This window comes from Pogoniulus pusillus, chromosome 39 (genome assembly GCF_015220805.1).
Source record: "Pogoniulus pusillus isolate bPogPus1 chromosome 39, bPogPus1.pri, whole genome shotgun sequence".
Lineage (NCBI taxonomy): Eukaryota > Metazoa > Chordata > Aves > Piciformes > Lybiidae > Pogoniulus > Pogoniulus pusillus.
This window is the reverse complement of record NC_087302.1, coordinates 608,325-669,658: the sequence shown is the minus strand read 5'-3', so window position 1 is coordinate 669,658 and position 61,334 is coordinate 608,325. Positions and strand designations below refer to the sequence as shown.

The 61,334-nt window shown below is 57.4% G+C and overlaps 2 protein-coding genes across 4 annotated transcripts; both read right to left on the bottom strand.

Moving 5' to 3' along the window:
* Positions 1-10,141: 10,141 nt before the first annotated feature.
* Positions 10,142-12,272, bottom strand: RABIF (RAB interacting factor). Its single transcript, XM_064173774.1, has 2 exons — positions 12,038-12,272; positions 10,142-11,710 (listed from the first exon to the last, which is right to left on the bottom strand). The coding sequence occupies exons 1-2, from the start codon at positions 12,221-12,223 to the stop codon at positions 11,462-11,464; spliced, it is 435 nt and encodes a 144-aa protein (XP_064029844.1). The 5' UTR covers positions 12,224-12,272; the 3' UTR covers positions 10,142-11,461.
* Positions 12,273-14,677: 2,405 nt separating this feature from the next.
* Positions 14,678-41,078, bottom strand: KLHL12 (kelch like family member 12). Of its 3 annotated transcripts, XM_064173539.1 has the most exons (12): positions 40,999-41,078; positions 40,577-40,774; positions 33,470-33,623; positions 31,475-31,692; positions 29,039-29,188; positions 27,083-27,197; positions 24,543-24,649; positions 23,126-23,321; positions 20,791-20,949; positions 19,746-19,844; positions 16,919-17,105; positions 14,678-16,155 (listed from the first exon to the last, which is right to left on the bottom strand). In XM_064173539.1, the coding sequence occupies exons 2-12, from the start codon at positions 40,760-40,762 to the stop codon at positions 16,029-16,031; spliced, it is 1,698 nt and encodes a 565-aa protein (XP_064029609.1). In that variant the 5' UTR covers positions 40,763-40,774; positions 40,999-41,078; the 3' UTR covers positions 14,678-16,028. The 3 variants fall into 3 exon arrangements, with proteins under 3 accessions (XP_064029609.1, XP_064029608.1, XP_064029610.1); XM_064173538.1 differs by lacking the exon at positions 40,999-41,078 and having other exon boundaries at positions 40,577-40,813; XM_064173540.1 differs by lacking the exons at positions 40,577-40,774; positions 40,999-41,078 and adding an exon at positions 36,120-36,302.
* Positions 41,079-61,334: the final 20,256 nt, after the last annotated feature.

The window sequence follows — 61,334 nt, the reverse complement described above, 5'->3', positions numbered from 1 at the left end:
CCTGAGTGCAGGTCCATCCTGTTTCAAACACCCATCCCCAGCCCCTGTGCATCAGCCTAGCTTCACACCTGGCTCCTCCCAGCCCCTCGGACTGTTTCACAGCAGAGGCTCTCCCGCCCGAACGGCTCCTTTGTGAAGCTGAGCAAACCAAACCCAGATGCCTGTCTGGAACACTGCCACAGAGCAGTGAGATTGGAAGGGGCTCTGCATGCCCCTGGCCTCTGCAGTTCTTCCTGCTCTGGTTTAAGCTGTGCTCAGGAGATGCTTCAGCCCATTTCAGTCCGGGGTCAGGAAGGTACTTGGTCAGCATGAGGCCCTCAGGGATAGGTTTTAGTCTGTGGCTCTGTAATGTGATTTGTTTTATTAATTCATTACTGGCTGCCAGGTCTGGAACTGCCCCTGGATGTTGGCAGGGAGCTGGTGAGGAACTGTCACACTTGCAGCTGCTCTCGGCAGCCAGTTCCCGAGGGTGGCTTTACCTCCCAGCACTGTGTACCCGGGGGCTGGGACTGGGCACTTCCCTCACCTCTCCCTCACTGCAGCAGGGCAGAGCACAGATTCCCTGTGTCCTTTGACATCTGAGATCTTGGTTCTCAGCTCACAGGCACGAGTGCTGCCCCAGGGACTCCCATGCTTTGCTCCCACTCTCTCCTCAGCACCTCCCCAGGCTTTTCTTGAAGGGACCTTCAAGCAGCACCATCAGCACCAGGAAGCACAAGGCTGAGGTTGGAGACGGGGCTGAGTTTCAGAGCAGGGGAAGGTATAACCCAGTTAATCGTTCCCAGAGGAATGATTAACTCTGGCCCCTTCCCAGAGGTTATTGGTTAGCCAGCAGGCTGCAGGGCTCTCTGCTGATGGGAGCTGCGTGCCAGAGCAGGGATCGAGCTCCTCGGCGTGTGCACAGCAGGGGCCACGTCCCTGCTGCTCCCCAGTGCTCCGTCACAGGCTGACGCAGGAGCAGCCAGCTCCTGTGCCAGCCAGCTCCTGTGCCAGCCGCTGTGCTGCTCTGGGTCCCTCTTCACCCTGCTGATGCCTCCTGCCTGTTCGGGTGGTGTGGCAGCGAACCAGAGGTGGGCGTTAGGTATCTGTCTTGATCCTGGCATGACTGTACAGGTGAGGAAGTTGCTGAGGCCATCACGTAGGAGTCAGAGTGGATCAGCCATGCCCTGCTGAGCTCAGCAGGATTTCCCTCACGGGAGCCCATAGCAAGAGTCTTGGGAGGAATGCAGGAGAGGAGCAAGGTAACAGCAGCACTGCCTCAGGACAGCCCTTCCACCTTCAGGGATTCCCCTCTCAGAGAATCCACATTTCTCACCCCAGACTATCATTTGGCTACAGGTTTGTGCTTCTCTTTTATCCTCCCCTGCTCCCCACAGGCAGCTGAATCTCCTGCCAGGGTCTGTGCAGGTGACCCAGTCTCCTCCTGCACTGTTACAGGCACAGGTAGGTTGTAGTGCTGGCAAGGAATTCCTTCTGCATTGTCTGAGCAGAGATCTTGGCATCGTTTGGCTTTGTTTTGATCTTCCTTTGCATGCTGGGTGCAGCTCACTTGGGATCATCTGATGTGAGCTAAGCTCTAGCAGGCAGAACTAACACCCTCTCTAGGGCAGCTTGCTGCTGGCCTCCTCTGGGGCCTCCTATTGCACAGCCCTGACCTTTGGCTGTTGCAAAACACACTCCCAGCTCTGCAGAGGCTGGAGAGGGACAAGGTTCTTTGCTTCAGGTAAAGCAGCACCTCTGTTAGCCTTTGGAGAGCTGGAGGGGGAAGAGAAACAGGGACTTTGTGCCCTCTTTTTCTCTGTAGACTGGAAAGGACTGGCAGGTGAGGAAGGCTCTTGTGTAAGGCCCTGCTGGCAAGATAAGGAACAATAGAACTGCCCTCTGCTGTGTCACAGCTGTGGCTGTGTTCTGCCAAACCAGCTCATCTGGCCACTCAAGTCTGGATGTCACCCGTGGGCTGCATGGCACAATTGCACAGCAGCTCTGTGCCCTGCTCTGCAGGTCTGGATGTCACCTGTGGGCTGCATGGCACAAGTGCACAGCAGGTCTGTGCTCTGCTCTGCAGGTCTGGATGTCACCTGTGGGCTGCATGGCACAAGTGCACAGCAGGTCTGGATGTCACCCGTGGGCTGCATGGCACAAGTGCACAGCAGCTCTGTGCCCAGCTCTGCCTGAGTGCACTGATGTGAACTGACTCAGCACTGCCATCCAGTATGCACACTTGTGGTGGGTTGGTTTGCAGTCAGAAACCATTGCAGCTCTCACTGCAGACCTCTGCCAGCCTGGTGGTCAGGGTACAGAGGGTCACCAACAAGCCCTGCTGCAAAGGGAGGTGGGCATTGCTGTGTGCCAGGGCTGTGGAGGAGCTGGGTGAGCAGGCAGTGGTGAGCAGACCACCGGGGAGGCTCAGGGCTGAGCAGGACACTGAGCTTGTCAGGAAGCAGTGCCCAGGGCTGTGCTGGCAGGGCAGGGGTTTGTCTCTGCATGGTGATCTCAGGTGCTGCAGGGGAGAGCACACAACAGGTGGAAATGCTCAAGCCCTGCTCTCCAGCCAAGCCACCCTGGCAGGACAGGCATTCCCCAGGAGGCTGTGGAGAATGTGTGCTGGGTGCCAAGAAGTGGCTTTCATTTCGAGCTGAACACTGTCCAACTAGACAGAGCTGCAGTAGTTTCTGACCTAAACATTCCTTGTTCCACATAGGCTGGAAGCCCTTAAGTGTGTGACTGACAAGTGCAGAAGCCACAGCTCAAGCAGCTTGCACAAGGAAAGGAATCATTCCTCTGCTGAGCACTGGACATGTGCAATAGGCATATCCCTAATTACCTGATCATACCTTGTTCATTCCTGCTCCTGCCCCTGCAGGAGTGTCAAAACAAGGAGAAGGATGTGCTTGAGTTGCCAAATTGGAAGCCCAAAGGGCTGTGGCTCTCCTTTTGTGAGCCTTCCCTGCTCAGCAGTCAGCAGTGCTGCAGGGGAGCATGCAGGAGGTGAAGCTGTCAGCAGCACCTTCAGCTCTCCGCCAGCACCGTCTGAATTTGGAGCCTTAATGTGCTATTAGTGTGGCTTCTCCTGGTAATCCTTAAATGAGATCCTGGGCTTAATGGCCTTAAATACATTCCCTGCTTTTAAATCTTACATTATTTGTTCTTCCAACTGTTTTAATCCTGCTCCTGCAAGCATGGGCTTGACTGCCTGCCTTAGCTTTAGTTCTCTGCAGGTCCATGCTGCAGGAGCTACTTCCAATCTCTGCCTGCTCCAAACACCATCTCAGCCCTGGCTGCTGCTCACTGCACCTCCCTGCTGCTCTAGGGCAACAAACCTGGGGCTGACATCTGCCAAAGCTGAAACAGCTTCTCCATCAGCTCCACTCCAAGACCCTCTGAGTTACCCTGCAGCAGTGCAGGCTCCGTGGTGCTGTGCTAGTTGGCTCCCCCCTGAGGTGGGGGGAGCCTCTGGGAGCTGCATTGGCTGTGCTGGTGAACCCTCTTGGCCCAGGTTCTCTTTGTTTCCCAGGACTACCCTAGCTTAGAAGCTGTGGTGTGTTCTCCACTGCTGACTCTGGGCTTGGACACTGAAAATGAGGCTGCCTGCTGCAGGAAGTGGCCTCTTCTTTTGGGGGTCACTAAAATTACCCACGAGAGCAGATCTCTCCCTGGGGAGTTAACCTTCCCCTGCAGCATCTACAACTTGTTGACCTGTCCAGTGTCTGGACACTGCTGTCTGTAGTGGTTTGTCTTCCTTCTGACCAAAAACCAGACAGCTGAAGGCACAGTTAGAGAGGGTGGCAAAGCTGTGCCAAAGCAGTGTGGTTTGGGCTGGCTGCAGCTCTTCACAGCAGCTTGCTGGGGCTGTGCTTTGGGCCTGCGATGAACACGGTGACAGCCTGGGGCTGTGGCAGGTGCTGCTGGGCACCACTTGGTGCTCCTCACTCTGTCCCACCAGGAGCTGGGAGGGGGCACACCTGGCCCAGCTGATCCCAAGTGACCAAAGCCAGCTAAAAAGGTGGCAGTTGGAGGATAACAGAGGCTGCTGCCTGGGGCCTGGCTGTGCTTCAGTCAGTCAGTGGTGAGCACTTGCTTCCCTGGGCATCACTTGCTCCTCTTTGGGATTCATTTTCTCTCTCTGTTGTCTTATCTTCATGGAATCACACAATGGTAGAGGCTGGAAGGGACCTCTGAAGATCATCCAGTCCAACCCCTCTGCCAAAGCAGGATCAGCCAGGGCAGGTCACACAGGAACACATCCAGGTTGACTTTGAAAGTCTGCAAAGAAGACTCCACAACCTCTCTGGGCAGCCTGCTCTAGGCTCCAGCACCCTCACACCAAGGAGGTGTCTCCTCATGTTGAGGTGGAAGGTGCTGGGTTCCAGCTTGTACCTGTTGTTCCTTGTCTTGAACTAGAGCAAGAGGCTCTCAGCAGACAGAAGCTGCACTTTATACTGTGGTGCTGAGTACTGGGCACTGGAACCTCACCTCTCCCAAAAGCAGGATGTGCCTCAGCTGCAGGCCAGCTCCATGCAGATGTTGCCTTTTGGTGCCAGCACTTCCAGTGCCCTCACCCCAGCAGGGGCGTGAAGAGACAGAGCCACATCCCATGGGTACTGCTGGCACTGTGAGGGCCTTGTGGAGCATCAGCACCAGAGCCAGACAGGGGCAGCTGGGCTGCAGCAGGGATCGAGCTGCCAAGGGCACTGCCCCTGCACACTGCTGCTGGCACCTGCAGCTACATCTCTCAGGCCTGGTAACTCTTTACCAAGGGAGGCTCCTTGCTCTAGAGTCTGAAGCTGTTCTTTTTCTCCAAGCATCTTTTCACCACAGGAGCTGAGCCCTGTGCTTGCTGGGTCCCAACACCTCTCTCCTACTGCTCTTTTTGCTGCTAGCCCCTTGGACCCGAGCCAGCATGCCAGAATGGAGCCAGAGAATCACAGGTTGGAAGGCGCCTCCAAAGCTCATCCAGTCCAACCCCCCTGCAGTCAGCAGGGACATCCTCCACTAAAGTGCTCAACCACCCTCACTGTAAACACTTTCCCCCTCACACCCAGCCTAAGCCTGCTCTGCTCTAATATAAAACCATTGCCCCTCCTCCTGTTCTAGAGAGCAGGAGTCACAGGCTGCTCCCTGCCCAGCACAGCAGTAAGCTCCTGCAGCCAAGTCCTCAGGCTCCAGATGGAGCAGGGGCTCTGCAGCGAGCTGCACTCTGGACGTGTGCCATGGGAGGAGCAGGCTGCCGACAGCATTCCAGGCTGCCTGCAGAGCCAGCTGCGCCGGGGGAAGGGTACCTGTGCTGACAGGGCTCTGCCGCTCTGCCCTGCGCTCAGGGCATCTCCTCCCGCTGGGTTTGCTCGGCGGCAGAGGGAGGCTCCTGGCAGCACTCCGCATGGCTCCGGCTCCGCACGCACAGGACCGGCAGCTCTCTGCCTTCCTGCGGCCAGCTGGGAGGCTGCAGGAAGATAACGCAGGAGGGGGAGCAGCAGCACAGCAGCTCGCACACTCCCTGCTGCCTCGGCGGCGAGCAGCAGCCTGGAGCAACACAGCGGTGCAGGGATCTCAGCACAGCTTCCCAGCCCTGGGCCCTGTGGCTCTCATCGGCTCCACAAATGGCCCTGAAAGTCTTCTGAAGGACAGACTCTGCCTGCAGCCCGGCGCTGCCCTGCCCTGCCAGACCCGCACCCGCAGGCAGGCTCTGGAGCAGACAAGCTTTGGCCTCCTCTGCCGGCTGCTCAGCAGCTGCTGTGGCCACAACATGTCCCACTTCCAGCCCCAGCTGCATTCGGGAGGCTACAGCCTGCCTTGGGCTGCTCCCCTCCACCCCCAGCTGCTGGGCATGGCCGATGGAGCTGTGCCAAGGAGGGCAGGGGCACTCAGTGTTTCTCCATGTGCTTGTGTTTAGCTGAAGAGAAAGCCCAAAGCTCCTAGGAAGGGCTCGTGTGATGATCAAGACATCAGTGCTCTGCCACAGGCTGCTCCTGCCCGTGCAGCTCTCAGACTCGAGGAGCTCGGCTGCAGCAAGCCCTCGGCTGGACTGTGCTCTCCGGGTTAGGCTTTAGGAAAGGTGCAAGAAATGCTTTGTGCAGAGCCTGCTGCTGGAAGGGCTGCCCCAGGAACCAGCTCGCTCTTCCACAGGGACTGCATCCAGGCAGCAAAGCAACTGACTGGGACCTGGGGCATGGCCAGAGAGTTGTCAGCCCCCAGAGCATCCTGCTGTGCAGCAGCCTTGGCTTCCCTCCCCCCGGGGGTGCAGCCCAGCAGCTGATCTGGGCTGCTGGGTACCAACTCCCTCTCCCCAGGCCCAGCTGCTCTTCAAGAACCTCTCTGACTTGCAGCTCAGCGCAGAAGGATCTGTGCTGAATGGAGACCGAGCTCACTGGGCAGGAGGAGCAGGAGGCTGCCTCTTACCAAAGCCCTCCTGTTCTCTTTGCACATTTATGGCAAGCTCCACTCATCTGCTGTGGTTTCCTCCTGTGCTCCCCTGCAGCTGCAGAGGACTTGGTGGTTTTGGGCCAAATATTTGGTGGTTTAGTGCTCCTTTGATGTTAGGGTTTGGCCTTTACTAACCTGGCTTAGCTGGAGGCTAAGGAGGCATTTCCCTGCACCACTTGTGGAAGGACCCTGAAGCTATTTCCTCTCTATTCTTTCCTTTCCTCGCTCCTGCCAAGGAGTGTAAAGTCAGACCTGCCAAATGGCCTTCAGAAAACACTCACAATAGGCTTCAGATGCTCTCCTCTCCCAGGCACCCCCACGCTGAAGAACCTGTCTGTGTCTGCCACACTCTTTAACACTGCTGCTCCGTGGTGCTGGTGGCTTAGGGAAAGCAGCAAGGCCAAGGAGGAATGCTCAAAGCACTCCTAGCAAAAGTGGCCTTGTTCTCAATGCACAGCTCTGCTCTCTGCTGAGCTCCTGCTCCCCACCCCCGGGGGCAGCAGGTTCTGCAGGCTCACCCAGCCGCAGCAATTGCAAACACTACCTTAAGACTTCCTGGCTGCCCAGGTGAGGAGCAGCTGCAAAGCAGAGCTCTGGAGCTCAGCAGGGAGGCAAACAGCAAAGCCTCCTGCAAGCTATGACTTCAAAGTCCATCTTGTCACAACTGCTCTGCCAAAGGCTTCTCGTTAAGGGATGAGCACTCACGGAGAGACCCTGGGTGTCAGGCCCAGCAACCAGGAGCCCAGACTGCAGCTCCTGCGCCGAGAACCACTTGACCACTGCAGTGAAATGCACCCAGCTGAGGCCAGGAAGTGTTCAAATGTGGCCTGCTAGCGAGGCAGGACTGGTGGCAGCTATCCAGGACTGCCAGGCTGAACTCCCAGCCTCCTGCTGCCAGAAACGGGAAGACTTCATCCTGCCACTGCCTCCCAATCACCTCGGCAGGCTGCAGAGCTCAGACTCCCACCCAAGGAAAGATTTAGCCTAAGCAGAATGTACAAGTCTCAGCCAAGGCTTCATCAGCTGGCTGGAGGAGGAGGAGAGAGGTGAAGTTAAACAGGATCAGAGGATGTTAGAAGGGACCTCTGGAGATCTTCCAGTCCAACTCCCCTGCCAGAGCAGGATCACAGAATCCAGTGCGGGTCGCACAGGAACACATCCAGACAGGGCTGGAAAGTGTCCAGAGTTGAAAGTCTCCAGCTGTTAATATCAGCCTAAGGCCAGAAGTTGGTTCTGGGGGCTGTGGACCAGCCTGAGTACTCAGGACAGTGGAAGAAGATGTTCTCAGCCATCTTAAACACACTGCATGTGATACATGGACACCTGGCCAGAGCAACCAGCCACCACGGTTGTTATTGGTCCCCACTCAAGAGCAGCACTGAGGCAAGGCCCCAGGTGCTGGAGGTTCTGTCCCCTCACCCACCTTGCTGGTGGGATCAGCTGGCACAAGGGGTGCAGCTCTGTCACTGCTCCCCCTCTTGGCAGTGCCACAGTTTGACACAGGCTGGGTCTGAGGAGTGCAGTCTGTGCAGCTGCTGATGGGGAAAATCCACTGCCAAATCAAAGGCAGGATGAGTGAGGGGACCTGCTGGAGGGGGCCACAAAGATGATCAGAGGCTGTTATGAGGTCAGGCTGGGAGAGTTGGGGCTGTTGAGCATGGAGAAGCTCCAGGGAGACCTCAGAGCTGCCTTCTAGCACCTGAAGGGGCTGCAGGAGAGCGGGGGAGGGACTTTGGACAGGGGCTGGGAAGGGCAGGGTGAGGGACAGTGGTTTGAAATTGGAGCAGGGAGGATTTAGGTTGCCTCTTGTCCATCCTCTCCCTGCAGGCAACTGGGAGACTTTATCACATCACCACCAGTGACAAGAGTGTTGGTTTGTGAGGCTACCCAAGCCTTCATTAGCTCATGAACACTAAACCTGCGCTTCATTAGGTGCTCCCAAGTGAGGAGGCTGTTGCACGAACACCCTCCCCCTACAGCAGGTTTGCCACTGCAGACCTCCCTCCTCTGGAGCTCGATTGTCATCAGAGTGGAGCTGCCTGGGCTCAGACTTCGCAGTGATGTCTCCTTTGCCCTCTTCACTCTTTCCCTCACCCCCAGTCCTCACTCCACCTCTCAGATAGGAACTACCCCAGGTGATGGGGTCCTGAGCATCCCCAGTCGAACTGCATGGCTGCACCAGGCCCTTGCTCCTCAGAGAGAGTGACTGGCATTGGAATGGGCTGCACGGGGGGGTGGTGGAGTCACCATCCATGGAGGTGTTCAGGGCAAGCCTGGATGGGGCACTTAGTGCCATGGTCTGGTTGGCTGGACAGGGCTGGGGGACAGGTTGGGCTGTCTCTCTTGGTTGGAGGTCTCTTCCAACTTGGTTGATTCTATGATTCTTGTGCTGCTTGGACTTCAGAGGTCTCTCAGGGCTTCTCCAAGCTGCAGGAAGGTCCTGCTGAAGGTGAAAGATTCCAAGGTCTTACAGCCCAAGCGTTTGCCCCTGTGAATTCCCAACAGACTGCACATCTCTCCCTAGCATTTCCACAGGCTGTGTGATCCTGATTTACACTTAGATCCAGCAGAGACCAAACCTGGATCCTGTGGGAGATGTACCCACGAGCCCTTCACACCGAGGAGCTTCCATCACCCCCCATGGCTGAGCAGTGCTGCTCTGAAACGCATTCAAATCACTGCCCAAGTGATGTGAAGGTCACCTCTGACCCGAGGTCTCCCAACTCTCCAGGAAGCCTTCTGCTGACTGGCAAAAGCTGCTGCCACCACCTCAGCTCCGTGTCAGGGCCATGAATACAGAAGGACCATTTCTTTGAGAAGCATCAATTACTCAGCACTAATCAAGCTGATGCCCACAGGACTGCCCTGCTCAGCGCTGCCTTCTAACCGCAGCTGCTGCACAGCAGCCTTCGCTCTGCACTCACAGAGCTGCCAGCCCAGAGCAGGAAAGCCAAGCCCTGTGTGTTGCAGAACCCAGATGGAGCTCTCCTGCCCCTCCAGGTACCCTTCCCAGAGGAACCTCTTCAGTCACTGGGCTCTGGGATAGAGACAAGGTCAGGAGGAAAGCAGCAGTTTCCAGATGTGCATCTGCCACCCTTAGCAAGGACCCAGCACCAGACTCACCTCCCACCCCACGGAGAGCCCTCACAGCTCTGTCTCTCTCCCACTAACAAATCACAGAATGCTCTGGGCCGGAAGGGAGCTCCAAAGCTGATCCAGTCCAACCCCCTGCACTCAGCAGGGGCAACCTCCTGGAGCAGGTTGCCCTGAGCCCTGCCCAGCCTCACCTGGAATATCTCCAGGGATGGGGCCTCAACCACCTCTCTGGGCAACCTGCTGCAGTGTTCTAGCAGCCTCCTGCTGCAGAACTTGTTCCTCACATCCAAAATCCTGACTACCCACAGCAGAGGTTTTGGACAGGGCAGCCTCAGAGCAGCCAAGATCTTTGTTGTTCTGCTTCTGCATGAAGGCAGAGACTGCAAACCCCAAGCCCTGGCAGAAGAAAGGACTTTTCAGCCTTGCTTACTGTCAGGATGCTCCTCTGGGAGATCCCCTCCAGGCTGTGCCTGCCAGCAAGGCTGTGCCAGGGGAGGACTGATGGAAAGGTCCCTCCCACAGCCTTCTGCCAGCAGTGCTACCAAGCCTTAAACAGACCCCACCTTGGTTTTGGTGCTAACCACAACCTCACCATGCCAGCACAAGGAGAGCTGTGCCTCACAGCTGCACTGGTACCAAAACTGTTTATTAGCATAGCACAGTGACACACCTGCAGCAAGCCCTGTCCCCTGCGCTGGCCACCAGAGCTGCTGCCATCCTACAGGGGTCTGCAAGTGGGGGCTGCAAACTGCGCCTCGGTTCCCAAAGGAGGCACACAAAGAACTGCAGCTGCTGCAGCCTCCCCTTTCCAGCCAGCTCTGTGCCCAGCTTTGGCAAGGCAGAGACCTGAACTGGGCACAGGATCCCAGCTCTGCTGCCACAGAGGAGAAACTCCTTCCACATGCGCAGAGCTGTGGTCACATCCTGCTCTGCCACCCCTGCTCACCAGGCACAGCTTGTCCCACTCAAGTCCTTTCAGGCTGCAATCTCTTCTTTCCTGCTGCCTGGCAATGGTCTTCCAGTTTCTTTATCTGCCAACCTGCCAGTCCAGGCTGCCTGCAAACTGCCTGCAGTGTTTGAATCACTCAGGTGACGGAGCTCGATGCTGGCCACACAGCCTGGCACGCAGGGCAGGTGCCAGATGTTCTCAGAGGGGACAGCTGCCAGGCCTGGCATGCAGGGCAGGTGCCAGATGTTCTCAGAGGGGACAGCTGCCAGGCCTGGCATGCAGGGCAGGTGCCAGATGTTCTCAGAGGGGACAGCTGCCAGGCCTGGCACACAGGGCAGGTGCCAGATGTTCTCAGAGGGGACAGCTGCCAGGTGGGATGGGGTTCAGAGAGCCTAAACGTTACGGGTTTGGGCAGGCAATGTTTCTTCTGAAGCAGCAGAAGGGCCAAGCCTTAAAGCCTGTGCCTGCTTTGGCTGTAGCTCAGACCCAAGGCAGCAGCTCTGCCCTCGCCTTGTGCCAGCGCCCACAGGGACTGTGTCACAAACTGCCCAGCCTGAGGCATCTGAGCACGTCTGAGAAACAGCAGCACAAGGCAGGACTGGCAGAGCTGCCAGGCAGCCAGGGGCTGAGCTGCATGGCACAGCTGCCATGGTGAGCTGTCCCCGCAGGTGGCAGGGGATCCTCCCGCCAGCAGGTCTGTCGCAGGCAGGCTCAGGCTGGCGGCGCTGGGGCGGCGCTGGGGCGGCACTGCTCGGCGGATCCGAGCCGCGGGTGGGCAGCGGCGCTGCAGGTCGGGCAGGCTGCGGTCGGTCAGGTGTGGGCAGCCAGGCCGTGAGGTGCCGACCAGCAGGGCCGTGGGTGGCCAAGGCGTGGTCAGGGCGTGGGGCTGGGCTCAGGCCGTCGCTGCGGGGCGGCAGGGCAGGCAGGGCTCCCGGTGGCCGAGTGCAGCTCCCCGGGGGGGTGCCCGGGGCCACGGCCCCGTTCCCTGCGCCGCTGTCACTCGTGGGTGACGCGCTCCAGCGCCACGTAGAAGCTGTCCTTGTCGTCGAGGCAGTGCCAGCCGATGGGCCCCGCCTCGCAGTCGGCACACACCAGGAACTTGACGTTGCCCACGTCGCGGGTGAAGCCCACGTTCTCGAAGGAGAACATGTCGCGCACCAGCCAGTGCTCCCGCACCACGTCCCCGTCCCCGCCGCCGCCCGCCGCCGCCGCCGCCGCCTTCTTCCTCATGGCGGGCAAGAGGAGCTGCGGGAGACACAGCGTCAGCGCCGCCCGCAGGGGGCATCCTGCCCTGCCCTGCCCTGCCCCCCGCCCGCAGGGGGCATCCTGCCCTGCCCTGCCCGCAGGGGGCATCCTGCCCTGCCCTGCTCTGCCCCGCCCGCAGGGGGCATCCTGCCCTGCCCTGCCCCGCCCGCAGGGAGCATCCTGCCCTGCCCCGCCCGCAGGGGGCATCCTGCCCTGCCCTGCCCTGCCCCGCCCGCAGGGGGCATCCTGCCCTGCCCTGCTCTGCCCTGCCCCCGCCGCCGGGGCTGCCGCTCCCTCTCTCCCGCCTCCCTCCCCGCGTCCCGGTACCTCTCGGCGGGCGAAGGTGGCGGCGCCAGGCAGCAGCACCCGGGACCCGCAGCGCTGACACAGAACCGCCTTCAGGTTCCGGCCCTGCGCGCACACCAGCGCGGCAGCATCCAGCGCGGCGGCGGCAGGCGGAGGAGAGGGCGGAGGTGCCGCGGCCGGCTCCATCTCAGCGCAGGGAGCCGCCATGGCCGCGCAGGCGCACCCGGGGCCGCCGCCGCCCGTCCGGAGGGGCCAGGGCAGCGCCGGCAGCGGCCCCGTGCGCATGCGCCCGCTGCGAGCGGCGGCGGCGGCGGCGGCGGCGGGGGGGGGAGCCGCGGGGGTTAGCTGACCCCAGCGCCCCGGAGCCGCTCTGGAACTTCCCCGCTAAGGCCATGGGAGCCTGGAAAAGCTTCCCGGCCCCGCGTCGCAGGTGGGAGCGCAGCAGAAGCTGAGCACCGCTGCGGTGCGGAGGGTCCATGCTGTGACACGGAGAGTGGTGAGACCCTGGCCCAGGTTGCCCAGAGAGGTGAGAGCTGCCCCATCCCTGAACCGTGCCGGGTCAGGTTGTTTGGGGCTCTGAGCAACCTGCTCTTGTTGGGGATGTCCCTGCGAGCTGCAGGGGGGGCTGGGCTGGGTGAGCTCCCTCCCCCCGAAACCACTCAGAGATTCTACAACCGCAGCCTGGACCAGGCTGTCTCATGCTGGTGCTGTCTGTCTGCCAGGTGGGCCCAGCAGGGACTGGCACTTCCCAGGCATGAGAATGGAGATGCCTGAGGCGTCAGAGTGTTCAGAGAAGTGGAGCTCAGCTGATGCTGGACAGAAGGAAATTGTCTCCCTGTGGAGCATCTGCAGCGCTGCAGCTTGCCTGCACGAAGAGCGGACACTGATGCGATGGTGACACCGTCAGTGAGGAGGAAGATCCTGCTGGGATGGTGGGGGAGAGGAAAGCAAAGCCCTCTGCGTGGCCCAGGTGAAGTCCTGCAGGTTGCATCAGCACCTCGATACCCCCTGGCAGTCAGAGTGCCTTGAGCTGCAGCTTCCCGAAGATCCCCTGCCCGACACCCCCTGCTGCATCCCAGCCCATGCTGCACAGCTGCTGCTGGGCAGGGTCCTCAGGGGCAGCTGCTGGCCTGGGGCTTGTCTTAGGGACAGTCCTCTGGAATTCCTCCAGAGATAACTAACCTACCCAGGGCAACTTTAGCCAGTTCCCAACACTGCTGGGCTTGGGAGTTCATGCTTGAGTTCTGCATTTTAGCATCTTCTCCAGGACTGTTCACGAAGCTGAGCACCTCCCTCCTGCTGCTCCGTGAGAATTGATGCCAGCTTCTTTCCAAGTGGAACTTTTTTATCCCTTTGTTGTGCCTTCAGCAGTGGCCTCTACGTTTTCTTGTCTCCAGCTATGGAGATTTATGCTGCTCACTATCCAGCTGGAGATGCCAGCTCCTTTCCAAACGCTGTGGTACACCTTGTCCCAGGGAGGCAGCGATGGGCTCTGCTGGCCACTGTGAACTGGGTGATGTCCTGCTGTGACTTCTGATGCTGGCACTTCAGCCTGCAGAGCTTCAGCAGAAGCACAGGCCAGACAGTTTTGTTCAGCATTGGTCGCTGCTGTAGCTGAATCCCTTCTGAGGCCTTTGCAGGACAGCAGAGTTTGTCAGGAAGGGAGAGGAGCAAACACCCCCATGGCCACCAAACCCTGCCCCAGGTGCCATGGCCACAGCTTCCTTCAACACCTCCAGGCATGGGGACTCCACCTCCCTGGGCAGCCTCTGCCAGTCCCTGACCACTCCTGCAGCACAAAGACATATTTCCTCCTTTCCAACCTAACCCTCCCCTGGCACAAGTTCAGGACATTTCCTCTTCTATCCCCTGAGCCCAGGCAGCAGAGCCCAACCCCCAGCTGGCTGCAGCCTGCTCTCAGGGAGCTGCAGAGAGCAATGAGCTCTGCCCTCAGCCTCCTCTTCTCCACACTGCACCCCCTCAGCTCCCTCAGCTGCTCCTCCCCAGCCCTGTTCTCCAGACCCTTCCCCAGCTTTGTTGGCCTTCTCTGGACCTGCTCCAGCTCCTCAATGTCTTTCTTGGAGTGAAGGCCCAAAACTGAGCTCCTTTGGGAGCAGCCTCAAGGTGCAGCCTCAGCAGTGCCCAGTACAAAAGCACAATCCTTGCCCTGCTCCTGTTCAGCTGCTGTCACTCAGCACCCCCAGGTCTTTCTCTGCTGGGCTGTTTCCAGCCACTGTGCCCCAAGCCTGGAGCCTTCCTGGGGTTGCTGTGACCCAAGAGCACCACCCAACACTTGGCTTTGTTAAGTCTCATTCCACTGGATCCAGTCTGGCCTGGTCCCTCTGCAGAGCACTGCTGCCCTCCAGCAGATCAACACTAGCACCCAATTCGGTGTCCTCTGCACACTGACTGCAGGTGCCCTGCTCAATCCCCTCCTCCAGGTCGCTGACAAAGACGTCAAACAGCACTGGGGAACTCCGCTGGTGCTCACCTGGACTCAGCTCCATTCTCCACCATTCCTGAGCTGTGATTTCAGCAGGTGGAGTTTCTCTTCCTGACCACCCTGAAGCTGGAGGGCAGAGAACAGCTGATGGTGTCTGCCTGCTCCACCCCGGGGCTTGCAGAGCCTGCAGCCAGGCAGAGAACTGGAGCAGAGCTCCCTCTGGCTCAGGAAATATTTTATTCTGTGTATTTTCATTAAAAAATAAACATAGGAACCAAACCCACAGAACACTTTTGAGTGATAGAAACGAACGCAGAGGGTCGGAGCGTCGGCTGAAAGTGCATCATCGCAGTCATGCTACACATCCCTGATCCCACCCTGTCCCCAAGCGGGAGTCAGCAGGAAGCTCAACAAGCAGCACTACACAGAGCCCAGGCACTGCGGGGGCCAAGCGGATGGTACGGGAGAGCTCCCAGAGACATGCTGAGAGCTCTGTGAGCAGCAGGGGAGGCTCTCACCTGGGGCTTGTGGGGCAGTTGAAGGGGGACAGTGGAGGGGGTGGGGAGCTAGGAGGCTGGGGAATGGACAGCTGAGGACGAAGGCAGGACAGGATCCTGGATTCCACTCGGAGCTGGCCCAGGAAGCAGAAGAATCCTAGCTGAAGGTCAACACAAGGAACCTGACCGGGAGGCTGCCGAGGGACCGACCCCAGCTGCTGAGCAGCGAGTTCTGCAGGGACAGCAGCAACTGTCCCTTACTTTCAGGGCTCTGCAGGATGACCTCTCCCCAGGGGTGGGAGCAAAGGCACTGCTGCATCCCCGCAAGGCTCCTGCTGCCACCAAGGGCAGAGCTCTGCAGCCAGGGCTGCCCAGCTTTGTGAGGGAGCTGTGAGGTGCTGAGCCTTGCTGAGCCCTGGAGCGGAGCAGGAATGCTGCAGACCTGCTGCTATGCCAGGCAATGAGCTTTGCCCCCTGCCCTCTGCCCCTGCAGCCTCAGGCTGTTGGGTCTCAGTAGTTGACAGCTTTCATCTGTGACTCCTTTGGGTGCAGAGCTGAGGGCCCTGCTGACGCAGCTCCAGGGCAGGACCCCTTGCCCTGCTCCCCGGTTTGGCTCTGCGCTGCGCCAGGAGCAGGGCACACATTCAGTATGTACAGCAGGGGCAGAAGCTGGCACAGAAGAGCAGTTGAGTTCACACGGCTGAGAGCCACCAGAGGAGCTGCGTGGAGCTGCAGAGCCCACCCAGCTCTATGTACACGTCCTTGGGAGCGTTCACCAGGCTGCCTGGCACTAAGGCCAGGGGCATCTGCTCTGCCAACAGGAACAGCAGAGAAGGCAGCTTCTGACCTGCTTCAACACCTTCCTCTGGCTGCACAGAGCTCCTGCTCCCAGCCGGCTGTGCAGGTGCCGCAGCTCTGCACATGCTCTAGTCAGAAGCAGCACAGAAAGCTGCTCTCCTGCTGCCACTTCCCACAGCATCCACAACTCGAGCACAGCCACTGCAACCTCCTGGGACTCTTCCTCCAGCCCAGACATTTCAGAAGCTTCTCTGTAAGCCCCCCTCCCCCTGGCTCACTTCTCCCGGAGGACACAGACCCCAGCGTCGCAGCGCTGCATGCCCAGGGAGGTCACCACTTCCCAGCTGTCGATGATGGGGTCGTAGCACTCGATGCTGCTCAGCAGGGAGTTGCCATCGTATCTGCAAGGACAGGAAGGTAGAGGTGAGGGACGCTGCTGAGGGCACTCAGGGCCCTTCCTGGGAGGCTGCACAGCAGGAAGGGCCTGAGGTGAACCCACTGCACCGAGCTCCCCTCTGCTGTCTGCTGCTGCTCCCCTGCCTGTCTGGGCTGGCACAGTGGCTGAGGGCTGCTTCCTCCCATACAGCTTCAAACACAGATGAGAGCAGAAAGCAGCTGGGGCAGGGCCGCAGGCTGGGTCACCTCATCTCCCTCCTGCTCTCGTGGTTTGAGGGGTTCCAGATTATCCCTACAAGAACTGAGGAGACCAAGATCTGTCCCAGGGGCTGAACTGCTGAGCCCCAGATACTGTCACTATGTTCTTCAGTCCTGCAGCAGCAGTTTGTTCTCTTCCTGCCTTGCAGCCCTCCAGAGGGATCCTTCTCTGGCTAAGTAATGAGGCAAGCAGTGCTCTGTAGGCAGCCAATCTGGCCTGCAGGGGCCTCATGGGAGACAATGGGGGTGGGAGAAGGTGAGCACTGGGGTTTGGGGGTTTTGGCTTGCTTGGGGGGAAGGTTTTGGGGGAGTTGTGTGTCTTGTGCCTTCAGGAGGTGCAGAGGGCTCCTGCACACATTTTCCAGCGCAACCTCTCTGCTGTCTCTTCTCCAGCTCAGTGAGCACCTCAGTGTTTGACTTCTTCCTTAGCCCAAGCACGATCACCTCAGCCTGTGGAGCCCTCCCAGCAGCACCTCCGACACCTGCAGCGAGCAGGCGCCAGGCGCTCACCCCGCGATGGCGTAGAGCCTGCCCCGCAGCACCGTGGCGCCCACGTAGCAGCGCGGGGTCGTCATGCTGGTCACGGTCGTCCAGGAGTCAGTGCGGATGTTGTAGGCCTCCACGGAGGACAGGTGGGCAGTGCCATCGAAGCCCCCCACCACGTAGATGTGGTCGTTCAGCAGCGCCACGCCAGCCCCTGTGAGGAGGGCAGATGGCAGGGTTAGGCCAGGAGCCATGCTCAGGGCTCGCTGCGGGGCACTGAGCCAGGCCAGATGCTCCTCAGGACATCTTCCTGTGCTTGCATCTGCCACAGGAGAGCTGCCACAGCCTCCTGGCTTCTGCTGCTGCCTGCCACCACCAACGCTGCTGAAGCTCCACCGAGGGGCCTGAGCACCACTGTGGCAACAGGAGGTGCCCACCCCGGTGGAAGTGCTCTGAGCAGTGTGGCACAGCTGGCTCTGCTGTGGGGCAGCTGCCTGCCACTGCCACCACTGTCTGCTGGTTCCGGCTCCCTGACCTCACCCAGCCCCTGACGCTGCTCCCTGGGAAGCTGGAGCAGAGATTGCTCTAACGTTGCTCCCCTGGGGGGCAGGGAAAGCAGCGCTGCTGTCCCAGACATGGCTCCATTCTCACCACCAGGCAGTTGGCCCAGCTGGGAGCTTGTGGCAGCAGCAATAAACCTTTGCCAGCCTCTGCCTGCTCCTCACCAGGTGAAGTGCCAAAGAGTGCAGCAGGCAGCAGTGCAGTGGTGGCCTCAGGTGCTCCTGCCAGCAGTTGCTGCTGTTGGGGGCTGTGTCTGGAGAGCAGAGGAGACCCTGTCAGGCTGCCTCCATCAGCAGGGAACTGCTGCACGGTGAACACCCTGAAGGGAACAGGCCTGCAGCTCTTGGGCACTGATCTGTTTCTTCTACAAGCTAACAAGAGACTTCCTAAGAGCCTTCACTAAAGTCAGAGGCTTTCTGAACCACTCAGTGCAACCTCACTTGCACTGTGAGCTCAGAGCTCTCAAGCAGCTGGCAGTGGCCAGGCTGCCCTGATGACCTGACAGCCTCAGTGAGGAAGACTTTGGCCACACCAAAGCCTCATCAGGAAAGTCTGGTCTAGACCAAAGTTTTTGAACCAGTCTACCTCCAGAACTGTCCTAAGAGACACAAGGAGAAGAACACAGGATTAGTGCTAGTCCTGGTCTTGGTCTGCACACAGACAGCTGTAGAGTGTCAAAGCCTCGCGGCAGCAGAAGTCCTGCAGTGTCCAAGGGGTCACAGAATGGCAGGAGTTGGAAGTGACCTCTGGAGATCATCCAGTCCAAACCCTCTGCCGAGGCAGGGTCAGACAGGTACACATCCAGGTCACCAGGACAGATGGACTAGAACTAAGGGCAGGTTGGAGGCTGTGAGTGCAGCTGGTACCTGAGCTGTCAGTGCCTGGGGGTGTTAGCAAGGCAGAATGGCAGCAAGAAAAGCCTGGGCCAGGGAATGTTCTTGGGCACAGCTCTGTTCCACACCTCAGTGCCCCAGGTCCTGAGGAAGGAACTTAGCTGGGCCATGAAGCTCACAGTGGTCCTGCTCACCTGCAGCACTGAGGAACCTGCCCTGAGGGCTGAGGCTCAGCAGCCTCCAAGTCTTGTGGAAAGTCAGCCTGGATCTGGGAAAAGCTTCTTCTAAGTGTGGGAAACTCCTGAGCCCCCTGCTTCTGTTCTGTCTCAGGCTGCCTCCTCTGGGGCAGAGCTGTCCCATCCTTCAGCTTCCTGGACAGCCATGGGCAGGTCCTGCAGGCTGCCTGACATAGGAACCCTCAGGGACTTTCTCCTGTGTTTGAAGGTGAGGTCTGCCTGGGTGTGGAAAGCAACCAACTTCCAAATCAAATCCTCCCTTGGCACCTGGGAAATGCTTTCCAGCCCACACTTCCCAGCACTTCCCAGGCCTGTCACAGCAGTGATGCTTAACATTTAAATGGTTTCCTATTTAAAGCTTTGGGGTTTGCTGCCACTGCAGGCAGAAGGGAGCTGAAATGCTTTGAGAACAGACCACCTTCAGCTGGCACTCAGCACTGCTGCTTGAGCAAGTTCACAGCAGCACAGAGGGAACAGGCAGTGCTGCCTGGGCTGGCTAAAGGACAGTTCTGGCAAGGACAAGAGCAAAAACAGCTTCAGAAGAGGCTCTGAGTGCAGCAGAACCACTCCAACGAGAGCCACAGAGCTGTGCAGAGCACCAAGCATGCAGCCCAGCCACAGCTGGCTGAGCAGGGCCACAGCTGCTGGGCAGCACAGCCAGGAAGGTCTGGGGCAGGTGGCCTGGAGTGCAGAGCACACAAGAGCTCCTTGGAGGAAGGAGAGCTGAGACAGGAAGGCAGTTCACAAGGAGGACCAAAGGTGTATTTTTCTCCTAGCTACTGCTCAGACAAATGGCAAGCAGCAGACTGGGGCTGGCAGGGCACAGGCAGTGGGTTCCATCAGCTAAGACTGCTGCAGTGTGACCCTGCTCTGGCAGTGCTGCTCTGCTCTCCTGCTGGCCCCAGAGATGAGCTGAGGAGAGGAGCAGCCTGCAGGAGCCTCTGCAGTGCCCTGTGCAGTGACCTAGCAGTGTCCCATTCTCCTGCCCTGTGGCCTGCCCCCATGCCAGGCACAGTTCCTAGGTACAGAAGTCACAGATTGCCTCTCCCTCCCTGTCACCCACATACACCTTAGCATGGGATGAGGACACCAGGCCCTTGGGGGGGTTCAGTCAGTATGTCCTAAAATCAGCCTTCTCAGAGCCAAAGCACCTGCAGGGTGAGGCTCCCTGCCCAGGGCAGAACAAGCCAGCAGTGGCTGCTTCCTCACACTGAGGGCTCTCACCTGAGCGCTTCGTGGCCATGGGGGTGACGTTTGTCCAGTGCCCAGTGTGGGGATCATATCTCTCCACAGAGTTCAGAATGTTCAGCCCATCATAGCCACCTGCAACAAGGCAGAGGAGCAAGCCAGGAGTTAGACTTCCAGGAAACAGCTGCAGAGAGCAGGCACAGGCCTGGCTCAGCCTCACCCCACAGCCAGCAGCACAGAGAGGATCTGTGCAGCTTGCAGAGCCACAGCAAGCTCTGCCCTGCACTGCCCAGGCCGTCCTCTCTCCAGACCAGCACGACCAGGCAGGCACTGCACTGCTGAGCAAGCTGATGCCCATGCTGGTGCTGTCCTGCCAAAGCAGGCCTGGCACTGGCCCGGGCTGTGTGCTGTGCCGATGCCAGGAGGCCACACCAAGAGCAGGCTGGCAGCTCAGCAGGTTGTGCTGAGAAACTTCCCTGTGCAGCTCCAGCAAAGCAGCAGTGTGCTGGCACCTGCCCTGGGAGGCAGCACAAGGAAGAGGAACTTGGGAGATGGAAGCAAACCCCTCAGAGCAGTGTCCAACACCTGTGACTCCCCAGGAAGAGGGCTGCAGATGTGGGTACAGTGCTGAGCTGTTTTCCTGGGCTCCAGAATGAGCTTACTGAAGCCTCCAGTGACTGCCCTGCGGCACCTTCACTGTGCTCACAGCTGGCCTGGGCCTGTGAAGGTGGAATGAGAGCTACAGGAAGGAGCTGGGACAGCTCAGGAGACACCTGTTGAGCACTGCAGCCAGGGTGGCTTTGTGTGGGGCAGATGCAGCCTGTGCCCTGCAGCTGCCTGCCTCACCTTTGGGCTGTTTCAGCCACTTCCCAGTCCCCACAGAGCTCAGCTCATCCCTCCTGCTTCAGCCATCCCTCCAACACTGGCTGATGTGCCCAGCCTGCTCCTGGCAGCTCCAGCCCGAGCCACGGCGGCAGCAGCAGTGCCAAGAGGAGCAGTGCCTGCTGGTTACGCTTCTGACCTGGACGGGACAGTTCAGTGCTGCCCGGGCAGAGTGCCCGGAGGTGCCAGGGGTACCCACCCAGGCAGTAGATGACTCCGTTGGCCACGACCAGCCCCGCGCCCTCCCGCGCCGTCTGCATGTCCCCCAGCATGCTCCACTGGTCGATGTTGGGGTCGTAGCGCTCCATGCTGGTGTGCCGCCGGCTGCCGTCGAACCCTCCGGAGACGTAGATCATGTCTGGGGGCACAGCCTGCGCTCAGCAGCCTGGCCCCGGGCAGGGGCCCGCCGCCAGCGAGCACCGGGGGAGCAAAGCCGCGGCTGGGGCTGCAGGGCCCGGGAAGCACCGCGGGTCGCGGCAGGGTGGCAGCCGAGGCGGAGCAGCCTCCTCCCGCCGGCTCTCCGCGGTCACCGCACACGGACCCCAGACCGGCCCCGGGCACGCAGCTGGCTCGGCTCTGCCTCCCGCCCGCAGGTGGCAGAACTGGCACACCCCAGGGCCACGTCAGCAGGTCAGCACCTGCCCGGGGTAGATGCTCACAAGGACGAAACACACTGGCAGCAAAAGGGCAGAACACTCAGTCTGGGTCACCAAGGCACAGGCTAAGTATGAGCCCGCAGTGCTCAGGAGGCCAAGGCAAACGATGGCATTCTGGCTGGCACCAGATATGCTGTGCCCAGCAAGCAGGAGCAGGGAGGTGATTGTCCTCCTGTGCTTGGCACTGCTGAGGCCACAGCTCCAGTGCTGTGCCCAGCTTTGGGCACCTCCACACAAGTGAGATGTGGAGGAGCTGGAGCCAGTGCAGAGGGCATGGGAGGTGAAGGGCCTGAAGAGCAAATCTTGTGAGCAGTGACTGAGGGGGCTGGGGCTGGTTAGAGGAAGAGGAGGCTGAGGGGAGACCTCACTGCTCTCTACAGCTCCCTGCAAGGAGGTTGTGGGGAGGTTGGTGCTGGTCTCTTCTCAAAGGTAACTGTGATGGAACAAGAGGGAAAGGCCTCAAGCAGGGCAGGTTTAGGCTGGACATGAGAGTGGTCTGATGTTGGCACAGGCTGCCCAGGGAGGTGGTGGAATCCCCATCCCCGGGGGGGGGTTTAAAGGTGGTTTGGACACAGTGCTTGGGAATTTGGCTCAGGGGTGAACTTTGCAGAGCAGGGTCAGTGGTTGGACTTGATCCCAGGAGGCTTTTCCAACCTGAATGTTTCTGTAACTCTGTGATCTGGGGCCGGGCCTGGGTCACCAAGGGACTGCTCTTATCTTGAAGACCTAACTCCTGCAGTGCCTCCACAGCAGCTGCACTCCTACCAAACTGCCTTCCCACCAGACCAGCAATCTGCCTGGGCAGCATTCAACTAGTGCCAGGGGTTAGGAAGATTTTCTGCCCAAGGCATTAGAGCAGTCACACTGGAGTCACTGCTATGCCAATGGCTGCAAAACCTCCTCTCATTTCCACCCCAACTCTCTTCTGTCCTGTTCATACCCATTTGTTGTTCCTCAGCTCTTCACTGCCCACCTCCTTCTCGTGCCAAGCTGTGTTCACACAGAACAGTCCTGTCCCCTCCTGGCGCTGCTCTGCCAGCATGAGCAAGCTGAAGTGTTCTGCTGTGCTCAGTGGAGTTGTTTTCTCCTTTCAAGTCTGCCCCAAGAACCCTTCTGTTACTGCTTGGAACTGAGTTTAGTTGCAGGCAGAACTTTCCAGAGTTTTCACAGTGCGGCAGGGGTGGACTCCTCAGAGCTCACTTCACAGTAAAGATAAATTCACCTCACTCAGTTTGGCTGAAGTAGTCACTGCTCTGGAACAAGCTACTGCCGCTCTCTCACTGCTCCACTTGGCTTCAGGCTGTGCTTTCCTCCCCCTGACCTTGCAGCTTCTCCACGTTGGGTTCCACAGGACACAGTGGTGGGTGGGAAGGCAGCTCGAGTGGCTGTGTAGGCCAGGAGGGGGCAAAGGAGCTGACCCAAGGGCACATGTGGGTGCAAACCTACCTTGTGCCTGTCGCCTTTGACCTTCCTGCATTTAGTTTCTTTCTATAAACCCAATTCTGGTTTTGCTTCCAAGTGCAGGGAAATTGCTCTTCGAGGGGCAGGTTCCCAGGAAAGGTCATTGGGGGGATCCAATCCAACCCCTAAAGCCTTCTCTGCAGGTGCTCACCTCAGCCTCTCCCCAGCGCTGGACGCTCGCTGCTGTACGCAGCCACACGGCGCAGTCCCCACCCCAGAGCCTCTCCCCCGCGCTGCAGGGATGCAGAGGAGGCAGAGCTCCCCTCGGGATGTGAGTGGGAGTCTTCCATTTCTAGATCCCACCGCTGAGCAGGCAGAACCTCAGGCTCGCCTCCTCCCCAGAGCCATCCCACTCTGCAGAGAGCAGCTGAGGGCACCTCGGGACGTGGCTGCGTCACGGCGGCGAGCAGGACCTACCTCCCAGGGTGGTGGCTCCGGCCAGGCCTCGACGCACGTTCATGGGCGCCACGGAGTACCAGATGCCGTCCTCGTCGGAGGTGTAGTCCAGGCACTCCACCGAGCTGAGCCGCGAGCGCCCGTCGTAGCCGCCGATGACGTAGATGCGGTCGTGCAGCGACACCGTGGCCACGTAGCGCCGCTTGCGCGTGATGCTCTGCGGCAGGGGCGAGGGCAGCTCAAGGCACCCGCAGGTGGAGATCAACCGTGGCTCCCCCAGCCCCTTCCGCTGCTCTGGCCCCGCCGGCAGAGAGCAAACAGCGCCGTGGGCTGGAGGAGCCACGGCCCAACCATCGCCTCTGCCTCCCTGAGCCTCTGCCCTGCCCTCTACCACCACTGCCTCTGCCTCCCTGAGCCTCTGCCCTGCCCTCTCCTACCAGTGCCTCTGCCTCCCTGAGCCTCTGCCCTGCCCTTTCCTACCACTGCCTCTGCCTCCCTGAGCCTCTGCCCTGCCCTCTCCTACCATTGCCTCTGCCCTGCCCTCTCCTACCACTGCCTCTGCCTCCCTGAGCCTCTGCCCTGCCCTCTCCTACCAGTGCCTCTGCCTCCCTGAGCTTCTGCCCTGCCCTCTCCTACCACTGCCTCTGCCTCCCTGAGCCTCTGCCCTGCCCTCTCCTACCACCGCCTCTGCCTCCCTGAGCTTCTGCCCTGCCCTCTCCTACCACTGCCTCTGCCTCCCTGAGCTTCTGCCCTGCCCTCTCCTACCACTGCCTCTGCCTCCCTGAGCCTCTGCCCTGCCCTCTCCTCCTGGCCTGCTCTCTGCATGCAGCAGTCGGCCCTTGTGCTGCTCCTGCACCCCGCAGGTCTGTGAGCCTCTCACTGGCTCCCTGTAGGGACTGCTAAGGGGAAAACGATTTAGCATATTCCATGAAGGCTCCAGAGGAGGAGAGGCTTTAGGGGCAGCAGGTGCTGCTGGGCCCTGTGCTCAGTGCTGCTCAGGAAGAGGCTCTCCACCAGCCACACTGACAAAGGGGATTTTAAATTTGGGTAGGCACAGTCCTCAGGGCAGGAATTCAGGAATTCTGTCTCTAGGATGCTGAGAAACAGTGGAAGCAGAATCCCACTGCTCCTACTGACAGCACTAACCTCAGAGCTTAGCAGCCCCTCGGGAGGCAGATCACAGCTCTCCCTCCCACCACAAAGCTGTGGGGCCCTGTAGGCTCAAGAACATGACAAGCACCTCACACACAGCTCCCTGAGCAGATCTGCACATGGCAGGCAGCTCCAGCTCTCACCACTCAAACCTCAGCCACACAGGAGGAATTCTGCCAGAAATTCCAAGCAGAAGGCAAAGGGAAACACCACAGAGCTGCTGCCACAGGCTCAGTGCTTGACCACAGCCTGGCCAGCCCAGTGGTGGGCCACAATGGGTCCTCACCGGCAAGAAGCTCCACTCCTGAGTCTTGGGGTCGTATTTCTCCACAACGTCGATAGGTGACTGCTGGCTGCCAAAGCCACCGATCACCAGCAGGACTTCGTTGGCTCCTGGAACAGAGAGGGACAGCAAAGCCTCATCAGCCCCTTCACAGCCAAAGGGTCAGCACAAGGGAGTCACCTGAGCCCTCCTCGGTGCACAAGCTGCTTCTGCTCTGGAGCAGGCACCAAACCTGGACTTGGGCTTCTCAGTCCTCTGTGGGGAAGGAGAGAGAGAGGAACCCTTGCAGGGTGCCTGGCAGCAGGGCAAGCCCAGGTGCTAGGAGCTGGCTGCTGCAGGGCTGCCCCTCCCAGCATTACAGGCACCCAGGGCAGACAGGCTGGCTAGGCCAGGGGTGGAGCTGGCTCCCTTTGATCTTTGGCACTCCCCTCGTGATTTTCCCCAATCCTCTCACCCCCATGGAAGCTGCAGGGGCTGGCTGCTGCCCTGCAGCCTCCTCACAAAACCAGGCCTTCTGCACCTGCCTGCATCCAGACCAGAAGGCATCTTTGGTCACCTCTTCACTGACAAACCACTCAGGCTGACTGAAGCCTGAAACACCAATAGAATACTTTCCCAGGAGTTGCCCCTTGTGTATGTGATTTCAGAGCTGCTTTCCTGGTTTTCCTGAGCTGGTCTCTGATTTCTCCCTCTCTCCTCTGTAGCTGTTAAGCAACACCTGTGACCTGCAGAGCTCCCACTCCCCTTGCAAAGACTGCCTTGAAGGCTGCATTCTACCAGCCCCAGCAGCAGCAGAGGAGCACCTCCTGAGCCCCCTGGGCCCTTTCTGTAACAGGGAGTTTTACTCCAGTTCAGTCCTCTCCAGCTTTTCACCACAGAATGAACTGAACACCGAGCACCAAAGATTTAACAAGAGCCTGCCTGGCACAGAGCAAAGCAGAGGAAGAAGAATAATGTTAAGGGAAAAAACACAGCTGCAAAGGATTCACAAAATGCTCCAGCAACAGTTTGGAAAGACTCCCACCCGGCAGAGCAGCTGGGAGCACAACCACTTCAGTCCATCCCACCCATAGTTAATAAACAGCCTGGTCACAGTTGGTCACTGTGAGCACTGCTGAGAGCAGGTGGCACTGAATCAGCTCAAAAAGGTAGGGCTGAAGCCAGAAGATAAACCTCAGCAGTAAGGTGCAGAGCTTTAACCTGCACAATGCAGCACTACAGCAGTTTGGTGATGTGAAGCCTTTGAACTAGGAGCAGACTGAAATGTGTCTGAGCTGAGCTGCAGGAAAGGATCCTGCAGGAAGGGATCCTGCAGGAAGGATGCAGAGGCTTTTCCTGAGGGCGTCTAGACAGGGCAAGAGGGAATGGTTTGGAGCTGAGGCAGAGCAGGGTTAGAGTGGAGCTGAGGAAGAAGTTCTTCATTGTGAGGGTGGTGAGACTGGAACAGGCTGCTCAGGGAGACTCTGGATACCTCCTCCCTGGAGGTACTCCAGGCCAGGCTGGATAAGGTCTTGAGCAACTTGGGCTAGTTTAGAGGTGTCTCTGTCCACGGCAGGGGGTTGGGGTAGATGCTCTCTGAGGTCCCTTCCAACTGAGCCACACAATGATTCTTGAAACCCAGGTAGGATGTTCCCACAGAGGGGAGAGTTTGTGGCCAGGACTACGCTGCAGGTCAGATGAGATCAGAAGACCTCTCCCTGCAGGCCAGCAATGGTTGTCATTGTCTCTCTGACAAACCTGATCTGCCCTCCTCCTCCAGTGGTTAAGCTGCTTCCTAAACCAGCGTGGGCAGGAAATGTTCGGAAGGGTTTGTCACAGTCCCTCTCCACAGCACCAGCACTGCAGAGCACACAGAGAGGTTTGCTTGCAGAAGAGCAGGCAGTGCTGGCACTGTTGGCAGTGCCCTGTGAGTGTGCCTGGGGTAAATGTGTGGCAGAGTCCTGAGAGCGAGTCTGAAGCAGGGAATGGGCACAGCCACAAGAAAGCCAAGATCCCTAAGCCAAGCACTTCCTCAGCAATCCAAGGACTGCACTTGGCAGTGGTTACTAAAACAGAGGAAGAAATCAGCATTTGTTTGCCTTAACAAGATTAGGGAGGACAGAAAAGTTCCTCTGACAGCAGAGGACCTCTCCACCTGCCTCCTTGTGCCTCCCCCTCTGAGACTCCCTGCTGAAAACCTCACAGCTCTTCCTGCTCCTGACACTGACACCTGCCTTTAGGCAGGAGGAAACTTCCCACACAGGCAGCTGCATGCTGAGAAAACACAGCTGGAGGCACCTGCAACTCTGAGGACTGGGGCCATGGTTACAGCAGAGGCCTGGGATGAGGCAACCAAGTGGTCTGCACACTGGCAGTAAGCAGTCGTGCTCCGAGGAAAGAGCCACCCTGGCCTTGGCTCCAGTCCCCTCTGCAGCACAGGCACTGGGCTGACAAGTTACTGCTGCGAGGCACTTCAGCACAGTGACAAGGCACTGGATGTGGTGCACAACACAACACCTGCCAGGGCCCCAGACCTTCTCAGTGCCCTGTCCTTTGCTGCTCACCCAGACGTGCTCTTGTCCTGGGGCCTTGCATCTGACTGCGCAGCTCAGGCCGAAGGTGGAACTTCTTAGCTTCATCCACGAGGTCTCTGCACTGCAGACTGCATCGTATGAAGGGCTGAGGGGAAAGAGGAGTCACTGCTACAGGCCAGCTGCTGGGAGACCCCTCAGAAGCACTGCCCTGAAGGCAGCCCTCAGCAGTTGAGACAGCACAGGAGTGAGCTGTGTGCAGGCTGTGGGCAGCAGTGGTGCACACACTGCACATGAGGGAATGCAGAGTGCTGCTGGGAGGAGCTGGCTCAGATCTCAAACCAAATCTGGCACTGCAGCTTCCACTGTAACTCCTCTGGAAAGCTAAGGCAAAGCCAGTGCTGTTACACCTGAGCCAGCAGAAGCATGTGTGAGAAGGGGGACTGGCAGTGAAGCTGCACCTGCAGTCAGCCTGGCTGGAGCTGCCCCACACCAACAGCTCTGAGCACACAGCTGCCATCAGAGAAGAAATGAGGAGCACAGCACAAGCTGGACAGCTTGCCATGCTGCTGGGCCAGCTCATTTCAACTCCACCATCACCTAGAAAGGTTGGCCCAGATGATCCTTGGGGTCCCTTCCAACCTGGCACTCTGGGGCTTGCACCTAAAAGAACATCTGGGGAGCCAATTCCTCCCTAGGATTGCACAGCAGCAGCCCTAAGCCTAGAGGAGACCTGCTGGTGCTGGTGATCTACAGGCAGAGAGCCTCAGTAGGAAATCTAATGGATGGCACCAGAGAGGTGCTGCACAGCTCAGAGATGGCAACCAACTGCTCTGGACAGGGCATGCTGCCAGCTGCCAAGCTGTGACTGCTGGCACAGCATCTCCTGCTGAGTATCACCTACCAGGAGGGGCTGAGGTAGGTGATACTCCTGGAGCAGAGGAGGCTGAGGGCAGAGCTCAGGGCTCTCTGCAGCTCACTGCAGGGAGGTGGCAGTGAGGAGGGAGCAGCCTCTGCTTCTTGGGGGCAATGGACAGGAGCAGAGGGAATGGATCCAAGCTCCCCGAAGGGAGGCTCAGGATGGAGCTCAGGAAATGTTTCTGCCCTGGAAAGGTTCTCAAAGCTTGGCACAGGCTGCCCAGGGCAGTGCTGCAGTGCCCATCCCTGGGGGTGTTCCAGCAGCTGTGGAGCTGGAGCTTAGGGCCATGGTGTGGTGCTGAGCCTGCAGTGCTGGGCGGAGGCTTGAGCTGGACGAGCTTGGAGGCCTCTCCCAGCCGGAGCCATTCTGTGATCCTGTGTATGGCTGTGAGCACTGCAGCTGAGCAGGGACAGCTCCACAGCCTAAGCACCAGCAAGCCCCAGCAGAGGAGGCAGCCTGCAGCAGAGTGCAGGCAGGGCAGGGGGCAAGGGCAGGGTCAGGAGCAGGGGTCAGGATAAGGGGTAGGGGGCAGGAGCAGGGGCAGGGGAAGGGGCAGGAGCAGGAGGCAGGAGCAGGAGGCAGGGTCAGAAGCAGGGGTCAGGATAAGGGGCAGGGGGCAGAAGCAGGGTCAGGGTCAGAAGCAGGGGTCAGGATAAGGGGCAGGGGTCAGGAGCAGGGAGCAGGGGCAGGGAGCAGGGGCAGGGGTCAGAAGCAGGGTCAGGAGCAGGGGGCAGAAGCAGGAGCAGGGGGCAGGGGCAGGGGGCAGGAGCAGGGGGCAGGAGCAGGGGCAGGGGGCAGGAGCAGGGGCAGGGGGCAGGAGCAGGAGTCAGGAGCAGGGGCAGGGGGCAGGGGGCAGGGGCAGGAGCAGGGGGCAGGGGCAGGGGGCAGGAGCAGGAGCAGGGGCAGGGTCAGGAGCAGGGGCAGGGTCAGGAGCAGGGGCAGGGTCAGGAGCAGGGGGCAGGGGGCAGGAGCAGGGGGCAGGAGCAGGGGCAGGAGCAGGGGGCAGGAGCAGGGGGCAGGAGCAGGGGGCAGGAGCAGGGGGCAGGAGCAGGGGGCAGGGGCAGGGGTACCTCGGTGTCGATGACGTCGGTGATGTAGCGCGGCGTCAGCAGCGGCATGCGCACGTACTGCAGCAGCTCCGGCAGCGACGCCTCCCGCTCCTTCTTGGAGTGCTTCACCCAGTTGATCACCGCCTCGAACACAGGCTCCTCCGAGTCCACCTGCGAGCAGAGGCAAGGCTGAGCAGGCTGCGGGGGCTCAGCGCTGCCGCGGAAGGAGCGCGCCCAGGCTGCTGCCGCTGCTTCGCAGGCAGCAAGAGGGCAGAGCGCCCCGGCGAGCCCTGCGCCGAGCACCCACCGGCCGCAGCGACAGGCGCTCGCAGGCTCTCGCGTTTCCTTCAGGGTTTGTTTTGTCCTTACAGCTGAGCCCAACCACCGGCAGCAGGAGTCTCAGCTTTGCGGCAGGCAGCAGAGCCAGAGGCTGCTGAGAGAGCACAGCCACGGGCAGGCACCCGCGGGGCAGCTCCCCAGCAGAGCAGGAGCGCCGCGGGCATGATCAGAACCAGGCTTCTTTCCTTCTCGTGGAGCAGTGTCTCCTTACCCCTCTGCAGCCCTGTGCTCAGGCACTGCCCCCTCCACACCCGAGCCAGCCCAGGCACATGTAAGGGTTTTTATTTCAACACTCATTAAAGAAACTATAAAGAAGTGGGGGTCAGAGTGGGCACCCCGGGGACACATTCCTGCTGTTCACCTTCTGCTCCACCTAGCTCAGTCCTCTCTCCACTCAGGACTTGCAGAGGTGACACTAAGCCACTTAAGCTTGATACTCGCAGAGAACCTCAGGTCCCTGGAAACCTGAGATTACCAAATGGTGAAAAGCTCTGGGATGTATCCTTCAGGCTTGGTTTGCTTTCTGCACATCATCAGCTCTGCTGAAGGGAAAGCAAAGCAGGCAGGGATTTGTTACCATGAGCTCCGTTAGCTGCTACTAAAGATGAAGATAACAGGAGCTGGAGCCTCACCACCCAGACGTGCCTGGCCCACTTTGAAGTTCAACTGGAAGCTGTCTGTTGCAGGCTGTTCTGAAGCAGGAGCCACAGAGGTTAACGATGTAAGGCAACTCTTCCAGCCATTGATTTATCTGTGTGTAATTGGAAGTGGCCTCTTTCTATCTGAGCTGGAGGGGAAGGGCAGCCAGAGCTCACAAAAAGAGGGCAGACGACTTGATTGATTCCAACCTCCCCCCACCTCCTCCTCCAATGCAATAATCTCCTTTCACTGCCTCCAAACTGCCTCTCCTCTGATACACTGCAAGCTTTTGCTGGTCTGCTTTGCTTGCTGACCAGCACTAAGCACAGCCTCACAGTGAGGCCCTGCCATGATACCCCCTGAGCAGCCAGGGGCTTTCCCAGGGCACCTCACCCCAGCACTGCACAGCCACAGCTGCATTGGCTCCCTCAAGGTGCTCCAAGGAACCCACAGCTCTGTGTGTCTGCGAGCCCTGGGCCAGTCCTTCCACAGTGAATTCCACCCTGCCTGCTTAGCTTGCTGGGGTCACCCTCAAGCTCCTCCTGATTGCCTCCTCTGTCAGTACTCAGCACAACCCAAACGAGCTCAGACCCTCCCAGCATTAAACCTGTGGCCTCTCAAACACCAAAGCCATGCAACCTTTCTGCACTGCTCGCCTTGGCCTGCACCAGGGCCCTTCACTGCTGTCCTGCCTGCTCATTGCCAAGAGCAGCTTGGCACAAGGCCACTTTCAAGGCACACATCAGGAACTCTCCCCTGGCTGCCCCTGTGTTGGCTTTCCAGGAATTCCAGCAGGTGTCACTTACTCTGGTTTGCTCCTGCCAACTCTGCACAGGGACTGCTGCAATCTCCCCTTTTAGAACTGAAGCAAACATCAACTCCTGACAAACCTCACCTCCAGGAAAAGTCAAGTCCCCTGCCCACTGCCAGGGAATGTTCATCTTATTCACAGGAATAAAGTACTCCACAACTTCCAAGCAAACAGCAAATCCTCCAGAAAGCAGCCTTCAGGGAGCTACATCTGCACAAGACTCCCTGCAGAGGCAGAGTGACCTGCACCAGCAGGCATCCTGCTGCTTCTCACAGCAGAGGACACCAAATGCCTGGCACGACAAACGCGTTCCTGCTGCTGCTCAGCAGCAGGCAAAGGCCTAGAAACAGAACTTCAAGTCCTGGGGGCATTTCTGAAAAGCAGGCATTGAGCCAGCCTGGCTGAGTGGCCTCTGAGAGCCCCTCCAGGGAAAGGAGGGCACCAGGTAGGACCTTTGCAGAGGGAACTCACTGTAATGGCCTCGCAACAAAGGCTGCTGCCACACCAAACTCTGCCCCAGGAGCTGCACATCACTGATCAATTCTGGATTACATGGCCAGAAAGATTAAGAGGAAGCTTCTTGGGAATGGAATTTCAAAGCAGGAACCGTGTGAGAGGCCTGGGCTGGTTTCAATGCTTTGCACAGTATGGTACTTTTCAGGTTTTACCTGAATTTCATCACACTTGATGAGCTTTTCAACCTCTTCTTGATTTAAGAGGATAAACTCTTCATGCTGAACCACCTCTGGAAAGTGTTTCTGGCTGAAGACCTCTGCAGCTTGCATTAGATCCACACAATTGTGTGTCTCAGCAAAATCTCGAATGCCCAAACAATTGGATGGATCCAGCTGGCTTTCTAGAAACTCACAGCAAGCTTGTTTCACACCTAGGGAAGATTGGAGTGGTGAATGAGCACTGCATGAGCACTGCACGAGCACTGCTCTGCCGAGGGCGTCAGCAGAGAAAGGTCACAGCAAGCATCAAACCCCAACCCAGCAGGCAGCTGCAGAGCACTACAGGAACAGGCATGCAAACAGCGCTGGGAGCATGGGCACACGAAGCAGCAGCCAGGTCTGGGCTGTTCTACTTGATCTACTCGAGAGAGCCCGGGGGGGGCTGCAGGGATGCTGCAGGGACTGCAGCATTGCCTGAGGAGAGGCTGAGAGCCCTGGGGCAGGTCAGTCTGCAGAGGAGAAGGCTGAGAGGAGATCTGAGCAATGTCCATGAATATCTGGGGGCTGAGGGTCAGGAAGGAAGGGGCAGGGACAGCCTCTGCTCACCTGTGCCCTGGCACAAGACAAGAGGCAATGGATGGAAACTGCAGCACAGGAAGTTCCACCTCAACATAAAGAAGAACTTCTTGACTGAAAGGGTCCCAGAGCCCTGGAGCAGGCTGCCCAGAGAGGTTGTGGAGTCTTCTCTGGAGCATTTCCAGCCCTGTCTGGATGTCTGCCTGGGTGACCTGTGCTGGATTCTCTGCTCCTGCTCTAGCAGGGGGCTTGGACTGGAAGATCAGCAGAGGTCACTTCCAACCCCTAACAGCCTCTGGTCCTGTCAACTCTGGAACTAGGAAAAGACTCCAATGTGAGCTGCACTTCACAGGTCATGAACAAAACCTGCAGCTGCTTAAGCTCTGAGTTCTCTCTGATGTTGCCTGAGATTTGGGATCATTGCCTGGGATAGCACCAGAGGTGCTCATGGAACGACATGAACCTGCTTGTCAACAGTCCAGACAGGGCACATCCAGTGGCAACTCCCCACGGGCTGGCAGTGCCCTCCTGCAGCCCAGCAGGCAGCTGTGTACTGCACTGCAGCCAGAGCAGTGTGGGCAGCAGGGCAAGTGAGGGGATTCTGCCTCTTGGCTCTGCTCAGACCTCACCTAAAATCCTGCCTCCAGCTCTGCTGTCCCCAACAGAAGGACACAGAGCTGTGAAGGGAGGCCAGAGGAAACCACAAAGATGCTCCCAGGGCTGGAGCAGCTCTGCTGTGAGCACAGGCTGAGGGAGCTGGGGGTGTGCAGCCTGGAGAGGAGACTCCAGGGGTATCTTGGAGCTGCCTGCCAACAGCTGAAAGGATCCTGCAGGAAGGCTGCAGAGAGACTTTTGCTGAGGGTGTCTGAGCCAGGCCAAGGGGAATAGTTTGGAGCTGAGGCAGAGCAAGGTTAGAGTGGAGCTGAGGAAGAGGTTCTGCAGTAGGAAGGTGGGGAGACTGCCCAAGGAGATTTTGGATTCCTCCTCCCTGGGCATGTTCAAGGCCAGGCTGAGTGAGGCCCTGAGCATCCCAGCTGAGTTGAGAGGTGTCCCTGCCCATGGCAGGAGGTGGGAGTAGATATCTTTGAGGTCCCTTCCAACCTGAGCCATTCTAACATTCCATGCTCCAGGATTTCCTTGCTCTTAGAGGTTGACTGAGCTGTAACATTTCTGTGCTCCACAGCCCACAGCTCCTCTCGGGAATCCTCAGGCAGAAATAGAGTAGCTCACAGCAGGGACCACTGTCCTGGTTTATCATCTGTTTTCTCCACTCAGGTCAGTTCCCATAGACATGAGAGCACAGCACACCACAGGAGGCTGCCACCAGTGCTCAGAGGCCACCCCTCCCACAGCGTGCCGAGGGTCAAAGCAGGCAGCAGCACTGCTGCCCTTGGTGCTGATGCTTGGCATTACCTTTCAGCTGGAGCAGACAGGCTGCGGGGAGCAGCTCCTGGACGTTCTCCACTGTCACATGGACAGTTTCTGTATACACAAAGTCCAGCAGGATCTCCATGGTGGAGGCTGTCAGGCCCTGGATGTCCACATAAGGTTTATCTTTCTCTGAGAGCTGTGAATGAGAAGAGACAAAGGTTCAGCCTGCAGCACAGCGATCGAACAGCAACAGCTCAGCAGCGTCAGGCTGTGACCTGGCAGAGGCCTCACAGAGCCACAGAAGGTTAAGGGCTGGAAAGGAGCTCTGGAGGTCACCCAGCCCAAGCTCCTGACAGAGCAGGAGCACTCAGGAACACATCCAGGAGAGTCTCCTTCTAGGGAGACTTTCAAGGCCTGTCTGGATGTGCTCCTCTGTGTCCTGCTCCGGCAGGGGCTGGACTCTGCAATCCCCTGGGGTCCCTCCCAACCCCTGACATCCTGTGAGCTGTGAAAGGCTCCAGGGCAGGAGACTCCACAGCCTCTCTGGGCAGCCTGCTCCAGGCTCCAGCACCCTCACACTCACAAAGGTTCCCCTCCTCTTCCCCTGCCACCTCCTCTGCTCCACCTTGCCCCCAGTGCCCCTTCTGCTGCCCTTGCCCACCCCTGGGCAGAGCCTGCCTGCGTCCTGCCCACACTGCCCTGCACAGCTTGAGCACAGCACTGAGGGCAGCCCTCAGGCTGCTCTGCTGCCAGCTGCCAGCCCCAGCTGCCTCAGCCTGGCCCCACAGGAGATGCTCACTGCCTGCAGCAGCCTGGGGGCTCTGGGCTGGGCTCTCTCCAGCACTTCCCTGAGCTCCTTCTTGGCCTGAGTGGCCCAGGACTGGACACAATATTCCAGATGTGGCCTCAGCAGGGCAGAGCAGAGGGGCAGAAGAACTCCTCTGATCTGCTCACCACAGCCCTTCCAAGCCACCCCAGGATGCCCTTGGCCTTCTTGGCCACCAGAGCACACTGCTGGCTCATGGGCACCCTTCTGGCCACCAGCACCCAGCTGCCTTTCCCCTACACTGCTCCCCAACAGCTTAGTCCCCAACCTGTCCTGTCCATGGGGTTGTTCTTCCCCAGATGTAGGACTCAGCTCTTGTCCTTGTTGGGTTCCATTCTAAGCCTCCTCCCTATGCAGCAGCTGCAGGCTTCACTGGAAGTGTCCAGGAGCTTCCTGCTGTGCCATCCTGCAGCCCTCACCTCAGCACTCTGCTCTGAAAGCAGACCAAAGCAAAACCTTTCCCAACTGCTCAGCTCCTGAGCCATGCTGCAAGCTCATGCTGAAGGGTTCTAAACAGCCACGGCCCAGGAGGTTCAGAGGCAGGCTGGGATGGAGGCTTGGCTCTCACACCTGGGAGCCAACTGATTGCACATGCAGCACTGGCACTTCCACCAGCCTGCCCTAGTGCCCTGGCCACTCTGCCTCCTCTAATATCCAGCTTTTGGGAATGGTTATTGTTTTCCAGGCAGTGCTACCCTCTCAGCACTCAGCAACAGCCATTCCCCAAATGCACATCTCTGTAGGCATAAACCTGAGCCAGGTCAGATCAGCTTGGTGGCTCAGGGTGCCCATCACACAGCTGTGGCACAGCACCTGATGGCTCATGAGCAGTGCACTCACTGACCACACTCTGCACAGAGCTGCAAGCTCATCAGCTTGAGTGGACCTCAACTGAAGGTCTCCAGCAGCACACCCAAACCCAGCCTTTTCTCCTAGCACTTCTGAAGCAGTCAGTGTCAGTGAAAGCATGGCTCAGAGCAGCACTTCTCTTGCCAGGAACGAGCCTGAAGCTGGTTACAGATTGAGCAGGGACTCAGTGACCAGAAAGCATGACCAAAACATCATCACTTGCCCTAAAACCTGCCACAGCTGGGCAAAAAGAAGGTGGTAATGCAAAAGTAGATCAAATAAGAGCAGTCAAGGCTGTTCCTGCAGAGGCATTCCATGACAGCAGCAGAAGGGCAGAAATGTGTCTGCTGAGGCTGAGCCATTTGTGACACAGACAGAGGCACTGCACAGCAGAGAGGAGAAACAGGATCACAGAATAGCTCTGGTTAGAAGAGGCCTCCAGGCTCATCCAGGCCAAGCCTCCACCCAGCACTGCAGGCTCAGCACCAAACCATGGCCCTAAGCTCCACAGCTGCTGGAACACCCCCAGGGATGGGCACTGCAGCACTGCCCTGGGCAGCCTGTGCCAAGCTTTGAGGGCAGAAATATTTCCTGAGCTCCAGCCTGAGCCTCCCCAGGGGCAGCTTGGAGCCATTCCCTCTGCTGCTGTCCCTTGCCCCCATGGAGCAGAAGCTGCTTGCTGCAATCTCCCTGCAGGCAGCTGCAGAGAGCACTGAGCTCTGCCCTCAGCCTCCTCTGCTCCACCTGCACACCCCCAGCTCCCTCAGCCCCTCCTCACCCCCAGCTGCTCCAGGCCCTTCTCCAGCCCCACTGCCCTGCTCTGGACAGCCTGCAGCCCCTCAGTGTCCTTCCTGCAGTGAGGGGCCCAGAGCTGAGCACAGCACTGAGGGGTGGCTGCACAGACACAGGAGGAAATGGTGACACAGGCAGTAATTAGAGGGAGGAGGCCTCAGGTCTGTTGAGAGTGAATAAACTTTATGGCATCCAGAGTCACAAAGCAACAGCAAATGACCTCACCTGCACTGCTCTCTGACAGGCACTTGGAAGCTGAGCTGAGGTCCTAGCTTGGGCTAGACAGAACACTCCCAAAAGAAGACTAAGCTGTTTGGTCCAACACATAAAGGATGTCAGCAGAGGTCAGAACTGAGCAGCCAGGAGGCTGACATGCTCCCAACAAGCAAATGCAGACAGAAACCACAGCTATGTAGAAGGAAAGGGGTAAGAGGTTACAAACATCTATTGACAGGAGATCGGAAGGGCACCAGACCCCCTGGGAAGCAGGAGCTGGAAGCTGTAGACCTCTGCTCCCCACAGATCAGCCTGCAGCTGGGAAAGAAGCTCCTGTTCCCATGACCAAAACTCAATCATCAGCCAAAACACAACCACATGGACAGCACTAAGGTGTAGAGACAACCACCTCCTGCTTCCCTCGTACTCCTCCTTGCCTGTTACTTGCCTCACAGTTCACTCATGCTAAGGTTGCTTGGAGGAAGAAAGAATTTCAGCTCTTTCACCAATGTATGATGCAGAAGAACTTTGGATCCCAGCATCATACCTTAGGGAAAGATCTGAGAGCTGTTTTTGCACAGTCCATCTGGGCTCTGAGCAGCAGCTCCAGACAGCAGAGGCAGTGCTGGAGCAGTGCACTTGGTGCTGTGCTGCTGGGACAGAGTCCCTCTTCTGTCACCGAATCCACAGGGACTGAGCAGTGAGAATCAGCATGACCCCAACACAGCACAGCAGCTTCCCCTCTGCAGGTGCCGGTGCACAGGACATGTCTGCACTCCTGCCCTGCCAGTTCCAGGTGTTCAACCCCAGAGCTCTGCCAGGCAGCAGGAAGTGAAGCAGGAAGGGGTTGATGCTGCCTCACACAAACACTTCTCACAAGCATGTGGCAGCACAGAACCTGACAGCAGCAGAAGCATCCAGGAAACCAACTCCCAGAATGAAGCAGAGTCACTTGGAGGCAGCAGGAGTTCCACCCCAGGAAGTCCAAACTGCTGAGAGCCTTAAAGCAGCAGCTGCAGGTCACACTCTGCTGTGCCACAGTGTTGCTGTCTCCCATTCCATAACTCAGCTGATGCAGTCAGTGGGAATGGATCTAAGATCTGGAGCCCACTTCTTGGTTTTGCCTTCTTGGCTGTTGTGCCAGAGCCCTCCATTGTTTCCTCGCCTAGAGGGGGCAGGAAATGCTGTCCTGATGCTGCATGTGTGTGCTCACTGCACCCTGGGAGCTGCTCACAGCACACAGGAGATGACCACATAAGAACCTGGAAAAAGAAGCTGTTAAAAACCCTTCAGCTTCTAGAATCCAGCTGCAAGTCACTGCTGACCAATTTCTTCCTGAGGTGGAGCCATGGAGCAGCTCCCGACACATCCCAGGTTGTGCTGCCTTGCCCAAATGAAGACAGAAATGGCAGCAGTCAGGAGCCAGGGCAGCATTTGCTAGAGCTGCTCACCAGCTGCCCCACGAAGCACTCTGCAGGCACCGCTGATGGCTGCTGTGGTTCTCCCATGCTGCTGAGCACAGGGGCAGAGGAAAGTGCTGTCACAGCCAGGGCTGATCAGTGGCTTCTCCTCAGTTTGGAAATGGGAAGAAATTAAGTAAGATTGAGAACTTTTAAAAGTAAATGTGAGGGCCAGAAGTGAAAGGAGGAGAGGGCCAGGCCTGGCAAATGCAGGCCTTTATGGTGACAAACTGCTGGCAGCCTCAGTGCCACAGTGGCCATGCACAGACACAACACCAGGAACCACAGCAGGCATAACCCAAGGGGGTCAGCTCTGAGCTAAGCCTTCTGCAGACAGCCAGGCAGTCCCCCACACCTGGAGGTGAGGGATGAAACCCAAGGCAAGCCCTCTCAGAGCCTTTTAGCCCCACTGTGCAGCACAGCATTTTGAACTCCCCCAAGTTACAGCCATGGCCAAAGCGCTCTGTGCCCAGCAGAGCTCGGAGGGCAGCCAGAGCCTGTCCCATGCCATCCCCAGCCCCCTTGTCACTGGCACCCAGAGGAAGCAGCTGCACCCTGAGGCTCACCAGGCTGCCATTTCCTGGAAAGAAGGCATTGCACAAACACTCAGTGACCATGGGAGCCACCTGGCAGGTTTGCTATTTGGGGCACAAGGAATGTGGAAGAAAACCAAACAGAGCAGAGCAGGTGTGAGGGGTCAGAGAATCACCCAGGTTGGAAACCACCTCCAAACCTGAGCCAGTCCAACCCCCTGCACTCAGCAGGGACATCCTCAACTTGATCAGGTCACCCAGGGCCTCGTTGAGCCTCATCTTGAATATCTGCAGGGATGGGGCCTCAACCACCTCCCTGGGCAACCTGCTCCAGTGCTCAACCACCCACACTGCTAAACTTGTTCCTCACATCCAGTCTCACTCTGCTCTGCTCTACTTTGCAGCCACTGCACTCGTCCTGTCCCTGCAGGCCTTTAGAAACAGTCCCTCTGCAGCCTGCCTGTAGCCCCTTCAGGCACTGGAAGGTTGCTACTTGGTCTGCCTGGAGCCTTCTCTTCTCCAGGCTGGACAATCCCAGCTGCCTCAGCCTGTCCTCACAGCAGATCAACCTCCCCACTGCACACACTTATGTCTGCAGGAAGTCAGATGTACAAATGAAGGCCACTACAATGTCCAATCAAGAATGTAAAGAAGGAAGGAGAGATGATCTCAGCTTAGGTCCAAAGTGGATCCTCAGCCTTTGGTAGTGGCCACAAAGGGAACCCTGCAGCACACAGACCTCAGCAGAACGAGGTCCAAAAGAACTGACAGGAACCTTGAGGCCATCACAGATCAGCAGAGAGAGACTGCTCTAGTGCTGAGCACTTCCAAGCTGTTGGTAACCAGACAGCTCCAACCTCCAGGGACTGAAGTTGGCTTCTCTGATTTTCCTTTAAATTACATTTGCTGGATGCAGAAAGCAGAAGCCTGACAAATGTTCAACTTTGCTGCAGACAGGGGCAGGAAAGATGCTGGTGTGTGGACAGCCACACATGGCTGTTCTTGGCTGCTCTGCACAGCACTGCAGAAACTGAAGCACCTGCAGAGAGGTAAGCTCCAGACAGAAAGCTGTGCCAGCAGTGGCCCTGTCTGGACAAAAGAGAGAAGGAAATGATTCTCTCCTCAAGGACTGCTGGGCCAGCAGGGAGCAACTTGGGAACCTCGAGCTGCTTGGTCATTTTTCTCCTTGCTAAGGGAGGAGTTGCCAGGGTAGAATCATAGAATCGACCAGGTTGGAAGAGAGCTCCAAGCTCATCCAGTCCAACCTAGCACCCAGCCCTAGCCAGTCAACCAGACCATAGCACTAAGTGCCTCAGCCAGGCTTTTCCTGAAGACCACCACCTCCCTGGGCAGCCCATTCCAATGTCAATCACTCTCTCTGTGAAGAACTTCTCCTAACATCCAGCCTAGACCTCCCCTGGCACAACTTGAGACTGTGTCCCCTTGTTCTATTGCTGGTTGCCTGGGAGAAGAGGCCAACCCCACCTGGCTACAGCCTCCCTGCAGGTAGTTGTAGACAACAATGAGGTCACCTCTGAGCCTCCTCTTCTCCAGGCTAAATACCCCCAGCTCCCTCAGCCTCCCCTCATAGGGTTTGTGCTCCAGGCCCCTCACCAGCTTTGTTGCCCTTCTCTGGACACCTTCCAGCACCTCAACATCTCTCTTGAATTGAGGGGCCCAGAACTGGACACAGCACTGAAGGTGTGGCCTGAGCAGTGCTGGTAAGGAAAGCACCTCCTGGGAGATGGAGCCACAAAGGCTGATTCAAACTTGGAGGAGACAAAGCCAGGCAAAGCATCTCCAATTCACAGTGCGCAGGAGCAGCAGCTGCAGCGCAGAGCTCAGTGACTCAGAAACACAGCAGGCAGGCAGCACACCAAAGGTCCTCCCGAGGACCTCAGCCCCTCACCCAGTGCTGCAGGGCATCCTCCACGACAGCAGCACAGCCAGGGCACAACCGAGGCCAAGGGCAGCAGCCAAATGCCCTCTGCTCGGTCTGCACGGGCTGCCCAGTTCACCTCCCGGCCTCAGCACACAGCATGGCTCACAGACCTGCACCAGGCCTGGCATCCTCAGCCAGAAAGATGCCCAGATCCATGAAGACCACAAACCACCACCACAAAACCCAGCAAAAGGATCCTCCTGGTCTGCAAGCTCAGTCTGTGGTGCACAGAGTGGTCACACACCAGACAGCAGCCCCAAACTGCAGCCTCCAACTCCCACCACGCTACGATAAAAAGTCTCTGGGGTCACCAGGAAGAGACCCAGAATCACCGCAGGGGCTCCAGGGCTACCAGGAGACGATCCGGGGCCACGAGATCCTGGCCCATTGCGAGTGGCTGCAGGGAAACCCAGAGCCACCATGGAGAGATCCGCAGGGCTCCAGGCTCACCACCGCGGGCCCCCTGGGCCGCCACAGGGTGCTGCGGCCCCGTCGCCTGCCCCCGCGGCGCTGCTCCCGGGGCGCACCGACCTCGCTGGTGAACATGGCGCAGAAGTAGTCGCTGCAGGCGGCCAGGACGATGCGGTGCGCGGGGAAGTCCTTGTGCTCCACGCGCAGGGTGACGTCGCACAGAGTGCTGCTCTTCCGCAGCGCGTTCATGGCGTTCAGGATGGACTTGGCGTGCGAGTTGGTCATGATGTCCTTGGGGGGGGCCATGGCGCCCGGCACCTGCGGGCACAGCCAGCACGGCCACATGTCCCGCCCGCCGCCCGCCGCCAGGGGGCGCCCGCCCGCCGCGCCCGCGCCGCCCCTCCCTCCCGCTCCCCTTCCCTGCCCCGCCCGGGCCGCCGCCGCCCCCTCCCCGCACCGGCGACCGCGGCCCACGGGCCCCCTGCGGCCACGGCTCTCCCGCGCCGCCCTCTCCCCGCCGACACGCGGCCGCCCGCACTCACCGCCGCGGGAGCGGCCCCGGCCCGCACTCACCGCCGCGGGAGCGGCCCCGGCCCGCACTCCTCTCCTCCCCCGCCCTCCCCTCTCCCCGCGCGGCGCACTCTGATGGCGTCATCGCGCCGCGGCGCCGCCTGCCCCGCCCTGCCACCTCGCCGTTGCCAGGCAACGACCTCCTGCCCCCGCCCGGCCCGGCCCGGGCCCCGCGGGCCGCCCCCGCCGCGCCCTGCTGCGCCGCCCCCGCTGCGGGCCGGGAGTGCTGCGCCGCCCCCGCTGCGGGCCGGGGGTGCGGTGCCGCGCCCTAGCGCGGCCGAGCGCTCCCGCGTAGCAGCGGAGGAAGCCGTGCCGAGCTGGCCGCTGCACGGCGGCGGGCGCGGCCGGGGCTTGCTCGGTCTGGGGAGGTTCGAGACAGACGTTAAAGTGGCTTTGTCTCGGTGCGGGCGGGCGCGGGGCACAGCGTGCTGGGGATGGGTCTCGCCCTCGAAGGTGAACACCTTGGCACCGGCCCTGCCGGGTGCTGGCGCCGGCGCGGGGGTGCGGTCCCGGGAGCTGCTTTCCAACCCCAGGCTGCTATTTTGGAGCTCTTCCCCCACGCACAGCTCAGCAGCTCCGGAGATCGCCTGCGGCTGCCGACCCCGAGCTCTCGGTGGCTGCCGCCTCCGCCCGGCCCTGCTTCCCAGCGCCCTGCCGCTGTGCCGGGGTCGCTCTGAACCCTGCAGCGCTGCGGGCGGGCGGAGGGCAGCAGGGAGCCGCTGCTGGTGGGCGGTGGTGAGTGCTCAGCTCGCTGTGGGGCAAATCCTCGCTTAAATCCCTACATGGAGGTTGAGATATCCTGGCCTGAGGGCTGATCGTAACTCATCAGCTCCCTTCCCAGGGGCAGGCTCAGTGTGTTCGGAGGCTGCATCCAGAGCAGCAGGCTGGAGGATTTGTCAGGCCTTCGCTGTACTAATCCAGCAAGGAAAGGACTGGCAAAGGCTGAGCCGCGGAGGAGAGAGGAGAGTTCAGCCAGGAGGGCAGACACCACCCCCTGCGGAGCTGCACATCCTCTGCCATGGGGCAGCTCGCAGCACGGCAGAGCCTTCCTCTAGAGCCAGTTCGAGCAGAAAGCACAGAGCCACCCAGGCTGGCACAGCCCCCCGGGACCACCAAGCCCAACCTAGAGCCCTGCTCTACAAGGTCACCTTAAACCATAGCCCCAAGCACCACATCCAAACCACGTGAAACACAGCCAGGCTGGGGGACTGCAGCACCTCCCTGGGCAGCTCCTTCCCGTCCCTGACCACTTTCTCCCTGAAAAACCTTTTCCTAACGTCCAATCTGGAGCACAGCTCTGTGAGGAGAGGCTGAGGGTGTCCAATACCCCACTGGCCTCGGGCTGGATGGGATAAGCAGGTAGCACAGGGCTGCTGTGCCTCATTTTGCATCCTGGATTTGCCTGGAGAGCTGACCAGGAGCAGGCTCAGTGCCTGGACGCGATCGGCTCGCACAGCCAGCGTGGCGTCGTGCTGAGACTGCACATGGCACTGCACCCTGCCTGCACAACGGCTCCTGCCAAGATGAGGAGTCCTGGAGGTACACAGAACGTCCAGAGGAGCCAGGAGACGAGGGCAGAGACTGTCTGCCTGCTCTCCCCAGAAGCCTGGGAAGAATCAAGTCTCAGTGGCCGACACACAGAGTCCCCTGAAGGCACTGGGCACTGCCTGAGGCTGCAGCTGGCGTGAGCCAGGTGATAATAATTTTGTGTGTAAGTACTTAAAGGCTCTTCCTGTGCAGTATTTGCTTTTGCCCCTTTCAGAAATAAGTGCTCAGGTTTTGCCTGTGCCCTGCCTGTAGGAATTTCCAACCTGTGCATTTTGAACCTTGTGAATAAGTTTCTGGCGAGTTTGAATGTTGATAAAGTTTCATAGTTGTTAACAACCATCTCCAGCACAGCAAATTTCATACAGGTTGTTCCTTTTGCATAATCCCTCACAGGCTCAGGAGTGAGCTCACCACAGTAACACTGCTTCAGGAGCAGGCAGAGGCTTGGAGAATGAACCTGCCAGTCCCTGTGTGAGAGAAGGAGCCTCCCTCATGGCGGTGAGGCTCCGAGGACAAAGAGTCACAGGATCAGAGAGTGCAGCAGGGAGGGAGCTCTGGAGGCTATCCAGTCCAACTGCCCTGCCAGGGCAGGAGCACCCAGGGCAGGTCACCCAGGACCACATCAAGGTGGAAGTTGAGTATCTCCAGGGAGGGAGACTCCACAGCCCCCCTGGGCAGCCTGCTCCAGGCTCTGGCACCCGCACAGTGAAAAAAACTTTCCTTGCGTTTCCATGGAGCTTTCTGTGCCTCAGCTTCCACCACTGCCCTTGTGCTGCCACTGGGCACAGCTGGGCACAGCTGGCTCCAGCCTCTGGGCACTCACCCTTGTATAGGGTTAAGACTCCAGGGGGAGTAACCCTGAACCTGACCCTAGGGGTCTTGACGCCTCCCCAGGCGTGGGTCTGAACACCAGCAGGTGGTGGTTAGCTCAGTGCCCCTTCCTGTCCCGTAAAGGCAGGGACCTCCTGCTCCTCTCTCTGCCTTGCTCTCTGCATCTCTCTCTCCCTCTCTCTCTCCCTCTCTCCGCGTCACTCTGCTCCCTGCATTCCATCCCTCTGCCATCACCCACGAGGCAGGCAAAGCTGCCATCACCAGCTCAGGTTGTAGTCACACATTGTGTATTTTGCTTTCCCTTCCCTGTACCTCTGTGACCTCCCTACCTCAGGTACCTCTAAAGTTATTGTTAAACTTTTAACTTCCAAATCGAGTGAGATTGGTTTATTTGGCTGTGCCTACCTTTCCTCTCTACTTCTAACTCCTTTCTTTTGGGAAGGGAGGGAGGAGAGGGAAGGGCACTCTACAAATTGTTATTGGTTCTATCCAATTTATCTGAGGCTCTGGGAATTTAACCTGGCGCCGAGACAGCCCTGCACATCTTTATGGACAGGAATGAGGGCAGCCCTCAGGTGCCTCTGCTCCAAGCAGCAGAGCCTCAGCACCTGCACAGGGTTAACCCTCCAGGGGGAGTGACCTTGAACCTGACCCTAGGTAGTCTCGACCCCTCCCCAGCGGTGGCTCACGCTTAGCCCACTCCACTCCCCCTGCCTGCCTGCGGGTCTGTAAAAGCAGGGGCAGCTTCCTCTTTCCCTGCCTCCCTGCTTACCAGCATCCCCATCCTGTGCCTGCTCCTCTTTGTTCCATCAGGTGGCCACCACCCCCGAGGCAGGCAAGCCATTGCCATCAAAATCTGGTTGTATTGGCACATTTTGTGTCTTGTTTTCCCTTCCCTATGCCTTTGTAACTTCCCTGCCTCAGAGAAGTTTTAATATCTTGTTAAAATTTTCTTAACTTCCAAATCAGACTGAGATTGGTTTGGGGCCTGCTTACCTCTCCTCTCTGTACATCTGATTCCTTTCTTTTGGGAAAGAAGGGGGAAGAGGGAGGGGCACTCTGTACAGTTGTTACTGCTTCTATCACATATGTTTGAGTCTCTGGGAGTTTGAATTAGGAGCAAGACAGTACCCTCAGGCTTTTCTTGCAAGGAAGATGCTCACTGCCTGCAGCAGCCTGGGGGCTCTGGACTGGGCTCTCTCCAGCAGGTCCTTGAAGTCCTTCTTGACATGAAGGGCCCAGAACTGGACACAGGATTCCAGATGTGGCCTCAGGAGGGCAGAGCAGAAGGGCAGGAGAGCCTCTCTGACCTACTCAGCACAGCCCTTCCAATCCACCCCAGGATGCCCTTGGCCTTTTGGCCACCAGAGCACACTGCTGGCTCATGGGCACTCTTCTGGCCACCAGGACCCCCAGGTCCCTTTCTCCTTCACTGCTCTACAGCAGCTCAGGCTCCCGCCTATCTGGGTCCATGGGGTGGTTCTTTCCCCTTAGAACCATAGAATCAGCTAAGTGGGAGGAGAGCTCCAAGCTCATCCAGCCCAACCTAGCACCCAACCCTGCCCAATCACCCAGACCATGGCACTAAGTGCCCCAGCCAGGCTTGGCTGCAACACCTCCAGCCACAGCCACTCCACCACCTCCCTGGGCAGCCCATTCCAGTGCCAATCACTCTCTCTGCCAACAACTTCCTCCTCACATCCAGCCTAGACCTGCCCTGGCACAGCTTGAGGCTGTGTCCCCTTCTTCTGTCCCTGGCTGCCTGGCAGCAGAGCCCAACCCCACCTGGCCACAGCCTCCCTGCAGGCAGCTGCAGGCAGCAATGAGCTCTGCCCCGAGCCTCCTCTGCTGCAGGCTGCACCCCCCCAGCTCCCTCAGCCTCTCCTCACAGGGCTCTGCTCCAGGCCTCTCACCAGGTTTGTCACCTTTCTCTGGGCACGTTCCAGCATCTCAACATCTCTCTTGAATTGAGGAGCCAGAGCTGAACACAGCACTCAAGGTGTGGCCTGAGCAGTCTTGCCCTTGTTTGGTTCCCGTTGAGTTCTCCCCACCCATCTCCAGCCTGTGTAAGCCTCCCTGGAGGGCACCCACAGTGCACCTGAGAACCTCATGTCGTGGTGCTCTTGCCTCTGCTTTCAGTGGGCTGGGACCAGAGGCCTCCAGGGACCAGAGCTGTGATCTAAATTGTGCTTCCAGTTAGTGTCCACAGAGCTGAATCCATTCAGCTGCCTTGGCAGGACTCGTCCTGTCCTTGGAGTGTCCTCTGGGATTGCATAAGAAGGTCCCAACTAGCCCAGAGAGGTGAGAGAAGCTTAACCAGGGCTTTGCTCTTGGGCTGCTCCCTCAGACTGCCTCAGACTCAGGTATAAAATGCAGAGAGGATGCTAAATTTCAGGGTGGGATGCTAAATTTTGGGGTGAGATATAAAATGGAGATAAGATGTAAATTGAAGTAGGATGCTGAATTTTAGGGTAAGATATCAAATGGAGGCAAGATGTGAATTGAGGTGAGATGCTAAACTTTGGGGTGAGATGCTAAATTGATGTAAGGGGTGTCCCTGCCCATGGCAGGGGGGTTGGAACTAGGTGATCCTTGTGGTCCCTTCCATCCCTAACAGATTCTATGCTAAACCTGCTGGGGCAGTGGCAGCCCAGTGAGGGGTGCCTGAGCTGGGGGTGCTGGCAGGGGCAGCTGGGCTGGGCTGAGCTCTGGCTCTGCAGTACAGTCTCACATGTGGCAGACCTGCTCAGGCCAGCCAGAGCCTGGCTCCTTGTGCCCGCAGCACTGCCCTGCCCCACAGTACTGCCCACAGCACTGCCCCCCAGCACTGCCCTGTCCCCAGAACTGCCCTGCCCCCAGCACTGCCCCGCAGCACTGCCCTGGCCAAAACACAGCACTTGGAGTGACTCAGATGTTCTCCCAGCACTGTGCCAGGCGTCCAGGGAAGCTGTTATCCAGCAGATGCAGTGGCTTGGCTCAACAGAGCTGCAGTGTGTCCTAGCCCAGTGCCTCCTGCAGAAGCCTTGCTGGGAAAGCTGCTGCCACACTGCCACTGGTGCTGCAAATCAAACCTGCTTTGCCCAGAATGAGCACACAGAGTCTGTCTCCAGGCCATGTAGGCCAAATGCACCGAGGTGAGATGCTCACAGAGCCCAGCCCCTCAGGCTGTGCCCCAGACCCCTGGCAGACCTCCCCAGGCTTTCTCCTCAGCAAGCCAAGGGAGACTTCCCTTGGGACCAGCAGTGCAGAGCCCAAACTCCCAGCCTGAGACTGCTCCTGGGGGATCATGGTTGAGACCTCTCCTGCCCCTCCCTTCCTGTGCCTCACAGTGCCAAAAGCTTACAGAGCAACCTGAGAAATGCCACACGACTGGCAGGGGCTTGCTGGGGACAGAGAAGGGATTTTGGAGAAGGTGAGAGTGCAGCAAGGACAGTACAGAGCCATGGCAGACACCCCAGGAGCTCCCAGCATCAGTGCTGCCCTGGTGTGCAGGTGTAAAGATGTGCAGGAGCTGCAGAGATACCAAACAGATGTACCCAGGACAGGCCACCAGCAGCAATGTTGGCAAGATGGGCAAGAGCTGCACAGACCAGTGCTGGCTGCTGGGCAGAGGCAGTGGATCCAGAGTGCTCCTCCAGTCATCTTAGAGCCACAGGGGCTGGACAGGAGTCAGCAGTGGGCACTGGCAGCCCAGAAGGCCAAGGGCAGCATGGTAAGAGATGGAGAGAGGGGATCCTGCCCCTCTGCTCTGCTCTGGGGAGACCTCACCTGCAGGGCTCTGGGGCCCACAGCACAGGATGGGCATGGACCTGATGGAGCAGGTCCAGAGGAGGGCAAAGAAAAAGATCAGGGGGCTGGAGAACCTCTACCATGGGGACAGGCTGAGGGAGCTGGGGGTGTTCAGCCTGGAGAAGAGAAGGCTCCGGGGTGACCTTAGAGCTGCTGCCAGTGCCTGAAGAGGGCTACAAGCAGGCTGCAGAGGGACTGTTTGCAAAGGCCTGCAGGGGCAGGCCGAGGGCAGTGGCTGCAAACTGGAGCAGAGCAGATTGAGATTGGATGTGAGGAACAAGTTCTGCAGCAGGAGGCTGCTGGAGCACTGCAACAGGTTGCCCAGGGAGGTGGCTGAGGCTCCATCCCTGCAGATGTTCCAGGTGAGGCTGGACAGGGCTGTGGGCAGCCTGCTCTAGGAGGATGTCCCTGCTGAGTGCAGGGCTTGGGCTGGATCAGCTTTGGAGCTGCCTTCCAGCCCAGAGCATTTTGCAGTTCTGTGATCCTGCCAAGCACTGCACTGAGCTGTTCAGCTGAGGAGCTCCCTGTGCCTGTGCCACAGCTCCCAGCAGCAGAAGTCTGTTCCTGCACTTCAGCTCTCGTTACCACCCCTGGCTTCAGAAATGTCTTCCTTCTGTGCAGTGCAGTGTAGCCAGGGCTGATGGCTCAGAGCAGAGCAGCTGCTCCAGGGGCGCCCTCAGCACTGGTTTACCAGCGTGGGCTGAAGGTTGCTGTGGCTGTGACCCAGGGAGGGCTGTTGTGAATGGGACTAGTTGAAATCTGAGTTTGGGGTGAAATGCAATGAGGCAGATTTGAGAGTTATGAACTATTTATTAATATACCCAAAATAATTCCCCCAAACTTATTTCCAACTCTCCACACAGGTTCTTGGGTGCAGTTAGCAGAACTGTGTCACACAGTGTCTGTGCACAGTGGAAGTTTGACTGATTTCAGTGTCTTTGCTAGAGCCTGGAGGCTTCATTCACCGCTGGTGAGGCTGATTAAAACCCTTGAGCAGCTTGAACAAAGAGTGGCAAACTCCAGGTGGGCTGCAAAGATCTGCTGCTGGCTGGGGCGGGCAGGCGAGAGGCAGAGCAGCGAGCAACGAGTGAACAGCCAGCAATGAGTGAACAGCCAGCAATGAGTGAACAGCCAGCAACGAGTGAACAGCCAGCAACGAGTGAACAGCCAGCAACGAGTGAACAGCCAGCAACGAGTGAACAGCCAGCAACGGGTGAACAGCCAGCAACGGGTGAACAGCCAGCAACGAGTGAACAGCCAGCAACGGGTGAACAGCCAGCAACGGGTGAACAGCCAGCAACGAGTGAACAGCCAGCAACGAGTGAACAGCCAGCAACGGGTGAACAGCCAGCAACGAGTGAACAGCCAGCAACGAGTGAACAGCCAGCAACGGGTGAACAGCCAGCAACGAGTGAACAGCCAGCAATGAGTGAACAGCCAGCAACGGGTGAACAGCCAGCAACGAGTGAACAGCCAGCAACGAGTGAACAGCCAGCAACGGGTGAACAGCCAGCAACGAGTGAACAGCCAGCAACGGGTGAACAGCCAGCAACGGGTGAACAGCCAGCAACGAGTGAACAGCCAGCAACGAGTGAACAGCCAGCAACGGGTGAACAGCCAGCAACGGGTGAACAGCCAGCAACGGGTGAACAGCCAGCAACGAGTGAACAGCCAGCAATGAGTGAACAGCCAGCACCTTCTCCCTGTTCACCCCCGTTTATAGGGGAATGGCTGAGGCTGATGGTCTCATTGGCCACACAACCACCCAGGCAGACACAGAAATGGCAGAACCCACAGGCTGTTGTCCTCCATAGAACGGGGCACATTCGTCTGCCCCGGGACAGGGGCGCGGTCCCCATGCAACCCCTGGCAGGCAGAGACTAAGCTGCCTGGGTTCCTTTGTCCTATTTTCCTGCCTCTGGCTGCAATGCAGACAGGCAGGTCAATAAGACAGGACATGCTTCAGCCCATTTTATGCCCTTTAGGACTGTTCACCACAAGGACCCAGCCTCTTGGCACACGGTGATGTATCTGCCTCTCCTGTGGGGCAAGGCAGAGGGACCTCTGGGTGAGGAAGTCCTGCTCACTGCAGGGAAGAGCTGGGCCCCAGCCTCAGGAGCTGTCAGGGCTGTGGCTGCTGCTGCTGTAGCCCCTCCTCACCCCTAGCTCTCCCCAGGCAATCCACAGCACCTCCCTTTTGTGCTCCCTGCATGTCAAGAACACCTGTGAAGAAGACATGAGCAGCCCTTGGGCACTCCTTGGCACGCCTGGAAGAGGCTTCTGGCCCAGCAGGATATTCCACCTGCTGAAAGCAGCCTGGCAGGGCTGCAAAAACTCTGCCCAGGACTTCTCTGCCCCTTTTGCCACCAGCCCAGGTCCTCTGTTCTGTAGCTTTGCTACCACAGGGCAAGAGCTGTGAGGAGAGCTGGGAGCCACCTGTCTGCTTCGAGCTGTGGGCAGATCCCTTCCTGGGCACTGGCCTGGCTGGAGGCACCTGGGGGCAGCCCAGGCATGGGGGAACCAACACAAAACCAGCTGAGGAGGGTTAATGACAAGACTGCAGCTGCCCCCTGGGGCAGGATGGCTGCCAGGTGAGCTCTGTGGGATGGAAGCTTCCAAAGAGCCTCTGGAGATGTTTCATAAACAGAGCCAGGACAGGCTTAGGGGAGCTAAAGAAGAACCTCAAGCATGGGCTTAAGAGGTCGTTGGTGCCTTACACCTGGGAGGCAAACAGGAGCCCCCTCCCAGCCAGTCCTGGGCCTTTCTCTTGGATGGTTCCCCTGAATTCTCAAACACCTGCAGGCTGTGCTCAGGCCTGGCAGGGGTGGCTGGGGCAGAGAGGGACCTGCAGTGTGAGGAGGGGGAGGCAGAGAGCCAGGACAGGTGACTCAGCCCAGGGTAGATCTGTGCAGGTGACTGTCACTGGCTGCAGCCCAGAGGAGTCAGGAGGATGCATGTCCCCTGCCTGAGGTCCCCAGGCTCAGCTCTGAGCTTTGCCCTCTCTGGTCAGGGCTGTGGCCAGGGACACATCTCCTTGCAGGAGGAGCAGCCACACGGGGCTGGAGCTGCAGTTTCCAGCAGCTGCCCCTGCTGCAGGGCCTTCTCCCAGCTGCTCTCAACCATCCTGGCTGTGCTTCCCCACGCAGCTGCCTTTGCTGCTGCTCTTTTCTGCAGGGGGCTGACAGCTGGCAGGGAGTCAGCACTGGCCTGGGGCTGTGCTCATGGAATCACAGAACCACAGAAGGTTAGGGGCTGGAAGGGATCTCCAGAGGTCATCCAGTCCAAGCCTCCTGCCAGGGCAGGAGCACCCAGGGCAGGGCACCCAGGAACACATCCAGGAGGGTTTGAAAGTCTTCAGAGCAGGAGACTCCACAGCCTCTCTGGGCAGCCTGCTCCAGGCTCCAGCACCCTCACCACAAAGAAGTGTCTCCTGGTGCTGAGGTAGCACCTCCTGGGTTCCAGCTTGTTCCTTGTCCTGTCACTGGGCACCACCAAACAGATCCTGGCACCCCTCAGGTATGGCAGCTGAGGGCTGCTGCAGCCTGTGGGCTTGGGAAGGTCTGCAGCAGGTTCACTTCTTTCCCTCCATGCCCTGCAGGGTGCTGCTCCCTTCAGCTCTCTGCAGTGAGGCTGTTGGAGCCCTTCCCCTGCACTGGCAGTGGACATCCTGGGAGTGTGATTGGCTTCTCCCTGCTCTTGGTGGTGCAGAATGGGCACTGAGGGCAAGATGCAGACCCAGCAGGGAAATTCCTGGCGGATGCAGCATGGCTCCAGCAGTTCCAGTTCAATGGCAGATCCTCCCCTAAGACCCCATTGCATAACCATTGTGTAAACCCAAAAGCTGTGAAATGCCTGTGATGGTTTCGGGGGTTACCCCGCCCCCCCCACACTTTTGTATTTGCCCCAGCTAACTCAGACGGACCCTGGGAATATAGACGAAGCAATTTATTTACAGCTAGCAGAATTTACAAGCAGCTATTTACAATATATATAGTTATATACAATTATATACAGAAATATACAAAGGATAAACAATACAAAAGCACAACTCCCCTCCCAGAAACCTAAGTCCCCAGGAGGGGCTCTCAAACCACCCCAACACCTCCCCCCGGCCCCTCTCAACCTTACCCCAGTTCTCAGGAAGAAAAGAGGTGCAGCCAAGAGGTTAGGGAGCAGGGTTAGTAGGAGCAGGGTTAATGAGATGTGACCAGGTCTAAGGCAAAAGCAAGAGTGAGAAACAAAATGGAGAATGTTTTCTTCTTCTTCCCAGAGTTCTCAGCGTGACTGTGAGAGAAGTAGACACAATTGTTTTTCATTTCACTGCCCGTTATCTAGTTCTGTTACCAAAACATTCTAGCTTGCTTCAAACTAGCACAATCCACCCCTTGTCTACTTCGCTCAGAGTATCGCTGAGAATTACCCAATCTAATCTAAACCAATATTTACACTAAAACAATATATACAAGTTCAGTTCACACTTCAATCAGATGTAGGTGATTCAAAAGCTCAGAAGAGGGACTCTCTGGTGATGTTGGGTTCGTGCTCACGTACTGTAGATTCTATCGTAGATTCTCTCAGTGTTGGGCGCCGATGTTACCTAGAACAGAAAACTCCTAACAGCTTGAATTTAAACTCTCTCAGCTAAGGTTAAATTTCTCTGTGGAATACACTGGATTTCACCATTCTCCTGCATTACCCAGTATGTATGACCAGGACCTTCAGCAGAAACCACCCCTCGGACAGGTTTCCCTTCGCCCGAAGGAGAAAATACCCAAACAGTTTTCCCTAACAGATTCTTTTCACGTACAACAGGAACTTTATCACCGTCTACTGTTTGGACCAAATCTGATTGTGCAGGTCCTGCTCTGTTTACTGAACCTCTACTATTTACCAACCAGGTAGCTTCTGCTAAATGTTTGTCCCAGTTTTTCAGAGTTCCACCCCCCATGGCTTTTAGGGTGGTCTTCAGCAAACCGTTGTAGCGCTCAATCTTCCCTGAAGCTGGTGCATAGTAGGGTATGTGATAGATCCATTCAATACCATGCTCTTTGGCCCAGTTTTTCACAAGATTGTTCTTGAAATGAGTACCATTGTCTGATTCGATTCTCTCTGGAGTTCCATGTCTCCACAAGATTTGTCTCTCCAAACCAACAATGGTGTTACGTGCAGTAGCATGTGGAACTGGATAGGTTTCCAACCATCCGGTGCTGGCTTCTACCATCGTCAGCACATACTGCTTACCAGAACGAGATCGAGGTAAAGTGATATAGTCAATCTGCCAGGCTTCACCATACTTGTACTTTGACCATCTCTCACCATACCATAAGGGCTTGATTCGCTTAGCCTGCTTAATAGCAGCACAAATGTCACAGTCATAGATGACTTGGGTGATAGCATCCATGGACAAGTCAATTGACCTATCACGAGCCCATCGGTATGTTCCATCTCTGCCTTGATGTCCAGATGAGTCATGGGCCCACCGAGCTAAGAACAGCTCACCTCGGTGTTTCCAATCAAGGTCAATGTCAAGTTCAGAGTTGGTATCAACTTGAGCAATCTTAGCAGCTTGGTCTGCCTGCTGGTTATGTTGATGTTCCTCAGTTGCTCTGCTCTTAGGCATGTGTGCATCTACGTGCCGCACCTTCACTGGAGTTCTCTCCAGCCGTGCATCAATGTCCTGCCATAGATCAGCACACCAAATAGGCTTTCCTTTCCTCTGCCAACCATTCTTCTTCCAGTCCTTTAGCCAACCCCATAGAGCATTGGCTACCATCCACGAGTCGGTGTAGAGGTAAAGGATAGGCCAATTCTCACGTTCAGCCACATCAAGAGCAAGTTGAACAGCTTTTACCTCAGCGAACTGACTGGATTCTCCTTCGCCATCTTTCGTTTCGGTAACTCTCCTGGTTGGACTCCAAACTGCTGACTTCCATATTCGCTTGTTCCCAACAAGACGACAGGAACCGTCTGTGAACAAAGCATAGTTCTTTTCCTGATCAGAGAGATCACCATAGGGAGGAGCTTCCTCAGCACGAGTTATTTTCTCCTCTGGAGGTTTGGAACAGTCTGTGCCTTCCGGCCAGTTGGTGATCACCTCCACCAGACCAGGTCGGTCAAGATTACCCATTCGTGCTCGTTGGGTTATCAAAGCCATCCATTTAGACCAGGTTGCATCTGTGGCATGATGTGGTGATGAACCTTTGCCCTTGAACATCCAGTTAAGAACTGGCAGTCTAGGAGCTAAAAGCAATTGTGACTCAGTTCCAATCACTTCAGAAGCTGCTTTCACTCCCTCATAGGCTGCTAGTATCTCTTTCTCAGTTGCAGTGTAATTTGTCTCTGAACCTCTGTAACAACGTCCCCAGAAACCAAGTGGACGACCACGTGTCTCATTTGGAGCTCTCTGCCAAAGACTCCAAGTTGGACCATTGTCACTGGCAGCCGTGTACAGAATGTTCTTAATGTCCGGACCAGATCTCACAGGTCCCAGGCCCACTGCATGGACTATTTCTCGCTTAATCTGATCAAAGGCTGCTTGTTGTTCAGGTCCCCACTCGAAATTGTTTCTCTTACGAGTCACATCATGCAGAGGTTTGACAATCTGACTGAAACCAGGAATGTGTAGTCTCCAAAATCCCACCACACCAAGGAAAGAAAGTGTGTCCTTCTTACTGGTGGGAACTGCCATAGTAGAGACTTTGTTGATCACATCCTGAGGAATGTAACGGCGACCATCCTGCCACCGCACTCCCAGAAACTGAATTTCTCTGGCAGGTCCTTTGACCTTGTCTCTCTTAATGGCAAAACCTGCTTGCAACAGAATGTCAATGATTTTGTTACCTTTCTCGAAGACTTCCTCAGCAGTTTGGCCCCACACAATGATGTCGTCGATGTACTGGATGTGCTCTGGAGCTTTACCTTTCTCCAGTGCATTGTGGATGACTGAGTGACAGATGGTTGAGCTGTGTTTCCACCCCTGAGGCAAACGATTGAACTGGTACTGGATTCCTCTCCAGGTGAATGCAAACTGAGGCCTGCACTCCTTTGCTATGGGAATAGAGAAGAAAGCATTAGCAATGTCTATGGTTGCATACCATTTAGCCTCCTTTGATTCCAGCTCGTACTGGAGTTCCAGCATGTCTGGCACAGCTGCGCTCATGGGTGGCGTCACCTCGTTGAGGGCACGAAAGTCAACTGTCAGTCTCCAATCGCCCGTAGGTTTGCGCACAGGCCAGATGGGACTGTTGAAAGGTGAATGAGCTTTCTCGATGACAGCCTGACTCTCCAATTGACGAATCAGCTGATGAATGGGCAACAAAGAGTCACGGTTAGTTCTGTACTGCCTGTGATGAACAGTTTGAGTTGCAATTGGCACTTCCAGGTCCTCTATGTCATGATGTCCCACAACTGCAGATTCATCAGAAAGTTCAGGTCTAACAGACAATTTCAACTTTTCATCCTCAATCTCTACAGATGCTATTCCAAAAGCCCATTTGTGACCCTTAGGATCTTTGAAACAACCTTGTCTCAAAAAGTCAATTCCCAGAATGCAAGGCGCATCAGGACCAGTTACAATAGTATGTGTCTTCCACTCTTTACCAGTTAAACTGATCTCAGCCTGTACCTTAGTTAACTCTTGAGATCCACCAGTGATTCCAAAAATAGATATGGACTCTGTCCCTTTACAATTAGATGGCAATAAAGTACACTGAGCACCTGTGTCAACTAAAGCCCTGTATTTCCGAACTCTTGAACTGCCAGGCCACCTAATGAATACATTCCAATAGATTCGGTTCTCTCCACTATCCCTTTCCTCCTCCTGGCTGGAGGCAGGGCACCCCTAATGCTGAACATGGCATGTAGGGTGTACACAATGATTGGTGGTGTTGTGAGAGGAACTGCAACTGTTGGAACAATTGCAGTTGCTCTCAGGAGCTGAAGAAGTGACAGCTACTTTCCTGGCATTGCTGCCTCTGTTTCTGCCACTCTGCAGATCCCTGACTCTCTTTGAAAGAGCTGAAGTAGGTTTACCATCCCATTTGTTCATGTTCTCCCCGTATGTGTCACGCAGAAGTATCCACAGTGACGCACGTGATTGCTGCTGTCTGGGTGGAATTTGTCTCTTCCTAGGCTGGAATTGCCTTGCAGGAGGTGGGCGTCTGTTCCTGACTGCAGAAACATGCACCCATTCAGATGATGCAGGAACGGTATCCTTTACCAGATTGGAAATTGAGGTTTTAAGGTCCTCCTTCAGTTCTTTCATAGTATTTTTCATCTCTGTGGTCATAGTTTGTATGGCAGAGATTATACCAGAATGTGACAAGCTGTCCTCTATCTGCCTGAGCTGATCAGTGAATTCACCAACAGTGAAAGATCTTCCATTATCACTCCTTGCTAGAAATTTACTGGCCAAGATGTTAGCATAGGATGAAGGAGCAAGCTTAATAAGCTTCTTCATGAGACCTGTTCCCAAAGGAATATCGTCAGGCTCATGAGTACCATGATCTCCATAAAGCACTTCCTTCACAGCAAACTCCTTCAGAAGCTTAATTCCCTGCTCAACGGTGTTCCACTTCTTGGCAGCCCATGGCAAATCATCTCGAGAAGGATATCTCATAGCCACAGCCAACAAAAGGCGTGTCCATAAGCTAACCCTACCAAGAGGACTTGCTAGGTGTTTGTCCACTCCACTCTCCTTAGTGAGTGGTCCCAGCTGCTTGGCAGACTTGTCTCCTACCTGCAGGGCATTAGCACCAATGCCACGGCATCTCACTAGCCAGCTTAGGATTGGCTCACCTGATTCCCTTGTGTATTCCTTCCTAACTTCCCTGACCTCTCTGAGTGGATCCTTGGAGCCTTGGATGTCATCTTCCTCCTCTTCCTCCTGTTGTTCTGGTGGTGCCGGGCCTAACACAATCTTCCTCATAGCATTTCTAAACTCATTGGAACCATCCTCTCTCCTGGCAGCTAACCTCACAGCACTCCTCTCACTTGAGTATTGTTGTCTCAGCACATCTACAAGGTCTCGCAGACTAACTATCTCATCCTCCTCTTCTTGCTGATCACCAGATGTCCCCTGTCTTACATCCTCCTGTGAACCACTCTTTGTCTTAGCTTTTGCCTTAGCAGGTGCCAGAAGGGCCTGAGCAGCAACAGACTTGGATGTGTCTGCTGGAGGATTTGAATCTTTAGGAGTCTGACTTGGAGCATTTGTATCCTTAGGGGTCTGACCTGGAGCTTGTGAGTTCAAATCTGCCTTGCTTTTAACAGGAGGATTTTGGTTCTGGTCTGCTGGCTGGGGGTTTGAATTGGCTGAGCTGGTGTCATTAGGATTTGGACTGACTGGGCTAGCGTTACTAGCACTAGTGGGATTGTTTGCCTGTCCTCCTGGGATGCCTGCCAACCCTGAGGTGTTTTGATTGTTGCTAGGGACATTCTGATTTTGGGTATCTGCCTGTGCTCCTGAGGCTCCTGCTAAACTCTGTGGCTTGTTTTGGTTATCCTTATCATTGTTTACATTAGTGGCGGGAACGCTGGCTGTGTTCCCAGAACCTACAGAGGAGGGTGGAGAGGCTGGCAAGGGGGAAGCCGATGACTGTGTTCCCTTGTTTTGCTGTGAAAGAGACTGCTTCTGAGACACAGAATTTTTCCTAGCTCTTACAGAAGCTGGTTTTGAATTTTTCACACATAATGCCAAAATTAATATGAAATTTAAAACTACAAGAGCCAGTATAATGCCCAGCATCCCTGCCATGCTCTGTTTCGAGTAGAAATCCTTGCATGGATTTGGCATTTCAGTTTGGGGCTGGATGACCCTCATGAGAGCAGTAGATAAAGCAGACTCTCGATTGATTGTAACATTATTGACAAAAACTCTTGTAATATCACTAGTAATATTCTCAGTGACACTAAAACCAGCATAACCAAGAATAAAATCACCCCAGCTCCAGAACATGTTTGAAAGCTTAACTTTAGCCTTCTTAAAAACTACATGAAGCAAGAAATAACCAATTTGATCTTTGATCCAGTTGTACACAAAAAACCAGAAAACAGGCCACACAGCAATCCCCACCAAGTACAATAGCTGCTTGATTAGCTTCATCTTAATTCCCAGAGCTGATTTCCACTCACTGAAATATCTAGCCCCACGTTGGGCGCCAATAAAAATGTGATGGTTTCGGGGGTTACCCCGCCCCCCCCACACTTTTGTATTTGCCCCAGCTAACTCAGACGGACCCTGGGAATATAGACGAAGCAATTTATTTACAGCTAGCAGAATTTACAAGCAGCTATTTACAATATATATAGTTATATACAATTATATACAGAAATATACAAAGGATAAACAATACAAAAGCACAACTCCCCTCCCAGAAACCTAAGTCCCCAGGAGGGGCTCTCAAACCACCCCAACACCTCCCCCCGGCCCCTCTCAACCTTACCCCAGTTCTCAGGAAGAAAAGAGGTGCAGCCAAGAGGTTAGGGAGCAGGGTTAGTAGGAGCAGGGTTAATGAGATGTGACCAGGTCTAAGGCAAAAGCAAGAGTGAGAAACAAAATGGAGAATGTTTTCTTCTTCTTCCCAGAGTTCTCAGCGTGACTGTGAGAGAAGTAGACACAATTGTTTTTCATTTCACTGCCCGTTATCTAGTTCTGTTACCAAAACATTCTAGCTTGCTTCAAACTAGCACAATGCCTCTTGCAGCCCCCCCTGCCCCCAACTCATCATGGAGCTGGTGAGAAAGCACTGCAGAGCCCAAGAGCCCTGCCAAGGAGCCATGGGGGCAAACCCAACCTGCCACCAAGGAGCCATTGTGAGCAGAACCAGGGAGAGTGGAGGCAGCGTTGTGAAAATCCCTCCCAAAGGCCCCAGGAGAAGGCTTCCAGGCCCCACACGAAGGGCTCTGAGTGCTGGAGGCTTTGGGGGCTCTCTTGGTCGGGTTTGGTTCTGTGAATGGTGCTTTCAGTGGGGCACTTCTGGCTGTGCTGTGGCACCACAGAGCCCTTCCACCCTGGCCTCCATGTGCTGCTCTTTGGGAACCACCAGGGTGGGCACAGTCAATCCATATGGATTGTCTGCAGGGCACAGCTGCCCTGACCATGCTCACAGTGGTGCCACCAGCCATGGCCTGTGGGCACTTCCTTATGTCCCATCCCTGGGGTCACAGCCATGTTCTTGCTGCCCTCCCTGGCTCCTGCCAGCTCTGGATTTACAGACCTGCCCTGGGCTGGGCTTCCTGTGGTGCTGCAGCTGGAGCTGGGAATCTTTTCCACCTGTCAGAGGATAGGGGAGGGGATTCTGCCCCTCTGCTCTGCTGAGACCCCACCTGGAGCACTGCATCCCATTCTGGTGCCCTCAACACAAGAATCACAGAATGGCTTAGGTGGGAGAGACATTGAGAGGGTCCAGAGGAGACCACAGAGATGATCAGAGGCTGCAGAACCTCCCCTGTGGGGCCAGGCTGGGAGAGCTGGGGCTGTTCAGCCTGGAGAAGGCTCCAGAGAGACCTCAGAGCAACCTTCCAATACCTGAAGGGGCTCCAGCAGAGCTGGGGAGGGGCTCTTGAAAAGGTCTGGGAGTGCCAGGACAAGGGAGAATGGCTCTGAGCTGGGAGAGGGGAGGGTGAGAGTGGAGAAGAGGAAGGAATTGTTGGCAGTGAGGGCAGGGGGAGACTGGCACAGGTTGCCCAGGGAGGCTGTGGAGCACAGAGTGTCTGTGATCACATTCTGTGCTTCTGGGCTCCAGGAGCTCCCTGGAGGTGTCCAAGGCCAGGCTGAGGCCCTGAGCAGCTGTGCAGCTGGGAGGTGTCCCTGCCCCAGGGTTGATCTTCAAGTTCCCTTCCAACCCAACCCAGTCTATGAATCCAGAATGGTTCCTGGGCTGGGCTGTGGATGGTTGTTCAGAGCTTCTTGGCTCTGCCCAGGAGGTGAGGTCTGCAATGCCTTTGGGCGCCAGGGCTGCAGCGCGGGGGCAGTGTCCGCAGGGCAGTGTGCGGAGCGCCTGCGGCAGAGCATCCTGCGGCATCTGCGCTCGCCGTGCTCGCCGCGCAGCTCTGCGGGTTGCCAGCTCCCAGGGGCCCTCAGAAGGGTCCCTGTGCCCCTGTGCCAGTGAGGGCAGCACCTCCACAGACATCGCCGCCGACCTGCGCTGGCACCGTCGCGGGGCGCAGCCGGTGCGGGCTGCAGCAGGCTCCGCGCACCGCGGGAGGGCAGCGCAGCTCCAGCTCCGCAGCGACGCCGCCGGCGCTGCCTGAGCCCCGGGAGGGTGTGCGGCTGGTGGCAGCGGCTGGGGCGCCCCCGGTGCTGCTTCTGGAGCACCTCAGCAGGGCAAGGAAGCTGTGAAGGGCCTGGAGAAGGAATCGGAGGGAGCTGCGGGTGGGCAGTGTGGAACAGAGGAGGCTGAGGGAGACCTCACTGCTGTCTGCAGCCGCCTGGAGAGGCTGCTGCTGGGCTCTGCTCACAGGGACTGCAGGCAGAGCAAGGGGGAATGGCCTCAAGCTGAGGCTGGGGAGGGTTAGATTGGACATTAGGAAGAAGTTTCTCACAGAGAGAGTGGTCAGGGGCTGGGATGAGCTGCCCAAGGAGGTGGAGGAGACCCCCAGCCTGGGTGGTTTGGCTGTGGTGCTTGGGGCTATGGTTTAAGGTGAATCTTGTAGAGCAGGGCTCTAGCCTGGGCTTGGTGGTCCTGCGGGGCTGTGCCAGCCTGGATGTTGCTTCTGTGGTTCTGTGACCTAATGGTCCCTCCTGGCTCCCCGGGCACCCAGGCAGGGCAGTATTGGTGCTGTCCAACACCAGGCTGCTCAACCCTTCATCTCCTCTGCATCTGAACCTCAAAGCATCACTGCTGTGCCCCGGGGCTGTGCCTGGTGTTCAGGCTGCAGCCGCCAGGCAGAGGACACAGCAGGCTGTGCTGGGAGGCTCCTGCAGCCTTGGCTCCTTCCCCAGGGTGGAGTTCCCAGACATCAGCCTACACCAGAGCTGTGCTCCCCCCAGCACCACCAAGCAGCACCTGTGGGCCTGGGGTCTGCACTCTGCTCCTGTGCCTGGGGCTTGCTGGTCACTGAGCACAGAAGCTGGAACCCAGGAGGTTCCACCTCAACATGAGGAGAAAGCAGCTCCATCCTGCCCTGGTGAAGCCACCTCTGGAGCCTTATGACCAGTGCTGGGCTGCCCAGTTCAAGAGAGGCAGGGATGAACAGCAGAGCCCAGCAGAGGCTGAGGGTGCTGAAGGGACTGCAGCATCTGTGTGAGGAGGAAAGGCTGAGAGCCCTGGGGAAGGTTAGTCTGGAGAAGAGAAGGCTGAAAGGGCACAGACTGGGACCCAGGAGCTCCCACTCCAACTGCTTTACTGTGGCTCTTTGAGCTGGTTTCTAGCTCAGACATAAACACATCCAGAACAGAGGAACTCAGAAGTGGAAGCTCTGAGTGGAGAGGTGAACGTGTCAGGGACAGGCCACAGAATGGCAGCTGTGGATAAGTTGATAGAACTTCATTGGAGCATCAAGAGCTTTGTCTGGAAGCACAGCCTGGACCTTCCCCTTGCTGCTTCTGCTGCGTCTGCTGCTGCCTTCCCCTGCTGCTCTTTTGGCTGCTGCTGCGTTTGCTGCTTCACTGCTGCTTGAGCCCTTCCCCACCCTCACGCAGGCAGTTCCATTTCTGTAGCAGTTTATTCTCCTGAGGCTGTTACAGTTAGACTATAAGAAACACAAATTCATTTCCCCTGACTTTCCAAACCCAATCCCTCTTGTGGTGAGTTTATCCTACCGGGGGAGGAATCCCAACCCGGGACACTGCTGGAGCCTGGAGCAGGCTGCCCAGAGAGGTTGTGGAGTCTCCTTCTCTGCAGACTTTCAAAGCCAACCTGGATGTCTTGCTGGGTGCCCTGCCCGGGGTGCTCCTGCTCTGGCAGGGGCTTGGTCTGGATGATCTCTGGAGGTCACTTCCAGCCCCTGAGGTTCTGTGATTGTGCCCCAGGCTGCTGCAGTCAGCCTCCCTCCACCTTCTGCTGCACATCTCCCACTCTTTCTGTTCCCTAACCCATCTCACCTGGCTTGGCTCCCACCAGCCATGCACCTCAGTGGGTATCTGCTCTGCTGGCAGCTGGGCACTGAGGGCAGACCATGCCCTATGTGGCTTGCCTGC

Bases quoted from the DNA above. Each gene is read 5' to 3' on its own strand.
- KLHL12 (XM_064173538.1), bottom strand. From the start codon at position 40,801: ATGTGGCCGTGCTGGCTGTGCCCGCAGGTGCCGGGCGCCATGGCCCCC. The intron at 24,650-27,082 runs GTGAGCAGCAAA...TCTCTGTTCCAG, and splicing joins CAGGACAAGAGCACGTCTGG to GAGCCAACGAAGTCCTGCTG. The intron at 20,950-23,125 runs GTAGGTCCTGCT...CTGTGCCCCCAG, and splicing joins CGGAGCCACCACCCTGGGAG to ACATGATCTACGTCTCCGGA.
- RABIF (XM_064173774.1), bottom strand. From the start codon at position 12,223: ATGGCGGCTCCCTGCGCTGAGATGGAGCCGGCCGCGGCACCTCCGCCC. The intron at 11,711-12,037 runs GTACCGGGACGC...TGTCTCCCGCAG, and splicing joins CCACCTTCGCCCGCCGAGAG to CTCCTCTTGCCCGCCATGAG.